The sequence below is a fragment of the Erinaceus europaeus genome, chromosome 18, assembly GCF_950295315.1.
Source record: "Erinaceus europaeus chromosome 18, mEriEur2.1, whole genome shotgun sequence".
In the NCBI taxonomy this organism is placed as follows: domain Eukaryota; kingdom Metazoa; phylum Chordata; class Mammalia; order Eulipotyphla; family Erinaceidae; genus Erinaceus; species Erinaceus europaeus.
The window spans coordinates 17,942,815-18,004,479 of record NC_080179.1 but is presented as its reverse complement, the minus strand read 5'-3'; the positions used below and the strand labels follow the sequence as shown (position 1 = coordinate 18,004,479).

At 41.8% G+C, this 61,665-nt stretch overlaps 1 protein-coding gene across 4 annotated transcripts; it reads left to right on the top strand.

Moving 5' to 3' along the window:
* Nucleotides 1–14,091: 14,091 nt before the first annotated feature.
* On the top strand, nt 14,092–47,962 carry CDCA7 (cell division cycle associated 7). 4 transcript variants are annotated; one of them, XM_060177703.1, is made up of 10 exons: nt 14,092–14,237; nt 35,514–35,636; nt 36,063–36,299; nt 39,916–40,152; nt 40,414–40,491; nt 42,324–42,521; nt 43,410–43,547; nt 44,811–44,960; nt 45,407–45,543; nt 46,663–47,962. In XM_060177703.1, exons 2-10 carry the CDS (start codon nt 35,571–35,573, stop codon nt 46,691–46,693), a joined length of 1,272 nt encoding a protein of 423 aa, XP_060033686.1. In that variant the 5' UTR covers nt 14,092–14,237; nt 35,514–35,570; the 3' UTR covers nt 46,694–47,962. The 4 variants fall into 4 exon arrangements, with proteins under 4 accessions (XP_060033686.1, XP_060033685.1, XP_007527274.1 ...); XM_060177702.1 differs by lacking the exon at nt 14,092–14,237 and adding an exon at nt 31,904–32,058 and having other exon boundaries at nt 42,327–42,521; XM_007527212.3 differs by lacking the exon at nt 14,092–14,237 and adding an exon at nt 31,904–32,058.
* The last annotated feature ends 13,703 nt before the right edge of the window (nt 47,963–61,665 follow it).

Sequence of the window (61,665 nt, the reverse complement as noted above, 5' to 3'; positions counted from 1 at the left end):
AAATCTCAGGTTCCATCCCCACCCCCTGCACCAGTATAAATCAGAGCTGGTCAGTGCTCTTGTAAAAAAGAGAGAGAGAGGGAGGGAGGCGGAGGGAGGCGGAGGGAGGGAAAGGGAGAGAGAGAGAGAGGAGAGAGGTGGAAGGTAGAAAGAAACTTTGCGGAGTGTTGTCTATACTGGAAAGCAGGACAACATAGGCTCTTATGTAGAGCACTGTGGTCCCATTCTCAATACTGTAGTTGCACAAATGATTCCAATTACAGTAATAAAAAAAGTCATACTCAACATTGTAGGGGAGGGGGTCTGAAGACAGTTCAACCAATAGACCACATACTTTACCTTGCATGAGTACCCACATTCGAACCTGACCCTCACTATCAGGAAGGAAGCTTTGGTGTTATGATCTCTTTTACTCTCTCTGCCTCTCAGTCTCTGTCTAAATAAATATTTTTAGGGCTGTCTCTTTTTAAAAGATGAACTGTCCGATCACATCAGCTAGGACAAGAATGCAGAGATCTTTTCCGGTGGCCATGAAATCAATGCCTATGTTTTTTTTTTCCCCCTTGAAAATGTCTGACAAGGCAAAACCTTCATAAGTAGCATAATTCCTTCCACAAACCTAGTGAAATATATGAGTCTGAGGGGCAGAGGAACTGGAAGTCTCTCTCTCTTTATTTAAATAGATGGTATTAGATGTCAATATTTACAGAACTATTTTTAACTAAAAATAGACAAGAAGCTCAGGGTCAGGAGAAGAAAATCTTGCTAAAATAGCCTGGAAGGCACATGCTGAGAAAAAGCAGACCCCCTCACCCACACAGGAAGATTTACTCCCTGCACCAGACACTTCTGACTACAGAAACATCTCTAAAATGGAGCATAAACCCGGTGACACCAGTGACCCCATCCCATGCCAATACTATACAAAGCCTACCAGCCGGTTCCATTTCAGGCTGCTTAGCTCTGCCCAAGCTGGGCTCTCTTGATCCAGACTGGAGTTTCTCAAACTCTCTCCTGACTACTACCTTCAACTTTCCTTTGTCTACACTCCTGGCTCTACTTGCCCAATTTTGCATCTGAGATTTCTAACATTTGGTGCTAAGTCCTGTGAGGGGCTATGGATCTAGTCCCTCCACTGCTCTTTGAGCCACACATCCCCTAACAATCCTATGTGATAGGAGCCAGCGCCCAGAGTAATGGGAGCCCTGCATATAGTGACTATTGCTAAACATGGCCAATAGTACAAAAGTATCACAAACTTGTTAACATGTGCAGTTCCATCTAACTATTAAAATAGCCAACTGCCACCTATCTTGTTCTGTTTCAAATGATGAGCATGAGAAATGGCATTGAATGCACATGTCATTGCCACAACAAGCAGAAGGTGACATAACAAATCTAGAATTTGTGCTAAAGGACCTGTCTTTCCTGTAGGAGCACCGTAATTTGACCCCCAGCACCATATGAGATCAACAAAAACACAAGGAGTGGGAGTCGGGCGGTAGCACAGTGGGTTAAGTGCACATGGCACAAAGTGCAAGGACTGGAGTAAGGATCACAGTTCCAGCCCCCGGCTCCCCACCTGCAGTGAAACAGGTCTGCAGGTGTCTATCTTTCTCTCCCCCTCTCTGTCTTCCCCTCCTCTATCCATTTCTCTCTGTCCTATCCAACAAAGACAACATCAATAACAACAACAGTAACTACAACAATGAAAAAAAAACAACGGGAGCCGGGCGGTAGCGCAGCGGGTTAAGCACAGGTGGCGCTAAGTGCAAGGACCGGCATGAGGATCCCAGTTCGAGCCCCCGGCTCCCGACCTGCAGGGGAGTCGCTTCACAGGCGGTGAAGCAGATCTGCAGGTGTCTGTCTTTCTCTCCTCCTCTCTGTCTTCCCCTCCTCTCTCCATTTCTCTCTGTCCTATCCAACAACGACGACATCAACTACAACAACAATAAAAAGACAACAAGGGCAACAAAAGGGAAGATAAATAAATAAAATTACAAAAAAAATATTAAAAAAAAAGAAAAAACAAAACAAGGGCAACAAAAGGGAATAAATAAATAAATAAATAAATAAATATTTTAAAAATTAACTAGACTACTTTGGTCTCTGTCTCTGCCTCTCTTGCTCTCTCATACCACATTCCCTCTCTCACCAGATCAATTATTATAAGTTAATTAAATTTAATAATAAACACATAAAGGGCCAGGCGGTGGTGCACCTGGTTAAGCGCACACAGTACAAGGTCCTAGGTTCAAGCCCCTGGTCTCCAGCTGCAGGGGGAAAGCTTCACAAGTGGTGAAACAGCTGCAGGTATTTCTCTTTTGCCTTCTCTCTACTTCCTCCTCCCCCTCTCAATTTCTGTCTCTATCCAATCATATATAACTAAATGCATTTAAAAAAAAAACATGAAAGTAATATCTGTATGACACGTTACTGGAAGTTTAGCGGTAGTGCATTATTCTCTCCTATGGGAAGACTTCATTTGGTGACTTCTAATAAAGTGTCATAACAACAAGTTGGCTTGGCCATCAGTTCAGTGTTAGATATATTTGACTGCTGAGTCTCTTTTTATCTGTGCAATCTCAGATTTTCTCTCTCTCTCTCTCTCTCTCTTCTCTCTCTCTTTTTTTTACCAGAGTACTGTTCCTCTCTGGCATATGGTGGTGTGGAGGACTGAACCTGGGACTTTGGAGTCTCAGGCATGAGAGTCTCTTTGCATAATCATTATGCTATCTACCCCCACCCAGATTTTCTATCCTTTATTCCAGTGATTCCCAGTAGAGGTTTCCATGCATGTGGAAGTACAGCAAGTCCTTGATCATTACGTTAAAGTCTTTTTTTTTCCTCAAATGCTTTTTTAAAATCTATTTATTTATTTATTTATTATTACTGGATACAGACAGAGAGAAATTGAGAGGAGAGGAAAAGATAGACAGGAAGGGAAATAGAGAGACACCTGCGGAGTAAATCTAACCAAAGAAGTGAAAGACTTGTTTACTGAAAATTATGAGTCACTACTCAAAGAAATTGAAAAAGACACAAAGAAGTGGAAAGATATTCCATGTTCATGGGTTGGAAGAATTAACATCATCAAAATGAATATATTACCCAGAGCCATCTACAAATTTAATGCTATCCCCATCAAGATCCCAACCACATTTTTTAGGAGAATAGAAAAAATGCTACAAATGTTTATCTGGAACCAGAAAAGACCTAGAATTTCCAAAACAATCTTGAGAAAAAGAACAGAACTGGAAACATCACACTCCCAAATCTCAAACTGTATTATAGGGCCATTGTCATCAAAACTGCTTGGTACTGGAACGTGAATAGACACACTGACCAGTGGAATAGAATTGAGAGCCCAGAAGTGAGCCCCCACACCTATGGACATCTAATCTTTGACAAAGGGGCCCAGACTATTACATGGGGAAAGCAGAGTCTCTTCAACAAATGGTGTTGGAAACAATGGGTTGAAACATGCAGAAGAATGAAACTGAATCACTGTATTTCACCAAATACAAAAGTAAATTCCAAGTGGATCAAGGACTTGGATGTTAGACCACAAACTATCAGATACTTAGAGGAAAATATTGGCAGGACTCTTTTCTGCATAAATTTTAAAGACATTTTCAATGAAACAAATCCAATTACAAAGAAGACTAAGGCAAGTATAAACCTATGGGACTACATCAAATTAAAAAGCTTCTTCACAGCAAAAGAAACCACTACCCAAACCAAGAGACCCCTCACAGAATGGGAGAAGATCTTTACATGCCATACATCAGATAAGAGTTTAATAACCAATATATATAAAGAGCTTGCCAGACTCAACAACAAGACAACAAATAATCCCATCCAAAAATGGGGGGAGGACTTGGACAGAATATTCACTACAGAAGAGATCCAAAAGGCCGAGAAACACATGAAAAAATGCTCCAAGTCTCTGATTGTCAGAGAAATGCAAATCAAGACAACAATGAGATATCACTTCACTCCTGTGAGAATGCCATACATCAGAAAAGGTAACAGCAGCAAATGCTGGAGAGGGTGTGGGGTCAAAGGAACCCTCCTGCACTGCCGGTGGGAATGTCAATTGGTCCAACCTCTGTGGAGAACAGTCTGGAGAACTCTCAGAAGGCTAGAAGTGGACCTACCCTATGACTCTGCAATTCCTCTCCTGGGGATATATCCTAAGGAACTCAACACATCCATCCAAAAAGATTTGGCAGCACAATTTGTAATAGCCAAAACCTGGAAGCAACCCAGATGTCCAACAATAGACGAGTGGCTGAGCAAGTTGTGGTATATATACACAATGGAATACTACTCAGCTGTAAAAAATGGTGACTTCACTGTTTCAGCCGATCTTGGATGGACCTTGAAAAAAATCATGTTGAGTGAAATAAGTCAGAAATAGAAGGATGAATATGGGATGATCTAAAAAAATAATAAGGATGAATATGGGATGATCTCACTCTCAGGCCGAAGTTGAAAAACAAGATTAGAAAAGAAAACACAAGTCGAACCTGAAATGGAATTGGAGTATTATACCAAAGTAAAAGACTCTGGGGTGGGTGGGTGGGTGGGGAGAATACAGGTCCATGAAAAATGATGAATGAAATAGTGGGGGTTGTATTGCTAAATGGGAATCTGGGGAACGTTATGCATGTAAAAAAAAAAAAAAAAGAAGTAGAAACGCAAAGCAGAAAATGACTGAGTTTGGAGTATGGCACCAAAGTAAGAAAGCAGAAGTATACTAGAGTTTGCAGTGAGTACCTCCCTAATACTTCCTCTCTACTTTTCCAAGCTTTGGGTCCATGATTGCTCAACAATTTGTTTGGCTTTGTATGTTAACTCTCTTTTCAGTCACCAGGTACCAGGTGTCATCAGGATGCCGGCCAGACTTCCCTGGATTGAAGACACCACCAATGTGTCCTGGAGCTCAGCTTCCCCAGAGACCCATCCTACTAGGGAAAGAGAGAGGCAGACTGGGAGTATGGACCGACCAGTCAACGCCCATGTTCAGCGAGGAAGCAATTACAGAAGCCAGACCTTCTACCTTCTGCAACCCTCAATGACCCTGGGTCCATGCTCCCAGAGGGATAGAGAATGGGAAAGCTATCAGGGGAGGGGGTGGGATATGGAGATTGCGCGGTGGGAATTGTGTGAAGTTGTACCCCTCCTACCCTATGGTTTTGTTAATTAATCCTTTCTTAAATAAAATAAAAAAAAATCAAAAAAAAAATAATAATAAAAAACAAAAAAAAAAAATAAAAATAAAAATAAAAAAATAATAAAAAAGAATTAAAAAAAAATATATGGGATGATCTCATTCTCAGGCAGAAGTTGAAAAACAAGATCAGAAAAGAAAACACAAGTAGAACCTGAAATGAAATTGGCATATTACACCCAAGTAAAAGACTCTGGGGTGGGTGGGTGGGTGGGGAGAATACAGGTCCATGAAGGATGATAAATGACACAGTGGGGGTTGTATTGTTAAATGGGAAACTGGGGAATGTTATGCATGTACAAACTATTGTATTTACTGTTGAATGTAAAACATTAATTCCCCAATAAAGAAATACATTTAAAAAAAGAGAGAGAGACACCTGCAGCCCTGCTTCATCACTTGTGAAGATTTTCCCCTGCAGGTGGGGACCGGGGGCTTGAACCCGCTTGCTTGCTCACTCTAGCATGTGTGCTTAACCAGGTGTGCCACCACCTGGCCCCAGTTAAAGTCTTGATAAGATAAACACACCCAATGTGTAACCAGGACCAGTTTAACAGTACTGTACGGTGCTTTGTTGAAAGTCAGTTTCCTATCAACGTAGGGTGTTAAGTGAAGATTTAATGTACCCGAGGAAAACCAACAGAAGCACACCCCACACCTTTGTACCAATCAACTGGTGCCAGACCTTTATCCAGAAACTCGTTGAACTGATAGAGGGGCATAAAGTTCCTCTGACATTCTTGTACCTCTCTTTCCACGTTCACCTCACTGTCTTGAAACAAGGATCTTTATGCTCTAGTAGGGAGCACTGATCGTGTCTCCAAGTTTAAGTTATACTCCTGAGGACTGAACCTCTACATTTTAAACCAATGTTTTCTACAAACCCAATGCGCAAGGCTTCTGAGAATGTGCTTCAAAGATGTTTGAATCTTTACTTCCAGAGGGAGATGCACCTCTGCCCTAATTACTATTATCACTCTAAGCTAGAAAGGACAAATTGCTTTTTTTGGTATGCGAAGTAGGAAAATCTACATCAGAAAGACCTCCTGATCTTCCTTCCTTCCTTCCTTCCTTCCTTCCTTCCTTCCTTCCTTCCTTCCTTCCTTCCTTTCTCTCTCTCTCTCTCTCTCTCTCTCTCTCTCTTTCTTTCTTTCCTTCTTTCTTGCCACCAGGGTTATTGCTGGGGCTCAGTACCTGTACTATATGAATCTATCACTCTTGGTTGCTTTTTCTTTTTTTTCTTCCCTCTTTTATTTGATAGAACAGAGAGGTATTGGTAAGGAAAGAAGGCAAGAGAAAGAAAGACACCTGCAGCAATGCTTCATCTCTTCTGAAACCACAGGTGGGAATCAAGGGCTTGAACCCAGGTCCTTGCACGTGATAACTGTACCACTAGCTGACTCCAGCCTCTTAGCAGTGAAGCAGGTCTGCAGGTGTCTATCTTTCTCTCCCCCTCTCTGTCTTCCCCTCCTCTCTCCATTTCTCTCTGTCCTATCCAACAATGACATCAATAACAACAATAATAACTACAACAATAAAACAACACGAGCAACAAAAGGGAATAAAAAAAATTTTAGTTAAAATTATTATTATTATTGTCATTATTATTATTATAGCACTGCTCAGCTCTGACTTATGGTGGTGTGGGGAATTGAACTTGGGGCTTTGGAGCCTCAGGCATGAGATTCTCTTTACATAACCATTATGCTATCTATCTCTGCACCATCATGCCCCTTATTTCTTATTGCCACCAGGGTTATCACTGGGTCTTGGTACCCATACTACAAATCCACTGTTCCTGGTGGCTTTTCTTTTTCTATTATATTTGGCAGAACATAGAGAAATTGAGAGAGGAGGGCAAGATAGAGAGGAAGAGAGAAAGATAGATACATACAGACCTGCTTCACCACTTGTGAAACTTCCTCCCTGCAGGTGGGGAGTGAGGCTTGAACCCTGGTCCTTGAGCATGGTGATATGTGTACTTAACCATGTATACCACTACCCAGCCTGCCTTTTGACACTTCATATTAATAAACTGGAAGAAAATAACCAAGTTTCCCTGAAAAAGATGGAAACCTGCAGAAATTGTTTTGTGATGGACTATATGCCGTATAGAAGCATTTTATCTAATTATGTACTTATTTATGTGTGCATGTATTTATTTTGCCTCCAGGGTTATTGCTGGGGCTTAGTGCCTGCACTAGGAATCCACTACTCCTGGAGGCCATTTTCTCCATGTTGTTATTTTTATTGTTGTTGGATAGGACAGATAAATCAAGAGAGGAGGGGAAGATGGATAGAAAGATAGAGACCTGCTTCACTGCCTGTGACGTGAACCCCCTGCAGGTGGTGAACTGGGGGTTCGAACCGGGATCCTAATGACTATCCTTAGACTTTTTTCCATGTGTGCTTAACCCAGTGCACTACTGCCTGTCCCCCTCCTCAATTTTTTATTTTAATAAGCTTCAAGAACATAGAGACCCACATGATTACTTGTGACAGGTTGGAGGCTATGTAGGAGGGGGCTTTTTATGCCTAAAGTTAATAGCAGTCTGTAGAGACTATATTTAACCAAGTATACACATCTGCCATGGAAAAACAGAGTAAGTCCAATGTCTGACCCAGCTGGAAAGTCACAGATTTAGCTGAAGATGTGGGAGTAGTGCAATGTCCATATGCTTTTCTTCTCCAAGAGATGATGACTATAGTAAGTGATGCCTCCCTGAGTGACTTTCTGACTTTTTCTGAGTATCCAGGCTCACAGAAAGCTTCTTCTTCCTTTTTCAAACTTCCTATGCTATTTCTGGTCTGACATTTACATTCCATCACTTAATTTTAATACACAGTGTGTAATCATGTGTTAAAATGTCTATTTCTGTAGCTTGATCTTTTTGCATTACACAGTGGCTCTCTCCTCATCAGAGCTGTTGGTAATATCCTGGGATAATCGCATAGAGTAGCTGACGCTAGCGACTTGACTAACATGATGATGATCAGATAAAATCACCAGTGTTCAAATGCCATACAAGTTCAGCCTATACTCTGTCCTTGCCACCACGTGTCAAAAGGCAAACAAAACACGTGCTTCCTAAAAGAAGGTTCAATTAAACGCCTAGACTGGGGAGTCGGACGGTAGCATAGTAGTGCATTGGATTAAGCGCAAAGCGCACATGGCGCAAAGGATTCCAGTTTGAGCCCCCTGCACCCCACCTGCAGGGGAGTCCCTTCACAGGCGGTGAAGCAAGTCTGCAGGTGTCTTTCTGTCTCTCTTCCTCTCAATCTCCCCCTTCTCTCTCAATTTATTTCTTTCTCTATCCAATAGCAAATAAATTAAATTAAATTAAAAAGATAAATGCTTAGACTGGGCCAGTGAAATATCTTACTTGTATAGTGTGCTGCTTTGTCATGCGCGCAACCCAGGTTCAAGCCTGGCCACGACCTTGTAGAAGGAAGCTTCAGTGCTGTGGTCTCTCTTTCTCTCTCTCCTTACCACTCTACTTCTCTGTCTCTGTCTAAACAAGCAAGAAATGAGTCTTCAGATATTTATGGCATCAAGATGGTATGATAGATTTATTTGTCAACTAATCTGGTTTGCAACACCAGTTCTACACATTACCTTGGGCAAGATGCTTAATCACTGGTTTTTAAAAAAACATTTTATTTATTTTAATGAGGGATAGAGAGAAATAGAGACCACAGCACTGCTCAGCTCTGGTTGCACTAAGGACTGAACCTGGGACTTCAAAGCCTCAGGCATGAAAATCTTTTACAATAAGCATTATGTTGTCTCCTCAGTCTGCTTAATCATTGTTATAGTTATTAGTTTAGCAACTGAACTATTTTACAAATACGCAGATGCTAACCTGGTTAAGAGCACACATCACGGTGTTCAAGGACCCAGGTTCAAGCCCCTGGTCCCCACCTACAGGGGAAAAGCTTCACAAGTGGTGAAGCAGGGTTTCAGGTATCTTTCTGTCTCTCTCCTTCTCTGTTTCCCTCTTCCCTCTCAATTTCTGTCTCTCTCCAATCATAAATAAATAAATAAATAAAATATTTAATTTTTAAAAAGAGGGAGAAAAGACAGTGACACGTGCGACTCCCCCTGGCCCTGCATATTGTGGTGAGCGCGCTTAACCAGGCGCATCACCTCCTGCCCCCGTTGCAGATTTTATTTTTGTATTTTTTTTAATTATTATTTTCTTAACTTATTGGATAGAGACGGCCAGAATCAAGAGGGTAGGGGGAAAATAGAGACAGAGAGGCACCTGCAGCCCTGCTTCACCACTCATAAAGCCTTCCCCCTGCGGGCTTAAACCTGGGTTCTTGTGTACTGCAATGTGCGCTCAACCAGGTGTGCCACACCCTGTCCCTGTTTTAGATTTTATACAAGAATCTGCGTGCTATGAATTGCATGCTCTGATCCCAAATAAGTGTGCTTTGCCATACTTTTTTTTTTTTTTAATATTTATTTATTTATTCCCTTTTGCTGCCCTTGTTTTATTGTTGTAGTTATTATTGTTGTTATTGATGTCAGCGTTCTTGGATAGGACAGAGAGAAATGGAGAGAAGAGGGGAAAAGAAAGATAGATACCTTCAGACCTGCCTCACCACCTGTGAAGCGACCCCCCTACAGGTGGGGAGCCGGGGCCTCTAACTGGGATTCTTACACTGCCGGTTCTTGCGCTTTGTGCCACGTGCGCTTAACCTGCTGTGCTACTGCCTGACTCCTGCTTTGCCTTTCTAATTGCCTACTGAACTCTTAGATTGACACTGAGATGCCGAATTCATGCCTCATGACCAGAGGGTTGGGAGCCATATAAGGGCAGAAACTGGGGGCACTGTCTTCCACATATAAACTATCATTAATCACCTGGTTTCAGGTGTCGGGTCCTTCACTTCAGATATCTTCTCATGACAAATTTCTAGTCTCAGAGGAGGAACCATTTGTGACTCCACTGTGGGAAGAGGGTTGGGGAGCCAACTGCTCTTTATAGTAATTCAATAGAAGAAGGAGGAGAGGGGAGGGAGAGGGGGAGGGGGAGGGAAAGGGAGAAGAATGCCAAGTTAACTCAATTTAATTTCAATTAAAGATGAGAGAGAGGGAATGAGAACATCACTGTGGCACATCTGACATCAGGGATCGAACTTGGTACCTCACACATGCTATTTCAATACTTTATCCATTGTCCCACCTCCTGAGCTGCAATCTAATTAATTTTAAAGGTATACCTGGCTGTATTCAACAATTCCTGAGTTGGAAAGTTTCTAGCAAGTAGAAATATGCTACAAAATGTAATCTAAGCAACTGGGTTTGTAGCTCAGTGGTGGAGCACATGGCTTGCCTGTATAAGATCCTGGGGTTTTCTTTATTTATGTATTAGTTTGTGATTAATAGAGAGTTACAAATTTGTAAGATTATAGTGTAATAAACCACGTGCTACACCACTGAGCTACAAACCCAGTTGCTCTAAGAATTTAATCTTTTCTTTTTTGTAGAATTTATTTATTTATTTTCCCTTTTGTTGCCCCCCTTTATTGTTGTTGTTATTATTGCTGTCCTCGTTGTTGGATAGGACAGAGAGAAATGGAGAGAGGAGGGGAAGACAGAGGGGGAGGGAAAGACAGACACCTGCAGACCTGCTTCACTGCCTGTGAAGCGGCTCCCCCTGCAAATGGGGAGCCAGGATTCTTAGGCCAGTGCCATGTGCGCTTAGCCTGCTGCGCTACCGCCCGACCCCCATACTTTAATCTTTAAAATATTTTATTTAAAATAGAAGTTTCTCTTTCTGTTTAGTCAGATAGAGGGTGTGACAAAGTCATTAGAACAAGAAAAGAACAGTCACTTCAGACAAAGTTGATTTCCTTGAGGATTTGTAATGTAAATCACATTACTGGTGCCTACAGAGAGCTCCTGATTGGTTACTTTAAATTTCACTTGGGGGGGGGGCATCTGGTGGTGACACACGTGGTTAAGCGTTTCCATTACAGTGTGAAAAGACCCAGGTTCAAGCCCTTGGTTGGCTCTCTATCTCCCTCTCTATGACCCTCTCCCCTCTCAATTTCTCTGTCTCCATTCAATAAATAAATAAATAAATAAATAAATAATTACAATTAAAAAATTCACATTGGGGAGAGACTAACACTGCAATCAGACATGGTATGAAGTCTTGATCAACTTCATCTTGGCTGTGTTGTAAGTTGTTTTTTTTTTTCCCCTCCCCACTGATTTTCTACTATTCCTCTTGTTTATAGGCCCCTGATTCAGAAAGGTGCTTAATGCTTCTGATTCATCAGTTTTTTTTGTTTTTTGTTTGTTTTGAATTCTACTTTATACATTGAGAGATTTCAGAATGAGGAAGTGACTGTTCCTTCTCCTGACATTGAAAAATTGACCCTTATAGCACTATAGTTCTAAAGAAAATACAGTATAACTGAGCCACAAAAACAACACTACTCATTGCACAGCCCAACCACCCAACCTTCCCGCTGCACCATCCACCCAGCTTTCCTTCTTCACTGTGAATAAAGCCTGTTGGTCTGTGGGATACGGTACCAGCCCAGACTCTTGTCAGCTGGTCCCAGTCTGACTACCTTGTCTGTGGCCAACTGACTCCCAGCTTTCCTCCAACAAACCTCCCTTGCCTCTCAGATACCTGAGTCTCTCTTCCTCTGCATTTCAACCCCGCTGGGGCTTTTTCTATCATGCATCAATCTATCCCTTGGTGCTCCTCACTACTGGTTTGGTTAAGCAATGCATTTGCTCAGGTACGTTCCCCATTCCATTCTCTCTTTTCCAGTTTATTTTGCAGCTTGGGAGGTGGTTGCATATGGGGTGACAGACTTGCATGCTTGAGGCACTGACTTTGACCCCTATGCATTGCATGTGCCAGAATGATGATGATCTGGGTCTCTCTTTCTTGTTAATAGATGCTAAAAGTAATTACACACGTTCACAACTTTTGTTGCCAGTCTTTCTGATCTTGTGGTTTTCTGTTAAAAACAAAGAAACAAATGACCAAACAAATAAAGGCACCAAACTCTTGTTCCTGTGGTTTAAGTATGAGTTGGGAAGGAAGCATAGTTATTTGCTGAAGTGAAAAACCAACATTTTTTTAAATATTTATTTTATTTATTTATTCCCTTTTGTTGCCCTTTTTTTTAATTGTTGTAGTTATTATTGTTTTTGTCGTTGTTGGATAGGACAGAGAGAAATGGAGAGGGGAGGGGAAGACAGAGAGGAGGAGAGAAAGATAGACACCTGCAGACCTGCTTCTCCGCCTGTGAAGTGACTCCCCTGCAGGTGGGGAGCCGGGGTTCGAACTGGGATCCTTATGCCGGTCCTTGTGCTTTGCGCCACCTGCGCTTAACCCGCTGCGCTACAGCCCAACTCCCCAAAAACCAACATTTTAAGCCATTCTCTTCCTCTCTTTCTTTCTTTCTTTCTTTCTTTCTTTCTTTCTTTCTTTCTTTCTTTCTTTCTTGCCTCCAGGGTTATTTCTGGGACTCAGTGCCTGCACTATGAATCCACTGCTCCTCGAGGCCTTATTTTTACCTTTTTTTGGTTGCCCTTGTTGTTTAGCATTGTTATTATTATTGTTGGTGTTGGTGTTGGGTAGGACAGAGAGAAATGGAGAGAGGAGGGGAAGACAGAAGAAAAGAAAGATAGACACCTGCAGACCTGCTTCACCGCCTGTGAAGCGACTCCCCTGCAGGTGGGGATCTGGGGGCCTGAACCCAGATCCTTGTGCCAGTCCTTGCGCTTTGCGCCACCTTAACCCGCTGTGCTACCACCCAGCCCCCTTAAGGCAGTCTTTAGATATCGTTTTCTGTTTCCTTTCAAAATTTCTATTTAGAATCAGGGAGGCAGTATAATGGTTATGCAAAAAGACTTTTATGCCTGAGGCTCCAAGTTCTCATGTTTAATCCTGAAACAGTAAGCCAGAGTCGTGCAGTACTGTTTTTTTCTTTTTTAAAAGATACTGGGGAGACAGCATAATGGTTATACAAAAAAAAAAAAAATCAATACCTGAGATTCTGAGCTCTCAGTTTCAATGACCAGCATCACCATAAGCCAGAGTTTACAATGCTCTGGTCTCTCTTTCTCTCTGTATTTTTCTCATTAATATAAACAAACAAACAAACAACTTTAAAAAGAAGAAAAATGTCTAAGTAATATCATAGTTTAATTATTTTCTTGTATGATTACAAATTTGATAAGCATAATTTTAGTTGCTGCCACTATGACATTCTTTTTAATAGTTTTTTTTTTTTAAGATTTAATTTATTTATTAATGAGAAAGGAAGAGAGAGAAAGAACCAGACATCACTGTTATTGTGCTATGGGGAAACTGAACTCAAGACTTCTTGCTTGAGAGTCCAATGCTTTATTCACTGTGCCACATCCCAGACCACTGTTAACAGTTTTCTCATCAGAGATCTTGGACTCACTTTTTTTTCCAGTTATAAATTAAAAGAGGGGGTAGATAGCATAGTGGTTATGCAAAGAGACTGTCATTCCTGAAGCTCCAAAGTCTCAGGTTTAATGCTCCGCACCACCATAAACCAGAGCTGAGTAGTGCTCTGGTAAAAATTAAAAAATAAAGAAATAAAAATTAAAATTAGAAGAAAGAGAGTGTGGAGGTAAGTGTTAAGAACAGGCAAGTACCCAGAGGTCCTCAGACTTTTGTTTCCTCTGAGTAGTCTGGAAGGAGAGTTACAGACAGTCTGCGGGCCTCCCAGAGTGAAGCATTTAGCAGATCCGGGGCGGAGCCCAAGAGTAATTAGCATTTTAACTAGTCCCAGGACCTTGGCTAAGCTTTGGGTCAGAAGCACCCTTGGAGAACTCTTATCAAAACTGCTGAGGCCTAAAAACAGTTTTGACCAGGAGGAAAAAAATCAAGAATAGGGCAAACTGCGGAGGTATTTGTTAGGTGGAACCAAGTAGAGAAAATGCATCTTTCTGCTGACTAAAGTAGGAGGTATCTTCAGCCAGAAAGAGAAGGTAAGAGTGAGCCTTGTGACGAAAGGCTGAGTGGTTTGGGCATGTCCTGGTGGGGCTTATTGAAGGACCTGATTGGAGACCCTCTGGCTAACTATCAGTATTGAGAATCTAGCTTAATTAAACAAGGCAGAATGATACTTGCTTTCATTGTTGTAATCTTTTCTCATCTGCTCAGCAGCAGCCAGAGGTAGGGAGCGGACAGAATGCGAGGTGAACCAAGCCGAGGCTAGTGGTGTGAGAGAAGGAGAAGATTACAAGATCAAGAAATGGAAGCAGAAAGTTGATCAAGGGGCATCAGAGGGCATGGAAAGAAAGTGGATGGAAAGAAGTCAGGTTTGGGGAAAAAAAAAGTTTTTTTTTCAGCCATTGCTGGGGCTTCTCTGCTCTATACTGACTTTTTTTTTTTTTTAAGAGACAGAGACAGGGAGAGACACAAAATCTGTAGCTTCTACAGTGTGATGGTATCTCAGATTTGAACCTAGGTTGCCCCTGAGGCAAAGAGACATGCCTTCTTAGGTGAGCTGTCTTGTTGACTTGGGAAGGCAGGTTTTTTTTTTTTTTTTTTAATTTCTTTACTGGGGAATTAATGTTTTACATTCAATAGTAAATACAATAGTTTGTACATGCATAACATTTCTCAGTTTTCCACATAACAATACAACCCCCACTAGGTCCTCTGTCATCCTTTTTGGACCTGTACTTTTCCCCCACCCCACTCCAGAGTCTTTTACTTTGGTGCATTACACCAACTCCAGTTCAGGTTCTACTTGTGTTTTCTCTTCTGATCTTGTTTTTCAACTTCTGCCTGAGAGTAAGATCATCCCATATTCATCCTTGTGTTCCTGATTTATTTCACTTAACATGACTTTTTCAAGTTCCATCCAAGATCGGCTGAATTCGGTGAAGTCACCATTTTTAATAGCTGAGTAGTATTCCATTGTGTATATATACCACAACTTGCTTATCCACTCATCTGTTGTTGAACACCTGGGTTGCTTCCAGGTTTTGGCTATTACAAATTGTGCTGCCAAGAACATATATGTACACAGATCTTTTTGGATGGGTGTGTTGGGTTCCTTAGGATATATCCCCAGGAGAGGAATTGCGGGGTCATAGGGTTGGTCCATTTCTAGCCTTCTGGGAGTTCTCCAGACTGTTCTCCACAGAGGCTGGACCAATTGACATTCCCACCAGCAGTGCAGGAGGGTTCCTTCGACCCCCACAGCCTCTCCAGCATGAGGCAGGTTTTGATAAGACACAAAGCAGACCTTTTAGAAATTAGTGAGTGAGAGACATCAGCTTTAGGGACAGGAAACTGCCCTCTGGAGTAATGAAAGCAGACTTGATGGTTGTGTGAGTGGATCTCTTGGGAGGCATAAGAAGGGCTTGAAGATCATTAGAATCAGACTGATGGAGACTGAGAGTAAGTTGTTGGATGGATCATTTGCATGAGGACGATGGGCTGGTAGTGCTGGAATCTTGGAAGCTAGAAGTGGTAGGAATTTCAAAAGGCGTCGTAATAAATGAATGGATGAATTGAAAACCCTGAAGCAAAATAATTCACATACCATCTCATTCTCGGTGGATGGTGTGTGGGGAGCTAGAGGGTGGCATCTGCGGACCCAGGAATTGACCAGGCTGCTGTGATGAGAGGGGCACTGGATTATCATCACTCGGGTTATAGAGGAGCTAGTTCCCACGGTGAAGATTGAGAACTGCTTTGGCTACACAAGAAACCTAGATATTTCTGAGACAGGTTGATGGCGCCCGGAGAAAATGTCCACTCACTATTGTAACAATGAATTTGTTTCTATTAGGCTGTGGTGGGGTGGCTACTGTTACCTATTTCCCCTGAATCTTCCTCATTCTTTGTGCTCCAGGCAATCACTGCCCATCAGAGTGTGCTCCAAAGTGAATCTCCTTTATACTTAAGCTAGGAATCATGTATACAGAATCTCTGCTCTCTAGAACAGAGATTCTTAGTGACAACAGGAGAAGTCTCAAAAGAGGGCAAAATCCCTCCTACCCTCACCCTGCAGGACCTCCCTTTGTAATGAAAAAGCTCTTTATGGCAGGTATTATCCAGGATGAAAATTCTCAAAAATACAAATAAAGCACTTAAGACGAAAGAATTTCATTTGTTTATCTCCTGCTGATAGTTCTGGCTTACTTTCTGAAAAAAAAGGAATTAGCCTATGGCTCAATGTAAGAAATAATGGGAGAGAGTAGAAGAAGCCCTTGTGATGGGTCCTGGTATGCAGGGGAGCAGACCAAAGACTGGCTTTGCAAGTTCTACAGGAGCCAAGCTGGAAGGAGAGACTCACACTTTAAACTTTCACCTTACCTCTGGAATCATCAGTCTTTTTAAAGAGCCAGATACTTTTTTTTTTTTTTTTTGCCTCCAGGGTTATTGCTGGGCTCGGTGCCTGCACTAAGAATCCACCTCTCCTGGAGGCCATTTCCCCCGTTTTGTTGTCCTTGCTCTTTATCATTGTTGTTATTGATGTCGTTGTTGTTGGATAGGACTGAGAGAAATCGAGTAGAGGGGAAGAGAGAGAGAGGGAGAGAAAGACACCTGCAGACCTGCTTCACCGCTTGTGAAGCGACCCTCCTGCAGGTGGGGAGCCAGAGCCTCTAACTGGAAACCTTGCACCAGTACTTGGGCTTTGCGCCACGTGGGCTTAACCTCTGTGCCACCCGCCCAGCCCCCTGCAGAGACCTCTTTTTTTTTTTTTAAACTAGAGCACTGCTCAGCTCTGCTTTATGGCATTGTGGGGGATTGAACCTGGGACTTAAGAGCCTCAGGCATGAAAGTCTCTTTGCATAACCATTATGCTTTAACCCCACCTTTTTTAAAAAAAAGTATTTATTCCCTTTTGTTGCCTTTGTTGTTTTAGTTATCATTGGATAGGATAGAGAGAAATGGAGAGAGGAGGGGGAAGACAGAGAGGGGGAGAGAAAGACACCTGCAGACCTGCTTCACCTTTTGTGAAGCGACTCCCCCACAGGTGGGGAGCCGGGGCCTCGAACCAGCATCCTTACCTTTGCGCCACCTGCGCTTAACCCGCTGCGCTACAGCCCGACTTTCTCCGTGAAGGCTTTTTAAAGACTTGGCCCAAAATGGTATGAGGTGTGGAGGAACCAAGGAGAGAAAAAGTACATTGTTGGATGTGATCACCACATTTTTAGGGTGGGCAGACATGAACCTTGAATGGGAATCAGTAAGGTTGCTGGGAAAGAGGTCTCTATGGCAACCCAGGAGGTGTGACCAGCAGAATCTGACCTGCAAGCCATCAGTTAGAGAAAAATGCTCTGGTTATCTACTTTCTTCTCATTGCTGTATGTGTCATAAACGAATACATCAGTCATTGAAATATAAGGTTTTCTCTTTCCTTTTTTTTAAGTTTTTTTGAGATATTTATTTATTTATTTATTTTTGAGAGAGATGCAGAGAGAGACAGACACAGAAACACCAGAGCACTGCTCTCAGCTCTGGCTTATGGTGGTAGCTACTAAATTGGGACCTCAGAGTCTCAGACATGAGAATCTCTTTGCATAACTATTATGCTATCTACCCCCGCCCAATATAAGGTTTCCTAAGGAAATGTGATTCTTTCTATAACCAATCGTGGGGAGAGGGAAAAAAAAAATCATTTAAGTGGTAGAGTGGTGGTGGTGAAGTTTGAAGTAGTAATGGAACTGGCCAAGTCACTGGACAGGACAAAGACAACCAGTAAGTAACGGGGCTGGACTGGAATTCTTGAATTTTTATTCTATACCTGTCAGGGAGTGATTAGGAATTGTGAAGAGAGTTGTGTACTTTTTTGAAACACTTGCTGGGTGAAAAGAAGCTGGATAGACAGGTTGTTGGAAGTAAATCAGAGATTAGAAGATAATCTGGAGTCCCCTACACACCTTTTGTCTCTTTTGTGTTTTTACCCATCAGTTTTTTCTCAGAGAGGTGGTTATTATTATTTTTATTATTATTACCAGAACACTGGTCACCTGGCTTGTGGTGCCGGGGATTGAATTTGTGACTTTGGAGCCTCAGGCATGAGAGTCTCTTTGTATATTCATTATGTTATCTACCTCTGCCTTGAAAAGAGTCTTCAAAGGTCAGTTGTAGAGACATACATTCTTCCCAGAATGTGTGGTCTGATTCCTACTTTTTATAGGAAATGAAAATGACAAGAGTAGCCCTTAATGTAAAGAGAAGTGGATTTATAAAAATATGATTAGAACAGGGATGATGTAAGTACTTCAACCAGGAAACTACTGGTCAAACTGGCATTCTGGTTTCCTCATCTTTTTTTTAAAAAAATAATTTTATTTATTTATCAATGAATAGAGACAGAAATTGAGAGGGCAAAGAAGAGACAGACACAGCACTGCTCCTACTCCACTGCATTAGCCATGCGTGGTACTAAGTTGAGAGTCATGAATAAGACAGACACCTAACTCATCTAGAGCTTATATTTCAGGTGGGGTATATGTGTGTGTGCAAGTGTTTTATTTATGTGTTGGGAGCAGTGGGTGGCACAGATCACAGATGAATAATTTAAGATTCTGTGAAAATGCAAGATTCTGAGAGACATGGCAATAGGTAAGGACCTCTCAAGCATGAGGTCCTGAATTTGAGTTCTGGATATTGTATGTACTAGAGTGATATTTTGATTCTCTCACTCAAGTAGATCTTGTAAAATCAAATAAAGCCTGGTAGATAGCACTGTGGATAAAATGAGGCCCCAAGTACGGTCCTCCAGCATTGCATAGGCCAGTGTGGTTCTCTGGTTTTCTCTCTGCTCTCCTCTCTCAAACAAATCTTTTCAATATAAATAATAATAATAAAAAAATTCAGAGAGGAGTCTTGAAGAGTATTAGGGTGAAGGAGAAGTTCTTAGTGGGTAGAGTGCAGTATTTGCATGTCTGCTGTCCCAGGTTCAATCCCACATGCCACATATACTAGTAACTCTGCCTTTTCTAGTAAATGTACTTTTATTATCATCCAATGGCCAGAGAAATGACTCAGCAAATAATAGTGCAGGATTTACATACTTGAGGCCCAAGTTTTCATATCCAGAACAGTGCTCTAGTCTTTTCTGTAAAACAAAATTTAACCATCAAGTAAAAATAATCATTCATTTCATTTCAAAATGTTTTATTTTTTCTGTTGTGATTTTTTTTTTTTTTTTGGATTTTTGACAAATTGTTTTTATGAGAGGGGGCAAGACCAAAACACAGCTCCTATCTGGCAATTCTGGTGCTTGGAATTAAACCTGAGACCTTTTGGAAGCCCAGACATGTAACTACGGTGCCCTAACACAGGGCATGACCCCAGTGCTCTTGAATTCTTTTGACATGTACAATGTAATTGGAGGCTTTTCTAGATGCTGTAATACTGGTTTCTAATTTAATTCTCTTGTGGCCAGGGATATATTATGAACTATTGCAATTTAATGAGATTTATTTCACAGCCTAGAAAAAGGTGGATCTTAATAAATAGTCCATATGCCTGTGAAAAGGACGTGTATTCCACTATACTACTCTGCTGAATGAACAGTTTTGTGGCTGGATGAAATATTTTATAAATCAATTAAATGATTAGTGAAATTGCTTATTGGTGTTTTTCAAACCCAGCTTTTTATTACCTAATGTGTGTTTTTTTTAAGACATGACAATACCTATAATCTATTTTTTGATGATTTCCTGCACCAGGAAATTAATTAATGTCCCTGCCTTTTAAAAAAATTTCTTTATTGGGAGATTAATGTTTTATATGTGACAGTAAATACAATAGTTTGTACATGCATAACATTTCTCAGTTTTCCACATAACAATACAACCCCCATTAGGTCCTCTGTCATCCTTTTTGGACCTGAGCACTAAGTAGTGTCCATCCCTTTCTTTTTAATTTTATTTATTTTAAAGTCTATTGTGTCAGATATGAGAATAGCTGTTCCTGACCCTTTTTATGGGCCATTGGCTTGTATGATAGTTTTCCATCCTTTCACTTTGAGTCTGTGTTTGTCTTGTTGAGTTAGGTGGGTTTCCTGTAGACAGCATATTGTTGGGTTGTGTTTCCTGATCCATCTAATTCTACAGAATTATAATTCTGTTTCAATTAGCAACACCTTTATTATTATTTTTTTTAGTATTTGGTTGTTGTTGGATAAGGACAGAGTAATCAAGAGGGACAGAGGAAACAGAGAAGGAGAGAGAGAGAAACACCTGTAGTACTACTTGACTACTCGTGAAGCTTTCCTCCTGAAGATGGGGACCAGGAGCTTAAACACAGGTCCTTGCACATTCACAAACTCAATTTCTGTTTCTCCCTTCAAATTTAATCAGGCTTGTTACTTTGTTTATTTTTGTTTTAGCTTATGTAATACATGGAATCAAGCTCATGGTCTCACACATTCAAGATACGTGCTCTGCCATGAGCTACATCCCTGGCCACATCAGATTTTCCTTCTTTGCTTCCTTCCTTTCTTTTTTCTAGTTATTTACTTATTATTGGATAGAGACAGAGAAGTTGAGAGAGGGAGGGAGATAGAGAAAGAATGAAACAGAAAGACACCTGCGGCCCTGTTTCATCCCTCATGAAGCTTTCCCCCTGCAGGTGAGGACTAGGGGCTTGAGCATAGGTTCTTGCACACTGTTCTGTTTCACTTTACCAGGTGTAACACCACTTGGCCCCCTCCCCACCTGCAGGGGGTCGATTCACAGGCAGTGAAGCAGGTCTGCTGGTGTCTATCTTTCTCTCCTGCTCTGCCTTCCCCATGTCTCTCCATTTTTTTCTGTCCTATCTAACAACGATGACATCAATAACAACAACAATAATAAATACAACAATAAAAACAAGGGCAACAAAATGGAATAAATACATAAATATATTTTTAAAATTCTGCTCTAAGGTGAACTCTAGATATTTCAGAGATTCCTGCTCACAGACAGCAGAGGGGTTGGATTGCCACAGCAATCACCCATAAATCTGAATGTTTGGCTGCTGCCCTATGGGTCTGGGATTTGTGTGTGGGGTAACTGGAATAAACTCAGTATCTTAAGGTATCAAAAGAATGTACCTGACATTATGACATTTGAATAATGATTGTTGTAAGCACCCTTGTCCTGATGTTTTCACCCTTAGAAATGTAGTCGGGGGTGGGTGGGTGGTGGCACTCCTGGTGGAGCACACATTACAATTCACAAGGACCTGGGTTCAAGCACCTGGTTCCCACCTGTAGGGGGGAAAGCTTTGGGAGTGGTGAAGCAAGGCTGCAGGTGTCTCTTTGTCTTTCTCCTTTCTCTATTCCCCCCTTCCCTTTCAATTTCTGGCTGTCTCTATCCAAATAAATAAATAAATAAAGATAATAAAAAATTAAAATAAAATCATTTTATAAAAAAAGAAAATAAATGTATTCTAACTTTGTCTATGTAATAGATAACCACCTTTAGTTTTGTCTAAATAATATTATGAGGTTTTACAGATGAATACTCCTTGAAGTTTGGGGTGGGCAGGACCCACACTTGACACTGTCCTAGCTGGGGATATCATGTGTGTGTTCCCACCTGACCTCTTCTGATCAATTGTATGACGACTGGCTGTGGTTACTTTCTACCCTGAGATACATCTCAGGGACCTGGCAACTGGCTAAGTTTCTCCACCCATTTATTTCTTATACTCTTTCCCATATCAACAGCAGAAGTTCTCTTTTAATCCTTTAAAAAAGCTTCCTAATTATATCTGGAAGAAATCGCAGATTGATGATAGCATAGTGTATGGACCACAAGACACTATGTACAAAAGAAAATAGGTTACAGACTTTGAAATCAAATACCTAATTAAAATGAATAATCATGTCACATTTTATTAAAGGCTAATTGTACTATTTTTATGATTATGTGATTATGATTTTTAGGCTTTATACTAGATTTTAAAAATGTGAGATGAAGACTTAAATTAGGAAAATACCGTTCAGTGACATACTTCTCTGACCATGAGACAGTAGTGAACAGCAGTCTAGAGTGAGGATGAGAAGGCTGGGAAATACAGATTGTAGAATTCGAAGGCGTGAGACCTTCATTCCAGTGGTGCCATTGTTAGGATCAGGTTGTATAACTTTAATGTAAAGGTTGTAGAGAGTTCTAAGACGTTCGTTCTTCTACCTTCGGTCCGTTGAGATGTTTTTTATCTTTCTAGATTGTTACATTTTTTTCCCCTAAGAAGCAGTATAGCATGTTCAATTCCACTTCTGATTTATGTTTTTTACTTGATATTTGCTTTCTATTTCCAACCATTGTGAAGGTAGCTTTAAAATACCTCTATAACTTCATTTGTTTGAGTGTCTCTGAATCTTCTTCAATTTCAGAAATATCTATTGTTACCTTTCTTTTTTTTTCTCTCCCCCGCCCACATTGATCTTGATCCTGAGGAGAGTCATAAAATTTTTCTTTTAACTCATCTGACTCTAGTCCTGTATCAGGTCAATGTCACCTGAAAAGTAACACTTTTGATATCTGAAGAATATAAAGAAAATAAGCCCCCAGGGAGACAGAATTGACTAGAGATTAGAGAAAGGGGCTGTCAGGATGATAATCCAATTTAGGCAGTTCTTCTTTTCCCAAACTCTCTGCTTCCAGTCCCTTCTACATTGGCTTTTCAAGGGTTGGTATGACAACCTTGTGATAATACTTATTTATAAAACAAAGGCACACCTTAACTTTCTTATGTAACTAAGTTTTAGCCACTCTACTGTGGAGTAGCTGCTGCTCTGATCCATTTTGAGGAATGGAGCTGAGGCATCATAGTCTTACTAGCTTTCCTGCCTGATAATATGCTAAAGTTAAACTAGACTGAGACACACATTTGGAATACTTAACAAATAGTTTTCAGAGAAATCAGTAGCTGTTTCATTGTATTCTCCTGCATATGATTTTTTTCCCCCTGTTGCTTTAACGTTCTTTTTGTTTGTTTGTTTTTGTTCTCATAAAATTTACTAAAGAAATCACATATGTTGGAAGTCGGGCAGTAGGGCAGCGGGTTAAGCGCAGGTGATGCAAAGCACAAGGACCGGCTTTAAGGATCCGGGTTCGAGCCCTTGGCTCCCCAACTGCAGGGGAGTCGCTTCACGAGCGGTGAAGCAGGTCTGCAGGTGTCTGTCTGTCTTTCTCTCCCCCTCTCTGTCTTCCCTTCCTCACTCCATTTCTCTCTGTCCTATCCAACAACAACGACATCAATAACAATAAGAATAATAACTACAACAATAAAAAACAACAAAAACAAAAAAAAAACAAGGGCAACAAAAGGAAATAAATATTTTTTAAAAATCACATATTTTTAAAATAATTATTTATCATGCTTGGGGTTCACTAAGCTTCTCAAATCAATAAATTTGGGGGAACGCAGCTACTTTACACGAGCTCCCTCTGTTTTCTGCTCTCCTTCTTGAGCTTTCAATTCCTCATGTGTCAGAATCATTTCCATTGTCCCACAGGTAGCTGCATTCCTTTATTTAAAAAAATTTTTTATTTATAAAAAGGAAACACTGACAAAACCATAGGATAAGAGGGGTACAACTCCACACAGTTCCCACTACCAGAACTCTCCCATCCCCTCCCCTGATAGCTTTCCTATTCTTTAACCCTCTGGGAGTATGGACCCAGGGTCATTGTAGGATGCAGAAGGTGGAAGGTCTGGCTTCTGTAATTGCTTCCCCAATGAACATGGGCGTTGACAGGTCGATCCATACTCCCCACCTGTAGGGGGGTTACTTCACAGGCGGTTAAGCAGGTCTGCAGGTGTCTACCTTTCTCTCCCCCTCTCTGTATCCCCTCCTCTCTCGATTTCTCTCTGTCCTATCCAATGACAGCAACAACAAGAATGACAATAATAATCACAACAAGGGCAACAAAAGGGGAAAAATGGTCTCTAGGAGCAGTGGATTCATGGTGCAGGCACCGAGCCCTGGCAATAACCCTGGAGGCAAAACACACACACACACACACACACACACACACACACACACACTGGAATACTATGTAGCTGTTAAAAATGGTAGAGTCATCTCCTTTACTTCATCTTGGATGGAACTCGAAGACATCCTATTAATGTGAGATAAGCAAAAAGAGATAGATGAATCCTAAATGATCTCATTTGTAAGCAGGTCTTAATAAACAGGGGTAGGGAGGGAGATCACAAAGTGAACCATGGGCTGGGCACGGTGTATTACACCAAAAGAAGGAACTCTGGGGAGGGCAGAAGAGAACTCTGGGGGTATCGTGCGTACTGAAATCGTACTCATGATGACTGCACTGTAAAGCAGGAACCTCCCCCAGCAAATGTATATATTATGGATCCGTGACACGTGTGTTAAATGCTCAATATGCACTGACTGGAGCAAGGTAGCATTATCATGTGGTGTCAACTGAGCCTGTGTATTCAGATGCTGTCTGGTTTAATGGTAAAGAGGCTGAGTTCTGTCTTGAGTTGAAATAATGGGCTATTTACTACCTGCTTCATGGACTAATCTCCTATGTAGACTTTTCAGTGTCTTGTCTAGCAAATGAAGATAATGGCCCATGTCTACCTCACAGGGTTGGTATTAGTACATCTCTGACATCAGAACATTTAAGCTATTATTACTAAAACTGACAAGCACATAACATTCCGTTCGATGGTTGCAAAGCTGCCTTCAACTAATGATTCAAATATCATTTTCTAGTCATAAGCTCACATTCCTTTTCTTAGATTGCTCTTTAAAGATCACACCACCCGGGGCAGTATTAAAGGTTTCTCACCTCACAGTGTACTACCAATGTCTACCTCCTCCATTGTTCTGCTACTTATCCCTTCTTGCTGTTCTACAATTTTTGGAATAAGTGGTACTTTAACCACCACCAACACTGCTGCATTACTAATTAAGTACTCAGTATTTAAGTACTTATTAAAATATTTAATAAGTGTGAAAGTATTGAGTGTATAAGTACATACTAATTGAACAGCAACATTTAAATCCTTTTCTAAAAGTATAGCAATGAGCTCAGTTTACTTGAGCCTTAGCCCAAGAAAACACCCCGTCTCCTGTTTTCTGCCCTATATTAATGTACACTAAGAAGTGCCGGCCACATAGCAGATACTTTCTGACACAGCGAGTATACTGATGCGAGAGATCTAGAACTATATATCAGATAGTTGCCAGAGGGGAGGTGATCAACTAAAAGTAAATCTCAAGTAAAAACAAACAAAAATCTTGCCATGTACAAGCTTATTTTAATAACATGAGGGAGAATCAGAGCAGTACTCTGGCATATGTGATGCCCAGGATTGGTTCAAACTGAAAACTTCATGCTTTTAAGTCCATAGCTCTAGCAACTGTGTCATCTTCTGGCCCATTTCAAATACACATTAAGATATATAAATAAGTAAAATAAAATGGGACTATGGAGATAGCCCAGGACTCATGCCTGAGGTCCCAGGTGTCTCATGTACCAGAGTGGTGCTTCATTCTCTCTCCCCCTGTCCCTCTCTCTACCTATCTAATGTGGAAGAAATTAAAAAATAAATAAGTTATGGACAGAAAACAAGAGAAGTTGTGAGTTAGGTTACAGTTACCCAGCTTCCACATTGTTGGAACTGGCTAACTCTGTAATTAAAGTTTGGCTTTGTCTCATCCATTGTTTGATGAATTGCCTTAACACTTACAGTTGAGAATCTCATAATGGACAAAGGTCGTCCATGAAAAGACAAAAATTGCCTCTTGAAAAAATAACCAGATTTGCATTCATGTGTCTCTATTTTTTCCTCCTCTAATCAGCTATCAGATACCAGTAAACAGACCTACTTAACAGCAGTGTTGACATAAGATCCAAAGCAAACATAGCAATATGGGTTGGAGAGGTAGGATCTGAATCAGGGTGGTTAATGGTCAGGCCCTCCCACAGACCACAGAGTGGCTTCTGACAATGGAGGGGTAACTAGGGCTTGTTGATTTCTTGTCTTTGTGCGTCCTGAAAGCTGGGCGTAAATCTATATAATTAAGGGGTTGTTTAAAATCAAGATTTCTGCCCTGACTGAATGCAACTTGTCTGTATGCACTAATACAGCAAAAACTTCCAGTCCTTTGTCTTCAGGTGTGCATGATCTAAGACTGAAAGTCTCTGGTTTACTGAGCTGCTAAGCTTCAGGTTACACAGTTTGAGAGGAGGAAGCATGTGGGGGGAGTAAGAGCAGGGCATCTATTGTGCTTTTAGCTTTGCTTTGCAAATGTACTTAAAAATGATACTGCTCACTAGTTACATTCTTTGTCCTAAAGCCAATCATCTTGAGTTGAAGTTTGACTGGTGCTAGTGCAAAGTGTCCAAAACCTCAGGGTCAAGTTTCACAGTTAATAATAGGAAGTGACATTCGTTGTGCAAAGTGGATAAAAGCTACAGGGCACTGCACCAAAGTAACAGACTCTGGGGTGGGCGCGGGGGAGAGTACAGGTCCTGGAAAAGGATGACAGAGGACCTAGTGGAAGTTGTATTGTTATGTGGAAAACTGAGAAATGTTATGCATGTACAAACTATTGTATTTACTGTCAAATGTAAAACATTAGTCCCCCAATAAAGGAAATTCTTTTTTATTTTTTTATTAAAAAAAAAGCTACAGGGCAATAAACAACAATACACAACAAAATAACTTATGGAATGCAAAACTTTTTTTTTTTTTTAACTAGAACACTGCTCAGCTCTGGGTAATGGTGGTGCTGGGGATCGAACTGGGGACTTAGGAGCCTCAGGCATGAGAATCTCTTTGCATAACCATTATGCTATCTACCCCATGTGAATGCAAAAGTCTTTAACTTGAGACCCAGTCTTCTAGAATATTTTGTAGATGAAAAATTCCAATTACAGCCATTCTAATTAGTGGTATTGACTGCGAGCATCTAGACCGTGCTTATGAAGTGTCATTACTGTTATCTGTATTTCCATGTGTTGACCACTGTTTTAACGCTTAATGCAAAAGAGAGAGGGACACTTTATTACTAAAGAGTTTGTAATTAAAACATCTCTATTAGAGATGCTATTCAGAGTCAGGTCTGGGGATTTCTGATTTCTCTGAATGACTAAACTACTCACAGTTCATGTAGGTAGGTTATTTGCACAGAAGAATACATAATTGTCCTTCCAAAAAGAAGACATCTAGTTAATTTATAACACTCTCACTTAACGACAAGAGGTTGGTTTCAAATAGACTTAGTTAATTGACAAAGGAGACTTAGTTAATTGATAAACAAGAAACACCGCTTTTAATTTCAAAGCAGTCTCTTGATTTTACTCAGCTAGTCAGACCCATCTGTTGTTGGAAAGATTATTTAAATCTCTTATCCTAAAAGTACCCCTATAGACATGAGGGTATAGCAGGACATTATCTCCTGTTACTGCTTCTAATAACTCGTAATAGGGATATGCTCGTGATAGGGATATGCTCCAGTCTTTGCTTATTGCCACAGAGTTTCACAAGGCAAAAGCCATTGGTTTGTTGACTTTAGTAGCCTGATTGGGCATCCTGTAAGGGCAGAAAAGATATTTTCCAGTAGAGCAAACTAATGAACCTACCTTTCTTCTTTCTTTTTTTCTTTCTTCCACTCTCTGCTTTTTGGTTCATACATGCTATTCATTTTATCTTCCATTCAAAATGAGCCACTTTACCATTACATGATTAACACAGTATAGTGAAACTTTAAAAAAAAAATTTATTTATTCTGTTTTGTTGCCCTTGTTTTAGTGTTGTAGTTATTATTGTTGTTGTTGTTGATGTCATCGTTGCATAGGACAGAGAGAAATGGAGAGAGATGGGGAAGACTGAGAGGGGGAGAGAAAGGTAGACACTTGTAGACCATCACTGCTTGGGAAGCGACTCCCCTGCAGGCGGGGAGCCGGGGGGGCTTGAACCGGCATCCTTAGGCCGGTCCTAGCGCTTTGCAACCACCTGCACTTAACCCGCTGCACCAACTGCAGGGGAGTTGCAGGGGAGAGGGGGAGAGAAAGACAGACACCTGCAGACCTGCTTCACCGCCTGTGAAGCGACTCCCCTGCTGGTGGGGAGCTGGAGGCTCCAACTGGGATCCTTATGCCGGTCCTTGTGCTTTGCGCCACCTGTGCTTAACCCATTGCGCTACCACCCGACTTCTAGATTCTAACTTTTATGTAATAACTAAGCTTGTAAGACAAAATTGCATTCTCATTTTTTTGAATTTGTAAAAGAAGTGCATATATATAGAGAGATGTATGTAATAGACGTTTAAAAAGTAATTCTTTTAAATTAGAAAATGTTTCAGATATGGCCAGGACGTCTCCATATACTCGCCTCCAGCAGCTCCCTAGCTCTCTCCACTTCAGGACACTGGGCTGCTTTGTCCACTGCTTTTCTTCTCTTCCCAGGACTTCCTTCTTTCCTTCCTTTCTTCAGGTTCCTAATTAGAGTCTTTCCTGCTTCTCTTGTCTAAATTAATACCGCTTTGATCTCTTATCCCTTTATCTGACTTGATTTTTCTTTTTTAAAAAAATTATTTAAAAAAACTTTTAAATGATCTTTTTATTTATTTATATATTGGATAGAGATAGCCAGATATTGAGAAGGATGGGGGGGATAGGGAGGGAGACAGAGAGACATCTGCAGCCCTGTTTCACCACTTGCAAAGCATCCCCCCTGCAGGTGGGGACTGGGGGCTTGAACCTAGGGTCTTGTGCACTGTAACATGTGTGCACTGTAGCAGACGAGCCGCCACCCAGCCCTGGCTTTATTTTTCTTTTCAGAAGTTCACTAGATTTTTAAAAAATTTTGGTTTATCTCCATTTCTCTCCTGGGACATAAACTTCTGAGCTTATGTGTACCAAGTATATTGAGAATAGTGCTGATGACACAGCCATTTGGCAATCCTTGACTGAATGAATCAATGAGCATCAATTCCACAACTTGTTTGATTTGATTTGATTTCATAACAGGGGAAGAAGAAGAGAGAGTGGGGGATGGAGTGGGGAGGGGAGAGAGGGGGAGGACAAGAACCAGAGCATCTCTGACAGAAGCAACACTGGGAACCAAACCAAACCTCATGCTCAAGAGGCTAGCACTTTATCCACTGTGCCACCTCCTGGGTTGCAGTACAACAAGTTTTACACCAGGACTGGGGAACGGATAAGCCCTTGAGTCATTTGGTCTAATCCCGGTAAGGCAATGGGACCTTTTTTTCATAGCAACAGTAAGTGTTGTGTCTTGTTTTGTTTAGAGAGGGACAGAGAAGTAGAGGTCATAGCACTGAAGCTTCTGTCAATGCAGTGGAAAGCCATGTTTGAGCTTGGGTCATGCACATTGCAAAGCAGTGCACTACCCAAGTGAGCTATTTTGTTGGCCTTAACTGCTAATTGTTAAGTTTATTATTATTATTATTTTTTTAAACCAGACACTGCCCAGCTCTGGCTTATGGTAGTGTAGGGATTGAACCTGGTACTTTGGAGCCTCAGGCATGAGAGCCTCTTTACATAACTATTATGCTGTCTTCCCCCATCCGAGCTGATTGATTTTGTGTAGGTTGGAAATTATGTTATATCTATTTCCAAATGATCCTTGACAGAGGGAAGCTTCTCCATCCTACTTTATGTGCATTCTCCAAGATATCTACTTTGAAAACTTTATTTGATGGCGAAGCACATGATTAAAGATTTTTATTTTAAACAAAAGTAAACTGGCCCAGGGAGATATAGCAGTGTTAAGTGCACTAAACTTTCAAGAAACTGGCACCACAATAAGATAGAATTGAGCTGTGCTCTGGTCTCATGAAAGTAAATAAGTCATAAGGCTGCTGGATAGGTGGCTTAATCTGTAGAGCCTGGAACATTCATGCTTGAAGTTCTAGGTTTGATTCCTGATGCATTTGCTGGAGTGAGTGGTACTCTGGCTTCTCTCTCTCTCTCTCTCTCTCTCTGTCTCTTTTGTAATAAGTATAATAAATAGTAAAAAAAAAAAACAAATATTTTTTTTTAGAATTAAAAAAAAATTATCTTTATTTATTTGATAGAGGCAGCCAGAGCCAAACTGAGAGGAAAGGGGGTGACGGAGAGGGAGGGAGACAGACACCTGCAGCATTGCTTCACCACTTGTGAAGCTTTCGCCCTATTGGTGGGGACCAGTGGCTCAAACCTGGGTCCTTGCACACTGTAACGTGTGCTTAACCAGGTGTGCCACCACCTGGCCCCCCCCAAATAAATCCTTAAAAATAAAAATCACAATTTCCCAGCAAGTAAGTAAACCAAAGCCTTTCCGAGTGCCCCCAGGAGAATCAAGAACTCTCAGGCAAAATGACTTAATCTTCCCCTGTTTGGTGCATTTCACAAGCACACAGTCCCCCTTTTCAGTGCCAAAAGATCGTGTTCCCAAGAATAATAGGAGTTTCTTTATCGTTTGTGTAGTTACTCAGCAAATATTTGTTGAAAATTCCTTTAGGACCTCACTACATGGAACAGCAGGCTCTGGTACTTAATTTGGAGACAGTGAATTATTTCTGTGTCAGGCATGGGCACAGTGACTAGGCAGGCATGCTTAAGTAAAGCTCTTCCAACATGCTAGCCCCCTGCAACAATATCTGCTCAGTTTTTGCCTCCAGTACAACCAGAGAGCACGGCAGTACTGTTTTGTGCATGGTCTCTTCCTGCAAGGAAACTTTTTTGAGAGAAGTTTGGAAGTGGTTGAAAATGTGTTTCCTCTCAAGGACTTCAGTGTATGATTTATAATTATGCCCTTTTAGAACAACCCATTTTACTTTTTCTTCTAAATGTACTATTTTTTCCTGTTCTCTACACAGAACTAAAGCTCCAACCACCTTTAGTCGTAGTGACAGGTTTGATATAAAGGACTATGAGATCTTTTCATGTTCATTCTGATTTGTTATTCGTGGGGGGAGAGATAAAAAATTGACAAGTCATAGTAATAGTCTTTAACTTCCATCCTTCTCAGATTTTTTAAAATTCTTTATTATCTCCTAGATAAGGTTTAACTAACAAAGACATCCTAACTCAAAACCCATAAATCTTGGGTGAAATACTTTGTTTCCCGTGCTCACCGGAAAGAAAGACCAGGATTAAACCCATTTTATTACTGGAGATAATGGTGTGGATATAGGAATAGAGGTGCTCTATCTTGGAGCTAAGGATTTACTAGTAAAGGGTGGAGTTGATGCTACATAAATGCTTTTAATACTGTAAACCACAAGAAAAACCACAGTGTAAATAAAGAGCGGATAGCTGGAGTCCAGCAAGTTCTCATTTCCACTCGCCTTCGCCTCGGCCCCCCAGCCCCCAGCCCCCAGCCCCCAGCATCTCCAGGCTTCCTCTCCCAGCCACACAATTCATGCAAATCTGTTGGCTAACCCTGGGGCAACATGAACCATTTTCGCGCCACTCTCTCAGGACGGCTCAGCAACATAAAGAGGATGGTCCCGGGCAGCCGCAAGCGCCACGTTTCCAAAGTCAGTTTTACAAAACACTAAGGCAAGCCCTTGAGCTGAGGATACCTGGGGCACTGTATTTTTTTTCCTCTCGGGATGAACGAGTCTTGTTCCCCTCTGAACATCACTACAGCTTGCAGGACCTACGCCCCAACGCGGGAAAGGCAGCCCGAGCTCCGCCCCTTGGGGGCCGGGGTGTGTACCCCGCCCGTCGGCCACCCCGCACCCGCAGCGCCGCAACCTCTGCGAGCTGTGGGCCTGCGGCTGCTGCTCTGCTCTCCTTGCTCCAAGCACTGACCCGGGCGCCCTCAGCTGCCATGGACGCCCGCCGCGTGCCGGTGAGGGCTGGGCGGGTGCGCCCAAGGGGCGGGCTCGGTGGGTGCTGGGTGCTGGGTGCTGGCTGACTCCCTCCAACTCCACCAAAGGAGTTCGGCTTATCAACTGGTGGCCCTCCTGGGCGGCGCCCATTTAAGCAAGTCCCAGATTTTATGCATAGGGGACCCTGGCGGCGCTGGCGGGGCAGTTGGGAGGCTTGATACATTTGCAGGGTGCTTAGGAGTGCGGCCACGTGGGCTGGGGGCGCTGCACGTGCTCTGCGGCCAGGACAGCGGCGGTGGCTCCCCATTGTGTCCACCGCCTGAGCCGGGTCCGAGGAGCTTTGGCCAGGGCTCTTTCCTCACCCGAGCGAGCACCCCAGGGGCGGGTGGGTGGCTCATCCCTGCAGTGCTGGCGAGCGCCCCGAGGTCCATAAGGTGCACTTGGCTCCACTAGTGCTCTAGTCATGCCAGTACCACTGGGGTCGGTCGGCTGAAGTTAAAGGCATTGCAGAGGGGTCTCCTTAGAACTTAACGTTGCTCACAGTGGGTGGCGGGAAGGGAGGCTTTAGTTCTTAGCGGGCAGCAAGTGCAGTTGATGGATTTGATGGTCCCAGCTATTTGCTAGCTGACCATTTGTTCATTTCCCAGCCCCAAAGTGACTCACTGCTGCTGGATGAAGCCCTAAATGGAACTTAACTTGTTGTTTATTTTTTTCCCCCATAACTTTTTATTCTAATGGGAACTGGAATGAAGGGTTTGCCCGGGGCGAGGCTAGAAGAGTGGGGGATGGGTGGAAAGGAGGAGAGATTTAAAGTAAATATCTGGGGCCAAGGGCCCTCTGGGGAGGCCGGGCTTCTCTGGGGAGGGGTGTTGGGGGGCGTGGTTTCAGAGTCGCTTCTCCCTGGCAGATAAGGGTCTGGACTTAAAGGAAAAAAATACAGTCCCATGTAGCTGCACTCTGAAGTTCCTGGGTTCTGACTGGAGCCCTCTTTTGATTTGTTTAATTCATTTCACTTCTCTGAGCCTCAGTTCTTTCCTTTGTTAAGTAGGAGTAGGATGACCCCTTTGCTGCAAGGAAATAAATATAACATGGAGGCATATCGAATGCCTGGCACAGAAAAAAGCACTAAATGGCTTATCTCTTGCCTGCCGGAAAAGTTCATCTCATCCGTAAATATTTGCTTTAAAAATCTTAACCAGATTTTTAAGGGTGGCACACCTGGTTAAGCATTCACACCAGAGTGTGCAAGGACCCAGGTTCAAGCTCGTGGTCCCCCCCTGCAAGCTTCAGGAGTGGTGCAGCTGTGCTGCAGATGTCTCTTTGTTTCTCTCCCTCTATATCTCCCTCTCCCCTTTCAGTTTCTCCCTGTCTCTATCCAATATCAATCAATAAAAATATGTTTTAAAATGTCTGTTCGATAGAGGTAGAGAGGAGTGAAAGAGACCATAGCACTTAAGTCTCCAATGCTATGGGGGCCAGGCTCAAACCTAGGTGGTGTGCATGCAAAAAAAAAAAAAAAAAAAAAAAGAAGAGCACACTATTCAAGTCAGCTGTTTCCCTGGCTGACCCTCCCCCTCCCCTTGTCTTTTCCTCCAAACCTGTGCTTATCCAGTAACAAATGGTTAGCATGTGCTGGCTTGTTAAACCGAGACTGCAGTATCCTGACGACTTCTAGTAGACTGCTTTCCTCCAGGCTGTTTTGGGCCTCTGCAAGTGTTATCAATGATTGGATGCTGATAGCTCCTGTTTTACCGTTTCATGGTTTTCCCTACAGGCTGTGACATTGGGCGATCTGTTTCACTCCCTTCCCTTGAATTTCTTCCTAAGGGCGGAGACAAATTCTAGAATTGAATGGAGCTTACTTGGGAGCACAGGGTGGTTAGAAAGATCACGATGGAAATAATTCTGAAGTGAAATGCAGACTGAGGTGTAGAATGTTCTGTTCGCCTGACATGTCCCATCTTGGCGTGGTTTTGTAGCACCTGTTGCAGAACTGGTGATTCAGCAGTGGGAGTCAGTTATTCTATTCTTTGGTTATACTTAAAATTAAAAATATAAGTCTTACTCTGTATTTTTTAAAAGATTTATTATTATTATTTATTTTCTCTTTTGTTACCCTTTTTTATTGTTGTAGTAGTTATTATTGTTGTTGTCATTGTTGGAGGGGAAGACAGAGGGGGGAGAGAGAGACACTTGCAGCCCTGTAAAAGGGGAGCCGGGGATTCGAACCAGGAGCTCCTGCCAGTTCTTGCACTTTGCTCCACGTGCGCTTAACCCGCTGCGCTACCTCCGGACTTCCTCGTTCTGCATTTTTAAATGGCTGAAACTACTGCTTTTTTTTTTTTTTTTTTTAATACACACAGTAGGGGCCAAATGCATTTGCTGGTAAGTGGTGTAGGCTGTTCAATATTTATGAGTGAGAGAAACACTTGAATATCAATAAATAATTTGTGCCTTATGAAAGGACATCTAAAAAATCCAAGGCTTGAGTTTAGCAAGGAAACTGCAGAAGGAGCTTACCAGCAGGCCAAACTGTTTTGAAGGAGTCAGGTGTTCTACCTGTGTTTGGAGTTGCTGTTTTGACCTTTAACTGGGCTTCTGGTGCCTTTTACTCACTGGGTTGGTATATTTGATTTGTCAGGACTTGTGCTGAAATCACTGTACTCCTGGATCAAATGAGACCTTAACTTTGCCATCTTGAAGTAAAGTTCCTGCCCAGTTTTGTGACTAGGGAAATTAGCATCACAGTACATAGCCCCAAACTTGCACAAAAAAGACCTCATTAGCTTGATTCTGACACTAAGGGGGAGAAAAACTGTTTTGTAATTTTGACATTTCCTTCTAGAAGTAGAGTTTAATTTTTTTTTTTTTTAATCAGAGCATTGTTCAGCTCTGGCTTATGGTGGTGTAGGGGATTGAACCTAGGACTTTGGAGCCTCAGGCATAAGAGTCTGTTTGCATAACCATTATGCTATCCACCCTCCTCTGCCCAGAGTTTAATTTTTAAGAGTAGGCGCTGGATTTTAGGAGTATAGCATTAAACTCAGTATAATGCTAAGACTTGGGATTCTTAAAATGGCTAAGTAGGAAGGGCAAAGTTAAAGAAGTCTGAATAAATTGATGTCATGACTTTTTTTTTTTTTTTTTTTTTTTGCAAAGAGCATTTTATATGATTTAACCTTGTTTTAAGAATTTAAAATCCTTATTTTCTACATATCAATAGTAGTTAAGAAATGGACTTGGGGTGAGGGAGCATTGGGGAGATACTACAGCAGTTATGCAACACACTTTCATACCTGAGACTCAGGTCCCAGGTTCAGTTTCATGAACTGGCACTGAGCAGTCCTAGTAGGAAGGAAGAAGGGGAGGAAGGCACCCCTCAGCTGTTTGAAGCTACTGAGCCTCAGAAATAAAAGCTTCAGTTAGATACTGCAGTAACCATCTTACTTAATAGCACTGCCATTTCCATTTGCAGCAAAAAGATCTCAGAGTAAAGAACTTCAAGAAATTCAGATATGTGAAGTTGATTTCCATGGAAACCTCGTCATCCTCTGATGACAGTTGTGACAGCTTTGCTTCTGATAATTTTGCAAACACAGTAAGTGCTGCCTGGGAATAAACAGAATTGAGTTTGCGGTGCTCAAAGTGCCCTAAATGCTTTGTGCATGATTAAAACTGCTTGCTTTCCGCTACATTTCTATACAGTCGCTATGAAGATACACTGTGCGCTTGTAATTTCATTTCACTTTTTGCTGTGGTTCTAGGTAGTAATTGTTGGAGGTAGATTAGCTACTTATTCTAGCCTTTTGAAATGTCTCCTAACCTAACATGCCTGGTGATTTGCCGTGACAACTCAGAAATCATTTGTAAACCTCTGAACCATTTTTCTTTGTAACAAAAGCTATTCTCTTGTAGTGCACTTGTAAATGTGATTTGCTGTCTGCACGGTTTATGGAAAATTGGTTCTTGAAACAGAAAAAAAAATGCACAACGACATTTATTTATTTATTTATTTATTTTACAGAAACCTAAATTCAGGTCAGATATCAGTGAAGAACTGGCAAATGTTTTTTATGAGGACTCTGATAATGAATCTTTCTGCGGCTTTTCAGAAAGTGAGGTGCAAGATGTATTAGACCATTGTGGATTTGTACAGAAACCAAGGCCAGATGTCACTAACGAACTGGCCAGTATTTTTCATGCTGACTCTGATGATGAATCATTTTGCGGTTTCTCAGAAAGTGAGATACAAGATGGAATGGTGAGTTTGAGTATTTCACCAATGTCAAAAAGTAAGATAACCTTTAGAGGCTTGGTGTTCTTGCTTTTTTAATTTTTCATGCCAATTGTAAGGGTATTTTTTTCTTTGTGTCTTAAGTCAGTGTTTACTAATTGGCCCATTGTTAGATTTCTGTGGTCACAAGTCCCACCTAGTCAGAGAAAGCACATGTGTCCTCAAGATGGGCCACATTTGCATTTCAAGTTCAAGTGTCCAGCCCGGTGTCCGGCATTAGCAGGCCTTGGATAAATATTTCCCATAGTGGATCTATGCCTGCGTCTGAAAAATTGATAACTTGCTTACAGAAGCATGCTGGTAGATAATGACAAGTCAGGACCTTTCCTGCTTCCACTTTGGCTCCGTGGTTGGCTTTTCCTGTGCACGCTGCCTGCCCTTAAAACTCTGTCATCCTGCTCAGGACACTGCTGCTGCTGCACCTTGGTCCCACTCTGCCTGAATGTGCTTTGTTAATGGAACTGTCTCCACCGAGGAAGCAGCGTGTATGCGGATAGATAGTTAGGTGCATGCTCTTGGGCCCTTTGTGGTGGACCATACTTGTAATACTGCTGCATGGAAGCATGCCTGGCCAAGGGGTGTTTCATCGCTCTTCGTGGCCATGCACTCTTCTAGTTTCAGTGAGTGGTTTCAGTGAGTGGGTGTGGAAGTTAAGGGCTGGTTTGCATGTCTGGATGGGACTCAAGTATGGTCTACCTGCTAGGTAGTTCCTGGGCAATGTTTTAATTCTTTGTAGGTACTGTTTATTTTGATAAAATAAAATGCACTTGATTATAAGTCTTAAGAACTCATTAAACAGTTTTTTAATTGTTGTTTGACAGTCTCAGGCTGCACACTGAAAGTATGTGAAAATAAGAGATTCAGAAAGCATTTTGATTGTTAAGAAGTGATCTTTCCATATTAGGGACTTTATGAGTGGTAAATTTTCCCTTCATATTTGCTTTTTCTGGTATTACCATAATCACTTTCGGGGTGTACTCCCCCTCCCACACAGAGAATCCTGTTGCTTACAGTCAGTCAGCTTGCATCCCTCCCACTACTCAGCCTCTGGCAACCACATTTTCTAGCACAAATTTGCCTAGTCTAAACATTTTCCTTTTTTAAAAAAAATATTTATTTATTCCCTTTTGTTGCCCTTGTTGTTTTGTTGTTGAAGTTATTATTGTTGTTGTTATTGATGTCGTCATTGTTGGATAGGACAGAGAGAAATGGAGAGAGGAGGGGAAGACAGAGAGGGGGAGAGAAAGAGAGACACCTGCAGACCTGTTTTACCGCCTGTGAAGTGACTCCCCTGCAGGTGGGGAGCCGGGGGCTTGAACCAGGATCCTTATGCCGGGTCCTTATGCTTTGTGCCACCTGTGCTTAACCCGCTGCACTACCGCCCGACTCCCCAACATTTTCCTTTAAAAAAAAAAATCCACTGCCATTGGTCTCCATTTCCCCCCTTTCTTTCTTTCTTTCTTTTTTTTTTTTTTTTTTCCTTTTCCTTTATTTGATAGAACAGAGAGAGATTGAGAAGACTGAGTAAGATGGAGAGGGAGGGAAACACCTGCAGCACTTGCTTCACTGTGCCTACAGGTGGAGCAGGTGCTCAAAGCGCAGTGCTTGCACATGGTGATTAACATGGATGCTCAGCCAGGTGTGCCACCGCCTGCCCCCGCCCCAGACGTTTTCTTCCTTTTTAAAAAAATATTTAGGGAGTCGGGCTGTAGCCCAGCGGGTTAAGTGCAGGTGGCGCAAAGCACAAGGACCGGCATAAGGATCCCGGTTCGAACCCCGGCTCCCCACCTGCAGGGGAGTCGCTTCACAGGCGGTGAAGCAGGTCTGCAGGTGTCTGTCTTTCTCTCCTCCTCTCTGTCTTCCCCTCCTCTCTCCATTTCTCTCTGTCCTATCCAACAACGACAACAACAATAATAACTACAACAATAAAACAACAAGGGCAACAAAAGGGAATAAATAAATAAAATAAATATTAAAAGAATATATTTATTTACTTATTCCCTTTTCGTTGCCCTTGTTGTTTTATTGTTGTTATTGATGTCGTCGTTGTTGGATAGGACAGAGAGAAATGGAGAGAGGAGGGGAAGACAGAGGGGGAAAGACAGACACTTGCAGGCAGACCTGCTTCACCGCTTGTGAAGCGACTCCCCTGCAGGTGTTGGGGGATCCTTACCCCGGTCCTTGCGCTTAGCCTGCTGCGCTACCGCCTGGCTCCCTCCTTTTTTTTTTTTCTTTTCTTTTCTTTTAATTGTTTCATTATCTTTATTGGATAGAGACAGAAATCAAGAGTGAAGGGGGTGAGAGAGAGGGAGAGACAGAGAGACACCTGCAGCCCTACTTCACCACTTGCAAAGCTTCGCCCTCTGCAGGTGGGGACCTAGGGTCGAACACGGGTCCTTGCTGCAGTATAACATGTGCGCTCAACCAGGTGCTCCACCACCCGGCTCTAACATTTTCTATCTATAGGAATACACAAAAATATTGTGTCTTTTGTGACTGTCTCCTTTTACTTAGCCTGTTTTCTGTGTTGTGGCATGTGTCAAGTGTTTCATACCTTTTTTATTGCTATGTCATAGTCCATTGTGTGACTGTGCCACACTGTTCATCCACTCCTCATCTGATCAATGTTTTTACCTTTTGACTATTGAATAATACTGCTGTGAGCATTTACTTTTATGGTTTTTTGTGTGGCCATATATTCTTGAGTATATACCAAGGAATGATGAATATAGTTATTTTTCTCTGCTAGTAGTTATGAAATAATGAAACTTCACTTTTTCTTCTGTCTTTTCTTTGAGTGTGATGTAAAAGCACCACACTGCCATTTTTATACAGTGTCAGAGTTAAGACCCATGATCTACCTCATGAAAGGCAGCACCTAAGTGTTCTGTTATTATTCTGATTTGTATTTCCTCAGTTGCTAAGCTTAGTTACTTTTAATGGTGGGAGCCTACATTGTCTTGAGAATTTTTACTTAAATTTTTATTTAAAAAAATTTTTTTTATTAAGCTAACAAAAATTGCGCTGGAGACTGGAACCTTAAATAGATTTCATAGAGACAAAGCAGAATGGTTGCCTAGGGCTTGGTGGAGGGGAGAAGGAGGACTTATTTCCTGAGTAAAAAGTTGTACTTTGAGATGATGAGAATGCTCTGGAGATGAATAGTGGTGGTGATTGTATTTAGTGCTGCTAAGCTATACAGTTTAAAGTTTATTAAAATGATAAATTTCGTGTTGTACATGTTTCACTGTAGATTTTTTTAAAGGTAGCTTAGAGCAGTGATACATCATTAATACAACTTAATGTTTCTATAGACGTTGAAACCTTGTTATGGGAGAAAACATTTGCTATAGGAATTCTTTTATTGCATAAAGACTTTTTTAAGGAAGTAGAGATTTTCATATTTGGAATAAAAGCTCACAGCTCCCCATCCCAGAAAGTGTTAGAGCTGTCAGTGTTCAGTTAAAATGTATTTGTTGCAAGTATCTTTTGTCCAAAAGCAATTGTGTAATGTCTTAGATCTGTCTTGTCAGTCAGTCTCCACCCTTCCACCCTTAATGAATGAATTGTTCTGGTTAACTAGAGACCACAGTTGGACCGCACCGGCTGCAGGACACGCAGTCAGTGTAGACTTTCTGGACAGCTTCGAGTGGCCATGAAGTTTCCAACTCGAAACTCCAGGGGAGCAGCCAACAAAAAAGTGGCGCCTCCTAAACCCACTGAAAATTTTGTGATGGATTCCAGTTCTGATTCAGAAGACGAAGGTGGCATGAATTTTCTGGAGAAAAGGGCTTTAAATATAAAACAAAACAAAGCAATGGTAGGTATCTGACTTTGTTAGCACTAATTCTTCTGGCTTTTCTCTTAACTTTTCTGTGCCTTAAAGCCATTTTCAGTAAAGCTGTGAAGTCTTCATTATGTGAACTTTAAAATGGACACCCCCCCCCCAACTAACTTTAAAAAATCCTACTGAAGTCTTGGTAGGTATAAAACTTTGGAGATGATGCTACTGTAATGTCCAGAAGTTGTTGCTTATAGTAGTTATTCAAAACCAATAATTGATTTAACTTTCTCCTTTCAGCTGGCAAAACTCATGTCAGAATTAGAGAGTCTCCCTGGCTCCTTCCCTGGAAGGCGTTCCCTCCCGGACCCTCCTTCAGTAAGTGCAAATCCTTCCTGTATAGTAGTGATTGGGGCAAACATGAGGTAGACTTGTTATGGCTTCCAGTTTATTTGTTATGGTAACTTTAAAGCCAATTTTAATGTGATCTTACAGTGAAGAAATAGACAAATCTTGTAATTTCCTTTTGTTCTTTTTCTGTTTTTGAGAGAGACCCTTTCTTCAGTGTATTTGGGACTGAACTAAACCTGGGTGATACACATGGCAAAGCAGCACACTACCAAAGTGAGCTATTTTGACAACCCCATTTCTTTTTAAATTTTATTCATTTTATTTTAATGAGAGGCAGACATACAGATAAAGACCACTGCTTAGCTCGGGCTTACAGTGGTGCTGTGGATTGAACCTTGGACCACAGAGGCATGACAATCTTGTGCATAACCACTAGGCTGTCTCCCCAACCCACCCCTTTTCTTTTTTTCTTAATATTTTATTTGTTTTATTATTGGATAGAGACAGAGAGAAACACCCACAGCCCTGCTTCACCACTCGTGAAGCTTTTCCTCTGCAAGTGGGGACCAGGGGCTTGAACCTGGGTCCTTGTGCATTATGAGTGCTCTTAACCGGGTGCACCACCACCTGGCCCTAACCTTTTTTGTTTTAACTAGAGCACTGCTCATTTCTGGCTCTTGGGTGGTGCCAGGATTGCACCTGGGACATTGGAGCCTCAAGCATAGAAGTCTTTTGCATAAATACTATGCTCTCGCCCTCACATTCCCTGGGAATTCTTCTAGCATCTTGGGACAAGAGTGACTTCTCTGTGTCCTGGTCCTGCAGCATTCAGACTCCTTCTTTTAAAAATATTTTTTTCTTTTTTAAAATATTTATTTTCTCTTTAGTTGCCCTTGTTTCATTGTTGTAGTTATTATTGCTGTTATTGATGTCGTTGTTGTTGGATAGGATAGAGAGAAATGGAGAGAGGAGGGGAAGATAGGGGGAGAGAAAGACAGACACCTGCAGACCTGCTTCACCGCCTGTGAAGTGACTCCCCTGTAGGCGAGGAGCCCGGGGCTTGAACCTTATGCCGGTCCTTTCACTTTGAGCCATGTGCACTTAAACCCCCTGTGCCACTGCCCGGATCCCTCAAACTCCTTTTAATTAGTTGTTTTTCTTCATTCCAACTAGGTTCAGTCCCTAAATAGCAGGAAATAAAGGCTGAAAATTTCTCTCTTTCTGGTAACCCTAGCTTCAGCATATTCTTCCAACATAGTAGTTTTAAAATCTGAGGAGAATTTTTTAAAAGTATTCATTTATTTATCAGATAGAGACTGAAATTGAAAGGGGGAGATAGGGAGAGAGACAGACAGACATCTGCTGCCCTGCTTCACCACTTGTGAAGCTTTCCCCCTGTAGGTGGGGACCTGAGGAGAAATTACCTCAGTCAAGACCTGTTAAGAGTATATGATTCTAAACTAAACTGCTGTATCTCAGGGGACTCTGGTATCTACTATGATCCAAAAGAGGAAAGAGACAAACAAGGATTAGAAGAAGAAAAGCCCCTGTATATTGTTCAGTTGTGCGATATAGAAATACAGTGTATCTTTCAGAGCTTAAGAAACGTTGTAGATAGAATTTTGGGAACATGTGATCCATTTTTATGTCCTGAGTAAGTAGATCAGTTCTAAATTTGAGTGAAACAGGATTTGGTGTTTCAAAAGCAAAATTAGAATAGCAGGATCATTTTCTGTTCACTATAGAAAGGGTAATACAAAATAGAAAACAAAGCTCTATTTTCCCCACAGAATGTAATGTAAGGAGAAAATACCACTTCTCTCTGGAATAAATGGGTTTCCTTATATGTGCTTGTCTAGCAGTCAAAGACACCCAGAAGACGGACCTTCCCAGGCACTGCTGCGAGAAGAAATCCTGAACGGAAAGCTCGTCCTCTTACCAGATCACGGTCCCGGATCCTTGGGTCTCTACCCACGGAGGAGGAAGAAGAGGAGGAGGAGGAGGAAGATAAATACATGTTAGTGAGAAAGAGGAAGACCATGGATGGCTACATGAATGTGAGTTCTTATCTGTTACTGGTTCTTTTTTTTTTTTTTTTTAATTGACACTAGGGTTATTACTGGGGCTTGGTGCCAGCATTGAGAATCCACTGTTTCCGGTAGCCATATTTTTTTTTCTTCTTTCTTTTTTATTAGCTAGGACGGAGAAAATGAGAGGGGAGGAGGAGATAGATAGGGAGAAAGATACACACTTGCAGACCTGCTTCACTACTCGACTTCCCCCCTACAGCTGGGGAGCAGGGGCTTGAACCCAGCTACATGTGGCCTCAACCAGATGTGCCACTGCCAGACCCTTCTGTTTTTTTTTTTTTTTAACATCAAATGATTGCTAATGTCACATAAACTTGTTACACAGTTTTTTTTTTTAATATTTATTTATTTCTCCTTTTGTTGCCCTTGTTTTTCATTGTTGTAGTTATTATTGCTGTTGTTATTGATGTTGTCGTTGGATAGGACAGAGAGAAATGGAGAGAGGAGGGGAAGACAGAGAAGTGGAGAGAAAGATAGACACCTGCAGACCTGCTTCACCAGCTGTGAAACGACTCCCCTGCAGGTGGGGAGCCGGGAACTAGAACCAGGGTCCTTATGCTGGTCCTTGTGCTTTGCGCCACGTGCTCTTAACCCCTGTGCTACCGCCTGACTCCCATTGTTGCACAGTTTTATCAGGCAAGAGGATCATCATCGTAAGGGCTGAATAGCATGATCATGTCCCATTATCCTAACAGTAAACGTGCAACAACAGAGAGAACTTGAAAGGGGTGGAGGAGGTAGGGACAGGGAAAGATACCTGCAGATACTTTAAGGATTTCAGGACAAATCTCGCCACTGAGATTCAGAGCTGCAGAGAGCCAGTAGGGACTCTATTCCTTGCTTCTCTTTCCACAGGAAAATGGCATGCCCAGAAGTCGTCGTCCTGGCACCATGACCCTTCCACACATAATTCGCCCAGTGGAAGACATTACCGAGGAAGAGCTAGAGAATATCTGCAGCAACTCCCGGGAGAAGATATACAGCCGTTCTATGGTACAAGCTTCTAAATTACATCTCAAAATGCCAGAACTCTGAGAGGAAAGACAGCTTCTGTCGTGGATTTTTGCTAATGTTCTGCAGGTCTTAGTATAGAGGATCATGTGCCCATGTGGTTTCCTTTCTCCTTTCTCTTCTTTTTTGCCTCGAGGGTTATTGCTGGGGCTCAGTGCCTACACTACAAATCCATTGCACCTGGTGACCATGGCCATTTTTTTCTTTTTTATTATTTATTTTTTTGGATAAGACAGAGAGATACTGAGAGGGGGAGTAGATGGGAGGTTGGGGAGAAAAAGATAGACACCTTCACACCTGCTTCACTGCTTGTGGGGTGAGCACCCCTGCACAGGGCAGGAGCTGGGGGCTCAAACCGGGATCCCTGAGCGCCGCCCCTCGTGTGATTTCTTCATAAAGTATTTTTTTACTTTTTAAATCTTTGATCATTGTTATTAGTGATTTAAGGCAAACGCTAGAAGAAGAAGTGATTTAATAATGGTTATCAAGATTGTCGGATAACAGGGGTACAATTCTATAAAATTCCCACCACCAGAGTTCCGTATCCCATCCCTTCCATTGGAAGGTTTCCTATTCTTTATCCTTCTGGGAGTATGGATTAAAATTCTCATAGATGTATTCTTAAATTTTTATTTCTCTTAGTAAATCTTCAGTGATATGCTATGTCTTTAATTTAGAAACTGATTTATTCAGCACAGATTTGCTGAATAAATTACATGGTTCTTAGAATAGTAGATCTTTTCTTGAAAAATAGTTTGATAACATTAACTGTTGTGTCTGCCAACTGAATGAAATCCCACTTGAAATACTTTCCATACCTTGGAATACACACACACACACACGTCGATCTACATTCACGGACAGAATGTCAGATTCTATTGACAAAGGTGTCTACAGAGAGGCCATTCTTTTATTATTATTATTATTATTTTATTTATTCCCTTTTGTAGCCCTTGTTGTTTTATTGTTGTAGTTATTATTGTTGTTGTCGTTGTTGGATAGGACAGAGAGAAATGGAGAGAGGAGGGGAAGACAGAGAGGAGGAGAGAAAGATAGACACCCGCAGACCTGCTTCACCGCCTGTGAAGCGACTCCCCTACAGGTGGGGAGCTGGGGTTCGAACCGGGATCCTTATGCCGATCCTTGTGCTTTGCACCACCTGCACTTAACCTGCTGCGCTACAGCCCGACTCCCCAGAGAGGCCATTCTTAATCTACAGAAATAGTTCTTGTTTACTATTTATAGGGGTCTACTTGTCATCAATGCCGCCAGAAAACGATTGATACCAAGACAAACTGCAGAAACTCAGAGTGCTGGGGTGTTCGAGGCCAGTTCTGTGGTCCCTGCCTTCGGAACCGTTATGGCGAAGAGGTCAGGGATGCTTTGCGGGATCCGGTAAGTGTCCTGGCAGGGTGGGGTGGGCCTGTGGACTGGAAGGCCAGCCAAGAACTCATGGGGAGAGGAGGAGGACATTGGTGGGAGAATCAGGCCATAAGTGTTGTGAGATGTTCGTTTCAGGGGGCCTGAGGGGACCCACGTCATGGTGTTAGCACTGCATAGATGGGAACTCCTCCCCAAAAGCTCAGGCCTCTTGGGTGGCGAGGTTCATTCTCCATCTCTCCATACTTGCTGTGTCACTTTCTTCACTGACTCTCCTAAGGTGACATGAAGCATTATTAATGGATAATTGTTTAGGCCTTGTTAAGACGTTTTTAGAATTAAAAAGAATTTGAGATTTAAATCCAGGTGGTGAGGCCTGTCATAGAGATTAACAGGAGTAAATAAATAAGGGCAGGGCTAGAATATGATTCCACTTAATTGTGACTTACTATCTCCTTCAGAACTGGCATTGTCCACCTTGCCGTGGAATCTGCAACTGCAGCTTCTGCCGACAGCGAGATGGGCGGTGTGCCACTGGCGTCCTTGTTTATTTAGCCAAATACCATGGCTTTGGGAATGTGCATGCTTACTTGAAAAGGTAATGACTGGCATGTCTGTCTTCCACACTCAACTTATATTCATTTAGGTGCTTTAAAGACAAAAGTCAGAATAAGGAATTATCTGGGGGAAGGGAGCTTGGAGGCAATATGTCTGAAGTTGGAGATGTTGCAAGTGTTTGGAACACTTTGTATCTTCCTCTGGGAGCTAATGACCCATGTAGGGAGTGTGAGTAGAAATTCAAGCTGTAGGGCGTGGGGTGGTAGCACAGCGGGTTAAGTGCACATGGCATGAAGTACAAGGACCTGTGTAAGGAACTGGTTCGAGCCCCCGGCTCCCTGCCTACTTCACAAGTGGTGAAGTAGGTCTGTAGGCGTCTGTTTTTTCTCTCCCCCCTCTGTCTTCTTTACCTTTCTTAATTTCTCTCTGTCCTGTCCAACAACAGTAACAACAGCAAGGGCAACAAAATGAGAAAAATGGCCTCTAGGAGCAGTGGCTTCTTAGTGTAGGCACCGAGCCCCAAAGATAACCCTAGAGGCAAAAAAGAAAGGAAGAAAGAAAGAAAGAAAGAAAGAAAGAAAGAAAGAAAGAAAGAAAGAAAAGAAATTCAAGCTGTTTACTTCAAGGTATGGGTGTTAGGGGGCTTACCATGTGCAAGGAGCTGGGTTCAAGTCCCTAGTCCCTACCTGCAATGAGAGAAAACTTCACTAGCAGTGAAACAGTGCTTCAGATGTTTCTCTTTCTCCCTATCTCCCTCTCTACTCCACTTTTTCTCTGAATTTTCAAATAAAAGAAAGGGGGAAAAATGGTGGGGAGAAATGGTTGCCGGGGGCTGTGGATTTGCTATGTAAGCACCAAGCACTAGCCATGACCCTAGTGGCAATAAAAGAAAAAAAATAATAATGTGTACACACATGTTTAAAACACTAAAATGTGTACGCACATTTTTTTTTAAAGACTAGAGGCTGAGCAGAAGGCATAATCGTGCAAAAAGAGATTCACTCTTGAGGCTCAGAGGTCCCAGGGTTAGTCTTTTGCACCACCATAAACAAGAGCTGAGCAGTGTTCTGACATATAATGATAAAAAACAAATTAGGTTTTAAAAAGATAATTCTCTACTTTACACTTACATTCTGATACCTTCTGTTTTCTCTTTCAGTCTGAAACAGGAATTTGAAATGCAAGCATAATGTTTGGAAGATCCACTAACTGCTTTTTACTCCACAAATTGTTATCATGTGATTGAAGCCAGAATTAAGAAGTTTGACCATCATTCTGTTTTATCGAAAACTCAGACCTAGTCTCCCATTAGACATACAGGTGTTTCTCAGCATCATGGAGGTAATTGCTAGCTATACTTTGCCCTCCTGCAGTTTCTCCTTTGCTTTGTTCCAACCCTAACTCTTTTCTACCCCTTTTATTTCCAGGGGTTCTCTCACACCATGTAGTTTCTGAGTTCTTTTTAAATGACAATTTTATGAAAGCACGTTTGATTTCATTGGTGTTGAAACAACCCTGAAATCCAACCAATAAAACCAAGCACTTAGAAACACAGTAGTGGTGTTAACGTTTCTCTACTGAGTTCCAGAGAATAGCCCTCTAACATGTGTCCACAAAAACAGTAGGCTTGATTTAGTTGTAACTGAAACAAGGTACAGAGGTCATAAAGCCATATGGAAAAATTAATTGTTGGAAAGTGTTGTGCATGATCTTGGATCCCTCTCAAGAAAATCCCAGGTATTGTGCTTATTGTATATAAGTTGTTCCAGTTGTGAAAAACATGGTTACCACTAATTTCATCCACCATGATTTAAGTACTGCATCTGGAGCACACACTGAGTGGCTCATGGTTATTGGGCAGTGCTATACTTGAAATTCTTGTAGGAAAAAAAAACAAAAAACAATACCCTAAGGAGTCTGGGTGGGGAGGCGTCAGGAATGGGCTAGTTTGAATTTATCAAGTTGAACTTTAGTATGATTGTGGTTTACCAGCTTTATTTCAGTCCCCATAGGTGAAGATATTTCCAATCAGTTCTTCACTATTTGATAGGGAGAGTTGATGCCAACACTCGAGGCACAATTCTTTGAATTTTATGCTTTCTTGAAGAAGTTATAGGGGTAGTATCCATGTTCAGGCCTTAAGTACATTTGTAACAATGAAAAAGTGCCATTGTTGGAGATGGGTGACTTTCAAAACGGTTTAACTTGACCTCGCTGCCAGTTCAGTTTGGGGCCAGATTCCACGTGGTGCCTCCCCTTCTCCCCTTGATTGTATTAATCCCCATCTTTGTAGAGGTGTGATATAAGTGTCCTTTTTGCTTGCATGTGCAGCTTGTTATTCAGCCTTTGAATATTTGATGCATAATTGGATCTTGACTCAACAAATGTAAATAGAGCTTTGGATCTGTAATGCTTTTATACAAAGTTTTATTTTAATAATAAAACATTTAATCAATTAATTCTGGCTTGTCTGCTTTATCCTCCCCGCCCCGCGCCCCCCCCCCCCCCCCCCCAGCACTGCTCAGCTCTAGTTTATTGTAGTATGTGGGATTGAACCTGGGAATTTGGAGCCTCTCTCTAGAATACATCTTCTAGTCTAGGCCTGCCACTTCTTCTTTTTTTTTTTTTAAAGAAGTTATTTAGGCGAAAGATAGGCAGAGAGAGAAAGAACCAGACATCACTCTGGTACATGTGTTGCTGGGGATTGAACTCAGGACCTCATGGTTAAGAATCCAGTGCTTTATCCACTGAGCCACCTCTCGGGCCACATCCTGTCACTTCTGCTGTGTAACATTGAGCATTTGTCTCAAGTTCTCTGGACTTTAAAGTCACACCTTTGAAATACAGCTTACTAAGTATATGATCTCTCCAAAGCACTAAATTCTAACTCCCAGTATACAAATACTACAGTTCTACTTGATCTCAAGCCATTGGTTCCCCTCACTTTTGCCTAGTAGGCACTAAATTAAGCACAAATGAAACCCTCTTGCAGCGCCTTATAACTGCTGTCTTTGTCTTTTTTCATTATGAAAAAAATTGCAGGTTTCACACCTTCCCCCCATATACACACCTCCTTACATTGATTGGGCTGAGAGATACTGAGGAAAGGGAGGTACAGAGGGAGAGACAAAGATATCTACAGCACAGCTCCCCTAATCATGAAGGTTCCCCCCTACGGGTGGGGGCTAGGGAACTCAGGTGGGAGAGGCAGTTCCTATAGCAACTACACACATCCCAGTTTCAAATATGTATATCTATCTGTCTAGAGGTCTCTCAATTAAGGATGGTGTGTGGAGCTCAGCAATGCAGAGCATTGGAAAATACACTGGGACCCCTCCCTATACACTCAAGGCTGAATTGAGCAACTTGGTCTCCTTATAAAATGGGACTCGGGACAAAAAGTCCATGGAGCCACCAATGCTAGAAAATGCCAATGACTTTTCCTCTCCATTTCTACTCAGGATTTTTAGGCTTTTGTCTACAAAATTGCAAATCCCTTCAGGGTAAGGCCTCTGAATCAGCTGTAACCAGTCAATGTTTTAATGAAAACCACATTCATTTTCAGCTTCAGAATATTGAAACAGGGTAACACTGAAATTTTCCAAATCAGTCCCAAGTTTGATTAAACATTCAATTCTCCCCTATTACATACTTAAAAGGGATAGGTTACAATTTGCGTTAAGATTATAAGAGTGTATGAAAAGTATGTATTGTTTCTGTATACACACACACATATACAGAATATAGTCTTGGTTTCCTTCCAAATGAAAATGTGTGTGGTGAATCTTTCTCAGGTAATTCTAGAAAAGTCAGCAACTTTATGCTAAAGCACCAGACTGTAAAAATTTAGGACCTGTTTGTCATGCTTTACCTTTTCTTTCACATTAAGAAAAAAACAAGAACACAAAATCTTCTTCTAGCGTTTGCCCTTCTTCCGTAGCCAGTCAACAGCGTCAGGTTGGAAGCTGTCAGGAGCTGCTTGTTGCTGGCTTTGAAAGTGACTGGGATCCATGTGGATTCAGTCGGCTAGGAAGGATCGTCAGTTTCCCCGATGAATGGGTACTCATGGGATGCACCACGAGAACACAAAATAAAAACTCCCAACACATACTTAGTACATCAGTCATGAAGAGAATGACTCTGTAGTAGCATCTGGGCCAAAGGCTTTGTTGCCTGCCAACCCCTCCTCTATAGGGCTGTGAATAGTTGAGACCACACATCTTTATTTTTGGATTCTCAGTCCTTTAACAAGCCTCAAGGCAAAGGGCCTTTTTTAAAAATATATATATTTGTTAATGGATAGGAAGAGAAATTGAAAGAGAAGGGGGAGTTAGAGAGACGCCTGCAGACCTGCTTTACCGCCTGTGAAGTGACTCCCCTGCAGGTGGGGAACCAGGGGCTCGAACCGGGATCCTAAGCAGTCCTTGAGCTTTGGGCCACGTGTGCTTAACCTGCTGCACTACCGCCCGACTCCCCAGGGCACAGGGACTTTTAATAAAGATCAGAATAGTTGACAGAAGTAAGCCAGGTGTTGTGAAATCACTCATGGTCAGGTTAGCAAATGGTAAAGGACAATACCGTAAAGCGCCACGGGTGCATATAGACTGCTTGGCAATACAGTGGAGTTCCTCAGCATAGCTAGTAGTCTTTTGCTAAAATGGGGAGGTTCTAGAGATTGAACCCAGGTTCTCATTCCATGCATTCTACTCCTGAGCTATCTTCTTACCAAGAACTTAGTACCAAACTAGGTTCTGTTCACAAGACCTGGTCCTGATACTTAGAAATGAAGGCCAAAAGAAACTAGAAAAAGCAGAAATATGTATTATTATTTATTTGGTTTAAGGACAAAGATTCAGTGCAGTAGTTCTGATTATTAATAAAGCAGAGGGCAGAGGTAGACAGCACAATGGTTATGCAAAGAGATGCATATTCTTCTGTTTTCTCTAAACTTATAGTAAGTCCCATCTAGAATCTTATCTGATTCTCATGCAACAACCATATTTTAACAATATGTACACACATTTTAGCATCCTGTTTTTTTATCCTTTTCATATTACTAGAGGCCACTGATGAACATTTCTGTAAATTCCTTGATTAACTGGAAACTTTCCTAGATGGAGTTTGTATCAAAAAATACTAATTTTTTAAAAAATATTTATTCCCTTTTGTTGCCTTTGTTGTTTTATTGTTGTAGTTATTATTGTTGTTGTTATTGGTATTGGTGTTGGATAGGACAGAGAGAAATGGAGAGAGGAGGGGGAGAGAAAGACATCTGCAGACCTACTTCACCGCCTGTGAAGTGACTCCCCTGCAGGTAGGGAGCCGGGGGCTCAAACTGGGGTCCTTACGACAGTCCTTATGCTTTGTGCCATGTGCGCTTAACCCGCTGTGCTACTGCCCGACTCCCAAAAAGACTAATTTTTAAAAAGGTTTATTAATGAAAACCCAAGTATCACTCAGGTATCTGCCATGCTGGGGCACCAAAGTAAAAGACTCTGGGGTGGGTGGGTGGGGAGAATACAGGTCCATGAAGGATGATGAATGACATAGTGGGGGTTGTATTGTTAAATGGGAAACTGGGGAATGTTATGCATGTACAAACTATTGTATTTACTGTTGAATGTAAAACATTAATTCCCCAATAAAGAAAGAAATTAAAAAAAGAAATTTATAACTTAGACTTTGAATTAAAACAATATAAGCAAACATGTATATACAATGTTTTTAATTTTTTGAATTTTACTTTATTTGCTAGGACAGAAAGAAATTGAGAGGGAGGAGAGAGAGGAAGAGAGGGAAACACCTGTAGCACTGCTTCACCACTTGTGAAGCTCCTCTCCTGCAGATGGGGACTGCGGGCTTGAACCCAAATCTTGCACACTTGTGTGCACTTAACCAAGTGTGCCACCACCTGGTCCCCTGTATATATATTTTGTATATTATACTTTATATTTTTTAATTTATTTTCCCTTTTGTTACCCTTGTTGTTTTTCATTGTTGTTGTAGTAGTTGTTGTTGTTATTGATGTCATCATTGTTAGATAGGACAGAGAGAAATGGAGAGAGGAGGGGAAGACGGGGAGAGAAAGACACCTGCAGACTTGTTTCACCTCCTGTGAAGCAACGCCCCTGCATGTGGGGAGCTGGGGGCTTGAACCCGAATCCTTCCGCTTGTCCTTGGGCTTTGTGCCAAGTGTGCTTAACTCGCTGCGCTACCGCCTGACTCCCTATATATTGTACTTTCTTGCTACTTCAGGTATATGATAGTATACTACTCACCACATTGAATACATTGTCTCTACATTGTCTTTTCCAGGCAACTAAATATATGAAAGAGAAAGAATTTTTATTTTTATTTATTTATTTATGAGAAGGGTAGGATGAGATACAGAAAGAACCAGACATCACTCTGGGACATGTGCTGCCAGGGATTGAGCTTGGGACCTCAGGCATGAGAGTCCAGTGTCTTATCCACTATGCCACCTCCCGGATCACAAGAAGGGATGTATAAATCATACAAAAATTTTTAAATACTCCTATGTATAAATGAATTAAGCTCTGAAGCTTCAGAGATAAAGATGATCTGGAGACTGGTTTTTTTCCTCCTTAAACACCCAGTGACTGGCCATTCTGAGAGCTTTTGCTAAGGAAATCAAATTCTGTTTTTTCTTCTCACATGCTTATAAGAAAGCCCTATCAGCAGGGACCAGTGTTTCAGTTTCATCTTGTTTTATTTGCTCTTTTTTAAAAACCCAGTTCTCAAGTTTGTCTTTTAAGTTGAAGGGCTGTCAGTGTTTCTCACTTCTTGAAGGTCATCTATATTAGTTTTTTTAAAATAATAAACCACCACCAACACCATCCTGAGTTTCTAAGACATGACCATTTTGAGTATCCTAGTAAAGAGGAAAAATATGTAAATAAAATTCTTTTATGCAAATGCTTCCTGCAACACTTATTGCTAGCCAAATTCTTGTAAATCATGATAAACAGATGCTACTGAACTAAATGCCGAAGTAAAATTATGGAGATAGATTCTATTTATCTTATTTTTCAGTGTTGGGGAGGGGGGGAAGGATATTACCTAAATTTTATGTGTCTGCATAGTGATTAGGGCAGACATCAAGAACTCTATTAATTTGATTTCAGCAAGGTGAAATGTGGGAGTCTGAAGAACTGGAATGTTGCCTCATGTAAGAGAAAGGTGCTATTTCAACTTAATTTTTCATGACCAGAGTATTTTGCTTTCTGCCTATCATGGGGGCTTATATTACTCTTTTTCTTAACTTTTAAAGGAGATTAAAGGAAAGATCTATTTAACATAATTTACCATTTTCAAATGTCGAAGTCTAGAGCTTCTAGTATAATCACAATACTGCGCAACCATTGCCGCACTGTGACTCCAAAACAGCTTCATTACCCAGGAAGGAAAGCAGTTAGTCATGAATCCGTTACTTTACCTGTCTTTCCTCTGTCCTCGGCTGGCTGGTTGCTTTTCGTGTCTATGGGTTTGCCTATTCTGGAATATTGGGATATTGTCTATTTGGTTTTTTATATCTGATTTCTTTGATTAAGCACAGTATTTTCAAGTGCATTCAATATATACCTGCATTTCAAAGCTTTATACCTTTTTTTTTTTTTTTTTGCCACCAAACTTATTGTTGTGGCCTAGTGTTTGCACAGCAAATCCAGTGCTCCTGGAAACCATTTAATTAATACCAGGACATTGCTTAGCTCTGGCTTATGGTGACACTAGTGGTTGAAAATGGGGCCTGGGGACCTTATAGAGAAGTCTAGCTTATATTCTTGTCCTTCTACTGGGACCCTTCTTTCCTTGTATAAATGTACATTAAATACATTTTTTTTTAACCAAAGCACTGTTCAGTTCTAGTTTATGGTGGACTGAACCTGAGACTTTGGAGACTCAGGCATGAGAGTGTTTGCATAGCTACTATGCTGTCTATCCTCTGGCCCAAAACATTTTTTTATAACTTTAAAATATAAGCACTGGGAGTCGGGCGGTAGCGCAGCGGGTTAAACACAGGTGGCGCAAAGCACAAGGACTGGCATAAGGATCCCGGTTCAAGCCCCTGGCTCCCCACCTGCAGGGGGTTGCTTTATAAGCGGTGAAGCAAGTCTGCCAGTGTCTTTCTCTCCCTTGTCTTCCCCTCTTCTCTCAATTTCTCTCTGTCCTATCCAACAACAGTGACATCAATAACAACAACAATAACTACAACAATTAAAAAAACAGCAAGGGCAACGAAAGGGAATAAATAAATATAGTTTTTAAATCTATATATATATATGCACCAAGAAATATCAGGCACTAAAGCTGTATAACCACTATGCTGTCTCTCCAGCCCTCTTTATCTTATGTGATAGGATAGAGAGAAATTCAGAAAGAGAAAGTGAGACACCTGCAGACCTGTTTCACCACTTGTGGAGCTTCCCCCCTATAGGTGGGGGTTGGGGGGCTTGAACCCAGGTCACTGGGCATGGTAATGTGTGTGCTTAACTGGCTGCTACCACTCAGTTCCCAACTTGATACCTTTATACCCAAATTGTCTTAACTGTATGGCTATACCACAAAAATTTTTGCCATGTTATTAATTTTTTTGAATTTATTTTTCTTTTTTATTATCTTAGATAGATACAGCCAGAAATCAAGAGGCAAGGGGAGACTGAGAGGGAGAGAGACAGAAAGATACCTGCATGCCTGCTTCACCACTCGTAAAGCTTTCCCCCCTGCAGGCAGGGACTGAGGGCTTGAACCCAGGTCCTTACACATTGTAACGTGTGCTCAATCGGGTGCGCCACACCTGGCCCCACATATTATTGATGTATATACGTCCTGTTAAACAATAGACTTTTACAGTGAAGGAGCCCACCATTAAATAATCTTTGGTTTTCAGCAAATCACAACTACGACAATTCTCATCTTCAGAATATTCAGAGCGAGTGAAAAGTTCCTTTCTGCTTTCCCTCCATCCCCATTTTACTAGGAGGTTAATGATTTACAGCACACTCTACACATAGGCTCCATTTCCCAGACACCATTTCATGGGTGTCTACAAAATACTCTCACCCCCCTAACCAAGGACCTCCTACCTCCTACCACCTCCAAGCCCTCCTCTTCCACAGAGTTCCTTGCTTTGGGGCAGTATCCCACCCCCCAGATCAAGATTTTCCCTGCTTTCTCCCTTTCTGTCTCTGCTACTGAGTTTCAACTACACGTCTCACACCTATGGGCTCCGTCGACCAGCATTCTTCCCTCTTTTCCTGGCTCATTCCACCCAACACTTTTCCTTCAGGTTCTAGCCAAGGGGAGGCAAAAATGATGAATGTTTTCATTGTTTTCTCTCTTGGGCTATTTTGTGAACAACACTGCTAGAGGAAATTGGTTTCCAGGCTTTTGTTTGAATACCTGATATTTCTCCTAGGATCCATCTGGGAGTGGAGTTGCTGGGTAACATGGATGACTATTTTTAATTCTTTGCTTAACTGACAGATTCTCTTCACTTGCTTAAATGTGTCCTTTGATGCACAAGTTTTACTTTTTAATAGAGTCTCAGTTTATCCTTTTTTTTTATTGCTTCTGTTTTGGGATTTAGCATGTGAAAAAATCTTATTGCCAAATTCAAAATCAATGAAGATTGATTCCAATTTTTCTTCTAAGAGTTTTACAGTTCTAACTCTTACATATGAGCCCATGATTAGTTTAACTTTTGTATATGGTATGAGATACAACTTTTTTGCAGATGGATCCGCATTTGTCTCAGTATACATTTATTAAAAAGAATTCTTTTTTCCAATGATTGATTTTTTTAAAAAAATATGCATTTATTTTGGGTAGAGACAAAGAGAACTTAAGGGGAGAGGAGAAAGAGTGGTAGAAAGAAAAAGATGCCTGTAGTACTGCTTCACTGTTCATGCAGCTTTCTCCCTGCTGGCTGGGACTGCAGGCTTCAACCTTGGGTCCCTGAACACTGTAATGTGTGTGTTCAATCAGGTGTGTTACCACCTGGCCCTATAATGAATGCTCTTAACACCCTTGTTATCTATCAATCAATCAGTTGTTATCAGCCAATTGATTAAATAAATGTGTGTAGTTTTTTTTTTTTTTTGGATTGTCAATTTTATTCTGTTATGCCAGTAGCATATATACAGCAATAGAATTAAAGCATCGTGTGGTCCGGGAGGTGGCGCAGTGATAGGGCTTTAGACTCTCAAGCATGAAGTCCCGAGTTTAATCCCTGGCAGCACATGTGCCAGAGTGATGTCTGGTTCTTTCTCTCTCATAAATAAATAAAATCTTAAAAAAAAAAAAAAAAGGAATTAAAGCATCAAAGAACACACAGTTGGTAAGGAGACCCTAGGGTTTGGACCCAGTTTTTTCTACTTCTGAATCTCTGCGTTCAGTCACGATGCCATGGAGTCTGTGGTGACTACTATCTCGATTTACTAGTATTACTATTCTAAAGTACCCCCGACTGGTGGTTTAAAAAACGGACAATGTCTTTTTCTCAGAGTTCTGGAAGCTAGGAGTCTGAAAACAAGGAGTCTGCAGGACTGCTTTTCTTTTTCATTTTCTTCTTATGATCTTTATTTTATTTATTGCGTAGACATAGCCGGAAATCCAGAGGGAAGGGGGTGATAGAGCAAGAGACAGAGAGACACCTGCAGCCCTGCTTCACCACTCACATAGTTTTCCTTCTGCAGGTGGGGACTGGGGGCTTGAACCCTGTCCTTGAGCATTGTCACATGTGCGCTCAACCAGGTGTGCCACCACCTGGTCCCTCTTTTTCTCTCTCTTTCTTTTTTAAAAGATTATATTTATTTATTTATTTATGAGAAAGACATGAGGAGAGAGAAAGAGCCAGACATCACTCTGGCACATGTGCTGCCAGGGATTGAACTCAGGACCTCACACTTGAAAGTCCAACATTTCACACACTGTGCCACCTCCTGGACAACCAGGATTACCTTTTCCGGAGGCCTTTCTGCTTGGGTTGTAGATTATTTCTCCCTGTGCTGTCATCACATGGTCTTTCCTTTGTGATTCTCCAAATCCCAATCTTGTCATGTGAGGGCATTAGTCATAATGACCAGGATCCACCTATGTCATCTCAGTTTATCAATGAGAGAGAGGAGAAAGAGTCAGAACATCAGTCTGGCTCATGAAATGCTGAGGATTGAACTCAGCACTTCTTACTTGGGAGCTTTATCTACTGTGCCACCTCCTGGGTCACTACTGTAGTCATATTCTGAAGTATTGGGATGGGGGGGACTGGATTTTTTTTTTTTTTTTTTTTTTTGCTTCTAGGGTTATTGCTGGGACTCGGTGCCTGCACTGTGAATCCACTGCTCCTGGAGGCTGTTTTTTTTTTTCCTTTTGTTGCCCTTGCTGTTTATCAGTGTTGTTATCATTATTATTGCTGTAATTGCTGTCATTGTTGTTGGATAGGGCAGAGAGAAATCAAGAGAGGAGGGGAGGAAAGAGAGGGGAAGAGAAAGACACCAGCAGACCAGCTACACTGCTTGTGAAATGACCCCCTCTGTAGGCAGGGAGGCGGGTGTCTCCAACAGTGATTCCTACTCAGGTCCTTGCGCTTCGTGCATGTGCTCTTAACCCGCTGCGCTACCGCCCGGCTCCCCAGGTTTTTTTTGTATTATATTTATTTATTGGATAGAGACAGTCAAAAATCAAGAGGGGAGGGGGTGGAGAGAGGGAGAGCGAAAGCGACACCTGCAGTCCTGCTTCACCACTTCCAAAGCTTACGCCCTGCAGGTGGGGACTCAGGTTCAAACCCCGGTCCTTGCGCACTGTAACATGTGCACTTGACCAGGGGCGCCACCACCCAGCTGATTTTTTTTTTTTTTGCCTCCAGGGTTCTCACTGGGGCTTGGTGTCAGCACTATAAATCCACTGCTCCTGGGAGTTATTTTTTCCATTTTGTTGCCCTTGTTGTGGTTGTTATTGTTATTATAGCTGTTGTTGGATAGGACAGAGAAAAATCGAGAGAGGAGGGGAAGACAGAGAGGAGGAGAGAAAGATAGTCACCTGTAGACCTGCTTCACCGCTTGTGAGGCAACCTCTCCGGAGCTGGGGGCTCAAACCGGTGTCCTTACACCCGTCCTTGAGCTTTGCGCCATGTGTGCTTAACCAACTGCACTACCACCACTTGCAGATCTGCTTCACTGCCTTGGAAGTGAAGCCGGGGGCTCTAACCGGGATCCTTGAGCCATCCTTGTACTTTGCAGCATGTGTGCTTAACCTGCTGTGCTACCATCCGGCCCCTGGATTTTTAATATATGAATTTCAGGAGAGAGGTGTGATGAGTGCAGTGAGCCAGGAGGTGGCAAGTGAACTAAGGGAGCAAACTGCTGCTTTCGTTAGACCAATAGTCACAGAGACTCCGAACATGGTTCACAGCACCAGCATTAAGAGGATGGGGCACTGAGTGGGAAAAGAAAAGAGAGGGGGGCTGGGGCAGTGGCGCTCTTGGTTAAGTGCATATAGGACTCTGGCCACACAATTAATCTGGGTTTGAGCCTCCACTCCCCACCTGCAGGAAGGACGCTTTATGAGCAGTGAAACAGATCTTTCTCTCTCCCTATCTATTCCCCCTGCGTCTCTCAATTTCTCTGTCTCTTCCAATAAAAAAAAGAAAGAAGATTATCCAGGCAGAAAATCAATAAAGAAACACGGGGAGCTAAATGAAGAAATAGATAAACCAGAACTATTGGATATTTTCAGAGTAAAAATGGTGATTTCACCATTTTCAGCCCATCTTGGATGGAGCTGAAGAAATCATGTTAAGTGAAATAAGTCAGAAACAAAAGGATGAATATGCAATGATCCCATTCACAGGCAGAAGTTGAAAAATAAGATCAGAAGAGAAAACACTAAAGTGAACTTGGAGTGGAGTTGATGTACTGCATCAAAGTAAAAGATTCTGGGGTGGAAAAAAAGACTCTGGGGCGGGAAGTGGGAGGGTGGGAGAGTTCAGGTCCTGAACTGGATGGCAGAGGACCTAGTAGGGGTTGTATTGTTGTATGGAAAAATGAGAACTGTTATGCATGTACAAAATATTATATTTACTGTCAACTATAAAACATTAATCCCCCAATAAATAAACAAGTAAAGAAAGAAAGAAAAATTGGACCTTTGGTGGTGGTTGTGGTATGGTAATACATTTTAAAAATAGGTAAAATTATGCTTTTGGAATATTTGTAGACTTGTAAATCAAGTTTGCTTCAAAAACACATGAAGGTTAAGCGCATGTGGCACAAAGCACAAGGACCAGCCTAAGGATCCCGGTTTAAGCCCCCGGATCCCCACCTGCAGGGGTGTCGCTTCACTGGCGGTGAAGCAGGTCTGCAGGTGTCAATCTTTCTCTCCCCCTCTCTGTCTTCTCCTCCTCTCTCCATTTCTCTCTGTCCTATCCAACAATGATGACATCAGCAACAACAATAATAATAACTACAACAACAATGAAAAACAATAAGAGTAGCAAAAGGGAAAATAAGTAAATAAATATAAAAAAACAAGACACATGGAATTGTTATTAAAACAAATCTTTAAATTTTCATATAGTGAAAAAGAAAGAAAGAAAGAAAGAAAGAAAGAAAGAAAGAAAGAAAGAAAGAAAATGGTCACCAGGAGCAGTGGATTTGTAGTGCTGGCATCGAGCCCCAATGATAACTCTGGAGGGAAAAAAAAAGAAAAAAAATAGAAGGAAATAGCCATTACATTAGCTAAAGGGCAAAATTTTATTAGATGAAGACAGCAACAAAAAGAAAAAGCAGAAAAGGAAGAGGTGCTTGAAACAAATGCATAGCCGGAGATATTTGGTCTGAGTCTCCTCCTCCATTCATAGCCTGGTTCCTGTGTTTCATTTGGAGATTTGTGACTGAGAGGAATGTATTGACTCAATCTTCTGAGATGCAGGACTTAACCCTGATCATTATTGTTCAGCTCAGGAGCACTGCCCATAGGTCAGGAATCACAGGTTGGACTTCTGCTCATATTCACTCACGATCAGAAGCCAGAGAGCCCCCCCGTCTGCTTCTAAATCGCAACAACTGACCACAAACAACCAACAGACTTCTATTATGAGCAGATTTTTCTCTCCTCTTTTCCCCCTCACTCCTAGCCTCCCTCCTTTGGTTGTTTCTGGGGCTGCATATTGCTTGTGGCTTGACACAGCGGATGTGTCCTATTCCTGAAGACATTTATATTGGTATTACTACAGTAAATTCTTTCTGAAATAAAAATCAATAGTCACCAACATCCTGAGTAGTGAGGAAAATAATTGTTTATGGCACTCAGCTTAAGCTGTTCTGGTAATCACGTTGAAAAATACAATATTTATTCATTAGATCAAATTTAATGAGGCCTCCTGGCAGTAATTATAAAAATTACTGTAGCAGTAAATTACTAATGAGTTGTGATGTGCTTCCTACCTGTGAAGAAGGACTGGGGGTTGAAAAAAAAAACCCCTGCTCCCCAGATGAGGGTGGAGGGAGGGAGTACTGTGCCCTGCTCTGCTCTCTCACCCAGGCGAGGAAGGATCAGTGTACCCAGACCACAAAAGCAAACAAGAGAAAAAAAAAAAAGACCAAGGAATCATCCAGGGGGGTGATTCCTGCAGCCTTCATAACAGAGCTAAGATTAGAGTGTTCTCTTTCCCGAAGGTGAGCATCATCTCAGTGATGCATACTTGCCAGCGTGCTGGGGTCACTGAAGAGCACTAATCTGATGGCTGAGAAGGGCAGAACTTCTTATTAAGACTGGGAAACAGTGTCAGACACAGCTGCCCTTTAAGTCTGAGGCCTGGATTCTGGCCGTTGGGGTATAGGTTCTGCTTGGTGCTTTCAAAGCCAGTGTGGTGTCTGCTCTTAACAGGCGCAGTGTGTGTGTGTGTGTGTGTGTGTGTGTGTGTGTGTGTGTGTGTGTGTGTTTTCACAGTCTCTTGGGGGTTTCCTTCCTCCTTTGGAGGGATCAGAACTAGCTATGATTCTTGCTCTTCTATTTATAGCATGCATGAGGGCCAAGACCCCCCCCTTTTTTTTCCCAGTAATCTAATCCTTTTTAAAGAAAGACTTTTAAAAAAGGATACAAGTAGTTAACGTTGATTAAAAGCCCACGTGTCCAAAAATAAATAAGGGCCAGGAGATTTCATGATCTGAAGACAGGCACAATTGAAAAGATATACATTAACAGAGTTAAGTGGGAACATTAAGCCCCAACAAAGTATGATCTGACACATTTAAACTGCAGTTTTCTGGACTGATACAGACCATGAACACTAGACCCCAAAGCAGGGCTACGATGTCAGTTCACATTGGTTGCCTTTGTCCCCCAGACAGAACCAGGCCTGAGCATAACAGTCATGCTGGCCAGGTGCAGGCTGCCTGTTCACAGCAGCTAGAAGTGGGTAACCAGCAGACACGCCTGCTGAAGTCTCTGCTTCATGTCCCGCTCCAAAATTACATCTCTGCATAGTAGGCGAGATGTCGTCTGGAGTGACAGCTATCTATTCAGGTAGCGGCTCCTATTGTCTTCTCACTTGTAACACCGTGAAGATTTTTGTTTAATTTTAAGAATTCTGACAGTCTCTCAGAATGCCATACTCTAAGTGGGTTCAACCCCTCCTCTCACAGGGAGGGCACAATGACATTAGAGTGTGCATCTTTTTTCCTTTAAATTGCAGATGCCTTAGATGAAATTGTCAGGTTTGTTGGCTTGTCAGACTAAAGTATCAAGATTGTCACAGTGTATTATATCTCTATAATATGATCATTGTACACGACTAATGAGTAATATTGTACTTAGTGGTGGAACTTAGTCACATTAACATTAAAAAAATGATGAGCAGCCTTGCATTTACCCAGGAGAATCTAGGAAAGATGGCTACCACGTGGGATAGGAGACCAGAATCTCCTCATCCAAGGAAGGCCAAGAAGCCTTGGAGAGGGAGGGAGGGAGGGAGGGAGGGAGGGAGGGAGGGAGAGAGGTAGCAAGTGTGTTGAGGAGAACCGAGCAGAAAAGAGACAAGGCTGTCCTCATGGAGTTTGAGTGAAGTGTTTGCACTCAGATAAAGTTTCAGAAAATGGTCTTTGAATAAAAGAGTAAATATTGATGATTAGTTTCCTTCACAGTT

What these genes read in the sequence shown, in the direction of transcription:
- CDCA7 (XM_007527212.3), top strand. Translation starts at nt 32,038, where the DNA reads ATGGACGCCCGCCGCGTGCCG. An exon ending in CTGATAATTTTGCAAACACA is followed by an intron (nt 35,637 to 36,062) that starts GTAAGTGCTGCC and finishes TTTATTTTACAG; the next exon opens with AAACCTAAATTCAGGTCAGA. An exon ending in AGATATACAGCCGTTCTATG is followed by an intron (nt 43,548 to 44,810) that starts GTACAAGCTTCT and finishes TACTATTTATAG; the next exon opens with GGGTCTACTTGTCATCAATG.